Source organism: Caloenas nicobarica, chromosome 1 (genome assembly GCF_036013445.1).
Source record: "Caloenas nicobarica isolate bCalNic1 chromosome 1, bCalNic1.hap1, whole genome shotgun sequence".
NCBI lineage: Eukaryota > Metazoa > Chordata > Aves > Columbiformes > Columbidae > Caloenas > Caloenas nicobarica.
Genome location: NC_088245.1, coordinates 97,254,664 through 97,318,790, shown reverse-complemented (window position 1 = coordinate 97,318,790; position 64,127 = coordinate 97,254,664). Strand labels below are relative to the sequence as shown.

Genomic DNA, 64,127 nt, shown 5'->3' with positions numbered 1-64,127 from the left:
GTCTTCAGCACAGATAAGGGGGATGATTTTACCCCATTTAGGCCTTTTCAATGAACCATAAAGACACCATTTACATATCCGGATGTTCTTCTGCATCTCCTTCGGAGACCAGGGCCATTCAGTACTCGAGAGAGGCAGCCAAGTTCTTCTCCATTGATCTGCGAAGCTGCCTGCCTGTTCGCCATCTAGGTCCTGCCTTTTCTTGGTGATAATTCTGTGCTTTATGTTATTTTATAAAGCAGGAAAAAAATAATACAGGCATAACATGTTCTGCATAGTTTGGTATGGCAGTATTTCCTTTCTAGTTTCCAAGCTTGTTACTGAAAGTACTGGCTGTTTTTAATCTAACATAACATGGGCTTCCTGTGTATTATCTCTCTAACTTAATTTTTGCTCTTCCGTCTCCCATGGCACTTCTAGAGACAAGAGAGGCAGTAAATGCTGGAACGCCACGTTTCAGCCTCAGAATCATTTTTATCTTCTCAGCAGAAGTAGTAAAACAGAAATAGTTGCCTCTATATCTAGCCAGCTTTGGGCTCTCGCATGCTCTTGTCATTTTCAAAGAGTGCTTTGTGATTAAAAATAGCTTGATTAGCTGATAAAATTAAATATGCTTTGCACAGAGAGCACCACCCTCAAACATCCTGGCTGTTAATGAGTGCTCTGCTTTCACATACTGTCACTTACAGACTTCAGCCACAAGGAAGCCTGTAGTTAATGGCAGCTTAAAAAGCTTCAAGAAGCTGACAAACTAGGACAGTATTTTTACTTTTGAAGGTGCTTTGTCATCAGATGTTTCAACATGTGCAATACCACATGTTTCACATGTGAGACCAGTCTTAGTAACTCACATTTCAGAAGGGACATGTTGAGACCAGTGGGATAGAGAAGACGATCCAGGCAAGGCGGCTGATGCAGAGGGGATTTTTTGCAGTGCAGTTTCCCCCAAAGCAGAACAGAGATTGAGGGCCTGCAAAAGGTCAAAAATATCACAGGAGTTTTGAGAGGCTCGGTGGAAATTTAGAGGATGTGAAGAAAGAGGAAAGCCAGACAAAAGGAGAGGAGACTTCTAACCCAGGGGCTGGTGAGCAGCTGGGTGGAAGGGGCTTCAGATGCAAAGCCATGTGCAGAAGGTGGTAATTCACCTCTCTGCACATACCTCTGAGGTCACTCTTCAGGAAACGAGGCAGGAAAACTGGTGCTCACAACTGTCTTGGTCTGTGTACTCCTTCTGCTACTTAAACTGGAACAAGTCCAGACCTCCAAGTTTGCGGGCTGATTTGAGAGAAGGCAGGTGTACAGCTTCTGCCTTTAGTTAATATAATCAAGAAGTAACCACGCAAATCACACCACCCCATGGCTCTCTGCAAAATGGGGGCAGCAGGAAGGGACAAGACCCCCCAGTGCCCTTCCAGACTGAGGGGAGCTGGTGGTTGAGATCGGGAACCACACAGAGTTAGAAGGGAGGAGGCGTGTTCCTCTCTCTAGATTTCTCCAGTTACTCTTAACTGGGAACTGGTAAAGTTGTAAAGGTAAGTGTGGTGCTGCTCTCCGCTGCCCGATGTAAGAGAAGAGCCAGGCACAGAGTGTGCGCTGGCGAGGTGTTCAGATGAAGCCAAATCCAGCACTGCAGCCTGCTTTGGAGCTCAGGGATGCTTGGTAGCGCAGTCCAGCCTCACCTAATGGGTGCCCAGCCAGGGGAGTTCTTCTGCGGCCAAGAGGAGCAGATACATTTCATTTCAGCTTCTGATTTTTAAAGATGAACATATTACTAATACAAATACACTACACTGTAAGTGTCAGAGTCTTAGCCGGCTTCTGCATTTTCCCAAAACGTGACTTTTCCAAGGACATCATATCTGGGTATTGAAATGCCAAAAAAAAAAAAAATTGACAGCAGGGTTTTTTATAAATTAAAACCATGACTCCTTTTGTGTCATCAGCGATCTTGTGATGCTCCCTTTTATGTTTTTGGTGATCTTGTGAGCGCCTCTAACTTCCTCTGAGAAAAGAAGATAATGCCCTCATTGAAGGTGATAGAAAGTGCTACTACGAAATGCAACAAGAAAATGCAGGATGTGGAAAGCAGGGCAAAGCAAGTGTATGAATTCATTCAGGCTCAAAAGGAAGTTCAGAAGGAAAAATCTATTGTTTTCTATAACAGTGGGAATTCAGATAAATCAGTAACAATGAAAGAAGAAAACGTCTATTCTACAATCCAACTCAATGCTAATGTTACTTGAGTATTTCTAAGTTACACCCATGATAACTCTAATCTGGAGGTCTTGAAGCCTTTCCCCCGAGCAGTGTGCTCTGTTCTCCCATTAGCAGTGAGACAGTCACCTCACAACCCAGAAATGGGCTCAGGCTACATGAATAGTCAGCATCTCTGTCAAGCCTCCCACTGCCTGGCAATTTACAGCAGCTGCTGAAGAAAAATTGTTCTGATGGTAGCATGTTCGCGGTCTCACAGCTTCAAATACAAGAAGTGCCTCAACACTAAAATATATAGGAAATGATTATTTGTAATAGCAGAAACCATGAATCTTTTTGTTTTCTCTGGTTGTCACAGACGCACTATTGCTGAATTAGAGATGCTGATTAAGAATAACAGCAAGCTTTTGCAACTCAACAAGTTAAGCCATTGTGTCAGTATAATTAGGGAACTAAATCTTTTACAGTTCAGTCAAGCGAATAAATGAACTAGAAAATTTGAGACCTATTTTTAACCAGGGATTATTTTTTTCCCCCCAAAACCCTCTGACAGCCGTTGTAACAAAATACTTAGAGCTCTCCTGTGCCTTCATAAGGAACACATTCATGCACAGAATATAATTCTTGGACTGAGAATCTATCTGCCTTTTTATTCATTTCAGTCTTATGCACAAATCTCTACTGGCATGTACAAACGCAAATGCCGAGGGCTTAAACACTGCACCTACTTGATAAATTTGTCCCATCACTTTTTCTAAAGATCATTTTGTAAATTCAGAATTTCTGATATAAATGATTTCCAGGAGACATTACTGTGCCTGTAGGGGAGAAAGACAAATGCTAGAATGTACAATTCACTTGAAAATTATTCTTGTATATGCTTGTGCCAGATGATCAACTTTTAAGAGGAAAATTGTAGTGGGCAAAAGGTAGCGATTCTGGGAAACTCCTATGTTCCTGAAACCTCTGGGAACCTGTTTAGCTCCGTGGCTGTCATTACTGCTTATTAATGAGGAAGTCTTCTTTGGGTTTGTTACGCTGTTAATTGGAGTTTCCCAGCTTGAATGGTAGTTAGCAGGCCATAACTTCTTTTTTCCAGCTGTCTAATGAATGCAACAGATTTAAAAACTGGTGTTAATCTCTTGCTTTGGCCCTTCATGACAAGCTTTACAAAACTTGGTCAAAGGGATCACAGCATAACTTTGCAGATGCAACACACCAGTTATTTAGTGACGCATCTGTATTCTTAAAATGCTATGAAGACCATTTTGGTTTGACTGTAACCTTTATCAACAAAGAACTTGCACACTGGCTGACCCCACGTCCTCAGGCTCTGCAGGACAGCCCTGCTTACATTTCCAGTGCTGTTGTTTCATTCCATGGCTCCTAAACAGAGGTCTTTGTGACCACAGGCATGTCCAGCCAAAGCTGAGCCCCACCAAGCTGATCATAAACTGCTAGATGTCAATAGTTTTAAAAGGAGGTCTCATGGTTATGGTTTATAATAAACTTTGACTACATAAAGTTTATTATACTAAAAACTGGAAGCAATAAGCTGTGTTATTTGTCTGTGAGGACAACAGAAGATCTCCTGGTACGACCCGCACATGTCCACAGACTCATGTATGTCTGAGAATCCCTGTAACAAACACAGAAAACTGTACTGATGTGCACATCAGCTGTCACGGGTGTTTTACTCCTCCTCAGTCTATCTAAAGTTTGTGGTTGTCAGATGGAAGAGAGATTTGCTTCTCGAAGCTGCGGAACAAGGACAGGGTACTGCTGTCCTGCGGTCCCAGGACAGATATCTGCTACCTGCATTTCTCAGTGTCAGGACCGAGCTTAGATGGGAGTAAGAAGTAAAGGGTGCATTAAATATCAGCACCCTGGCAGAAAAAAAGGGATTAGGACAAAATGCTTTCACAAACTTTCTGTGAAGGTGGGGGCTATTTAAAATTACTCTGGGCAGTTCTTGGTATGCAAATGTTGTCAGGCTCTTTGCTGCTTTAGCTATACAGACAATTTAATGCAATTTTAGGTTCTATGTAACTGTGAAAATTGTCTCATAAAATTTACTACAGCTTTAGCACAGAAATTATCGGCTCTTCTGCTCTCACAGTAGCTTCACTCTTAGAATACCTGTTAGAAAAATGAAGACAAGACCCGCAAACCCAACTGCTTAAGCAAGTAGGTGAAGAGAAGAAAACCACACAGTAAAAGGTCAGTACAGGATATAGCTGCTGATTTACAAATGAGAGATAACTAATGTTCTAGCTGAACAACAACAAAAAAGTTACACGCAATTGCAGAGCTGCTGTGTAAATTAATTTGAAGCATGCAGCTCAAACAGAAAGTATTTAAATGCAGCCTGAAAGCTTCAAGCTGATCTCAGCACAGTTTCTGCAATGCTCCTCACGTTCTCCTCCCACAAGAAATTCCTGCTCATTCTGCCTATCGCCTTCGGACTGGCTATAGAAATGTTGCGGGAAAACCTGATCTCTGCACCTCCTAGAATTGTCCTATGTCGGGGCAGGGTTTCTGCATCATTTATTAGCTGCCAAACTTGGTTTTATGGAGAAGAGAATGTGGGCTGGTGATAGGACTGAATGGGTCAAATCAGGCTGCTCCAGCTTGGTGGCCATGAAGTTCATCAACACGGATTTGAATTTCCTATGCCTCTGCTCTGCTTACAGGAAACTTTATTGTAGTCTCCTTTATATATATATAATTTTTTTTTTTTTTGTCCTTCCTTCACCGTCTTCATTCCTCTTACCTATGGGCTTTTTTGTTTATCCTCTTGCTGGATGGTTTGGTCATGCAACCTCCAGGGAAGAGCATTGACCCACCTGAGGCTGAAGTGGCTGCCCAGACAGGAGCTACAGAGATCTGTTTGCATGTGTTTAGATACTGGGGTGAAATGGAAGGAAGTCCCTGTTTTACATCTTGTTTTGACAAATTACTATACTTTGTGGTTTTACTGTTTGGGGATCTTTTTTTGTGTTTTCCCGTTCAACTTGCTGTGGGGAAACAGGCCCTGAAAACACTGTACAACTGCTGGTAAATCAGGCAGAAAATTTTATGCATTTTCTAATATTTTAAGTATTTGAAATTGTTGCCACAGCTGCTTCCATCAGAGTTCTCATGAAGGCAAGTTACCTCAAGCAAGGTAACTGATCTGGACATTTCCTGACTGGTGGCCCCAAGCTGGGCTTAAATGGGGTCCTGGGCTGTGGGCAGGGTTGGGGGGCTCGAGGTGTGCTGGGCAGGGGCAGTGATGTCTGTGGGTGCCCTCAGGCGCCTGGCACTTGGTGACTGACAATTTTCTGCACTCATGCCTTCCATTTCTGCCAGGAGTCACTTTGAGGGATGTGCTGGACACCCACCTACATCTGAGCTGACTTGCTGCTGTAAGGACCAGGCTCTCCCACCTGTATTCACTAACAATTGCCAAAAGAATGGAAACGTACTACTGGGTTATTGCCTTGTAAGGCTTAGTACACACCCTCATATCCCCAGAGTAAGCCTAACACAAACATGGCAAGGTGCATCTTCTCTGAGACTCCTTGAGGCACCCACAGCTGTTTTGCAAAGGGAGTGGGATGTCCTCTTAGTAACTGAGAGTGACTCAAGTAACTTCTCCGCCATGAAGACTCATGCCTGCTTCCGAACCAAGCAGAACCAGGTAGATGAACAGCCCCTTTACATTTCATCTGTTTTGGGGCTTTATCGGATTAGTCTTGGTGGAGGGACTTCCAAATGGTTTTTCACCCAAGCTCACAGTCTATGGCGTGACTTAAAGGCATTTCTTATCACCTTGCCTCTTAAGTGATTCAGCTGTAGCAGACTTTCATCTGATGAACACTGAAGACCTCCTTTTAGGGCCTGGTTTGAGTCATCTCCTGAGGGATGCTGCCTGAACACACAGACCAGGCCAGGGGTACGTGGCCCTCTTCCAGCTGTCCTGGGCCCTGGAATCCTGACTTACTGGCAGTCATCAAGGATATCAGTCAGTCCAGCCATGCCCAGTACTTTGGGAAACTCCTTAGTCTCAGTTCCTTCATTCTTGATCCGTTTTGTTTGTTGCTTTTCTTATAAAACTTTATTTTTTTTTCTAATTTACAGCATGAACTCTCTCCACCCAAGAGTACCTTGGGTTTTGATGTACCAAACCTTACAGTACCAACAAAAAGGTTTTGTAGGGAAATCTAAATCACCACTTTTCACAGTAGTTTGGCTCTATTGACTTCCAGGTGTCCAGATGACACCTAAGGATTGCTCAATGCCATCCTTCTACCTCTGGCAAGCCTGACTATTTCTGCAGAGAAATCAGTTTGCTTAAATGTTTTGTCTTGCATCTAAGATGCCCTGTGTCTGTTTACTTGGTTAATTTAGCTTTATCCTGTGGGAGTCCTAAAATAATTGAGTTTCTCTTTAAAGGGCTCCTGTAAAAACAATTGAAGTAATTAAAATTATCTGTGTTTGTGTTAGGGAACTTTTCCTTCCCTTTGTGGCCTAAACAAGAGCTCCATGTGATCTGAGTTCCAGCTTTACACGTTACAGGATGGAGTTTTACTGCCTCAACCATAATTCCTTCAGCTCAATAATGCACTCAAATAGAAAGAGTTTAACGCCTTTTCTGATTTAATTAGCAATGCCTCCAACTGACTCATGATGAAAGTAAAGCTGACGTTGACACCTGTGTGGCTTTGTGGAATGCTGTCTCAATTTCTGCTGCCATTGAATGAGAAGATAGTCAAGAAAATAAAAACCAGTTAGATAGGTTTAATAGATTACAGTGATATGTCTCAAGTTTTCAAATGATGGATGTTTGTCAGCCATCAGTACCCTCATCAGCAAGCAGTAGGCAAGGAGACAGCTTCTCAGCTGAAAAAAATACACTGGTTTCCACTGTAAACCAAAACATCTTACACAGTATTTACAGGAAATTAAAAGTGCGAAAGGATTTTAAAATTCAAAATAGGTTTATCTATCTCAGTTTGGGAAAAACCCAGACCTAATGAAACAGCACATGGCTAATATTTCGATACCAATTAATTTGCCAATCAAACTGGACTGCTGTCTTTCTATTATCATTTTAAGGTGTGTAATTTTGCAGTTCAGGAATGAAAAAGAATTCACTTTCTCAGACTCTCTTTGAATAACATAGATTTAATAACAGATGAAACCAAATTACTTATAACGAAACCAGAAAGGGTATTTCCTGTCTGCACCGTGCAGTTCTCCTGCTTGTATTCACTCTTGTATTAACTCTTCACGTTGTCCCTTTCTGTGTCAGCCTGCACTGGTCCAGAAGGAGCATCCTCGGAAGGTGACTCTTTGGATGCAGCTGCAAGAATCATAAGCTTATCAACATGGAACAGCTACAGCTTTAGTTTGATAGAGTGGTGTACTCATGTTACCTGTGTTACCTATTGACAGAAATGTGATTTATTATGTATTTCTGACATAGAAAACTGTATTTAGAGGTTGAAAAACAATAACATTAAATCAGTAAAAGATGGCACCAAAGCTACAGTACATATTACTAAGTTATAATAAAACCAATTAAAACATAAATGAAATTAAAGTCAGGTCTTGATTTTATATTTTTTTTAATATGCTATGCTCCATAAGTAAATTTAATATCAAAATCACAGTGTTAATACCAAGATTACCTTTCCTTATAGAAGCTTTAAAAAATGACTTTGAGTTTGACCAAGAAGTCTAAATTAGGACTGGAGAGTTTAACTGAATAAATATAAAATGTAGCTGAACAGAAAAGCAGAACTATTTTTTTTTGTATCACAAAGTCAGAACTAGAAACTCAGAGCTCCCTTTACTTTTCATTATGATCACGGGATTATTCCTGTTATTCTCACACTACTGTCACAGAACCTTTATAATACAAACATTAGCGAAATAGCTTCAGTAGGACTCTTAACAACCCTTAATTAAACAAGAGCACATGACAGACTCAAATCTCAAGGCTATTTTAGGTGCATATAATAGTTCAGAGACTCTCTTTATGAAAATAATTCACATCGTGTTAAATCTGGGGAAATTTTTCTCACCTACACTCTCATCTCAGCTTTTTTTCTCCTCCCCCAGCCCTACAGTCTTCAACTGAAAATCACTTCATGTGGCTTGGGACCTCCCTGCAGCCCTGGCTGGAGCGCTGCTGATGTTCTCTGAGCTTCAGCACTATTTGAACATCTGGAGGCCCACACCATTGCCTCTCCAGGCACTCTGGACAAGCTTAGAATGGTTAGCTGGACTAACGCTTGCTGGATATATGCAGAGCGATTGCAGGAGCCCTGCTGATCTGCGTATTCACAGCAAATTTGAGACATCTGAAAGGTGCTGACACTTCGTGGACTTACTGGTAGTCTCTTTGACCATGTCTCTCTGGCTGCCTACGTTGACTGGGCTGTGTATAGATACGTGCCCATCACACGTGGTATGTGCAAAGCTGCTGCTTCCCTGGTCACAACATTGGAAAAAAAAAAAAAAAGAATAGAAAGAGAAAGAACATGGGGATGGATGCCCCTTCAACAAGAATAATAAAAGAAAGAAAATGAAAGGTTGGGGGAAAGCTGGGGGCTTATCTACTCTGTTTCCCCAGCCCTTGGGCCTCTGGAAGGGCAGAGTCTGGCACTGCAGGTGAGGAGCTCGTCAGATAAAATGCCATTTTCATAGAATCATAGAAGGGTTTGGGTCAGAAGTGACCTTTAAAGGTCATCCAGTCCAATGCCCTGCCATGAGCAGGGACATCTTCAACTAGATCAGGTTGCTCAGAGCCCCATCCAGCCTGGCCTGGAACGAAGTGCTGTTTGGTGGCACTGTGCTTCTCCCTGGTTTGACGGGAACTGGAAAGCATCTGGGAGGCTTAGCTGTGGACATTGGGATGTTTTATTTTCTCGTGGTTATCTGTTTTGGAGAGTCTGGAAAGTCAATCTTTGCTCAAATATCCAACATCTCAGACTCTAATTTTTTTTTTTGAATTTTACAGACTCCAATATTTACAGATCAATCAGGTATGAGATGGACACTTGAATTTGAAGTAGGTCACTAAAAATGCAGTTATTTTTAAGCCAGCAACTTAAAAAGTGCTCACTGTTCTCCACCTTACAGACTCTGATTTTCCTGATGTCTTTCTCCAGAAAAATAGTATGACATGTACAAGCAGGTTTTTAAATTCTCAACACAGCCTTATCACAATGAATGGTCTCAAAAACACGTCGCGATTGTTTTAGTAGAAGTCACTACAGAAATTAATGTTAGAAAAAACCCTCTAACACAAGAAAGCCAGCTGATCAAACATCAATTGGAAAAATACGTCTAAGAACTGCTTTTCCTTAGTATTACCTAAAGCCTTGCTCTTGGAACCACAGCAGGTGGGGTAACGTTCCTGTTTAAAACTGGGTCATGCAATACCTGACTCATTTCTGAAGTATGGATAGAGGGAGATTGCATGAAAGCTTACCAAAAGGAAACCATTTGGCATATAATCCTATTCTAAGGCCAGCTTTTCTCCTTTCACACAAGCCTGTGTGAGGCAAGTCTGACCTGGCCATGTAGCTCGAGGGCCCACACAGGGGTTTGAGGGTGTTACGCTGGTCATTTAAAAGAATCACTAAATTAAAATCCTACTGGTCAGTTTGACAAAATCCCCTGTGCCAGCAGCTTTCTGATTCATTCAGGCACTTTAGCAGAAAACATCTGATGGAAGTCACTGGCATAAGTGAGGGTGGGTATCAGAATAGACTGCAGAACATCACCTCGTACAGCAAGGAGGTTTTTTTAATGTTTAGAAATATATGAATATGCCAGTGTGTCTCACTGTTATTCTGGTATGCCCCTATATTTATGTGAGTTGCAGTTATGAAATGCAAATGATGCTACTGATGTTCTGGTTATTTAGGTGCCAAAGACTGAGCAGTGATATTCCAGGCACCTGAACACAGTCTCAATGTGTGCCTGATATTCTTTGTCACCAGTGCTATACACACTGCATGTAATATTGCAGGTATATAATGGCTTCACTGTGCAAAATGCTGAAGACTCTCACCTCTGTTTCTGCTGAAAGTGAAACATGCTCCTGCCACACTGGAAGAATTTGGTTTATGTTCTTTTGGATTGAGCCTTATACCTACTGTAGCTACTTGTATTTTAAGTGTAGTGGTATAGTCCCACAGCTATGCAGCCTTGTCAAAAATAAAAAAAAGAGTCTATCTAAGAAAATAAAGGTTGGGAATGCCAGCTTTGTTTATTAATCGAAGTTCCTGGTAAGGAACATTTAGGATTTAAATGACCTAGTATAAAGTGCTCTTTCAAAGGATAGGTGGCAGCCACACAGCAGAAACTGTGTTGTTACAGATAAGGCATTAGTGTAGGATTCAGGATATCTGGATGCCATCGCTTTTTCTTTTATACTGAACTACTCCATAGCCTGGGACCAGTCATTTCCCATGTCTGAGCCTCTCAGTGTTTGTTTGTCTGTGTCGATCTTCACTGGGAATACAACTGTAATAAATGTAATAAGGACAAATTCTTTGCAAGAATTGAAAACAGCATTATCATTAAAAGGACACAACATAAATATACAGGTCTCAGGATAAATTGGAAATTCAGTGCTCCTCTAGCCACACCATCTGCTGAGGCCTACAGGCAGGGCTTGGCTTCTGTAGTATCTAGAGACAAAACAATTTGCAGCACAGGGGAATAAAAGTATCTCTGCAGCGGACAGATTAAGCTGCTTTTTTTCGCATTCTAATCTGTTAATCATGCGCAGGGCTTAAGTATAGCTCAAGGCAGACCAGACTTTGAATGATTTAATTTTGCACTATTTATTGGACTGGATTTAATTTGAAGATATGCTGTTATCCGCTGCTCAGCAGTTCTTCAAAAAATGAGTGTCCATAATGAAATTTTTGCCATGAATCAGTGATGGTGTGTTTAAAATGGGTCACAGGGCTGGCCTTTCAGTTCATGTGAGGGTCAAATTTAGGGGCACTCCATTTAGAGTACTTACCATCTTTTTGTTTGTTTGTTTTGTTTTGTTTAAAAAAATAAGTGATAGGAGTCAGTAGCTTAGAGCAACTTCAGCCAGCACAGAAAGCAGAGAATAAAAATTAAAAAAGGAAGTCATGTTTGGAGGTGAAGGGATGGAGTGGTGAATCTGAGCTCAGCCAAGGAGATGGAAGCCGGTGGCCCTGCTGGCCCAGAGGAAGAGTCTGCAGCGATTCCTAGGGAGAAGGGGACAGGCCCCAATTTCAGAAGCTAAAAAGTGCCGGGATGCTGAGAATGTGTAAATATGGTCAGGCACCCGTAACTGCTGACAGCATCACAGCACATCCCGGAGGGAGAGATACAACAACCAAACACGGAAATACGCTGTGCGACATGACGGAAAACCAGTAGAATAACAGAGATTATTAAAGTGTGCTGAAAAGAGGATTTTATTAATTGCAAAATTTTTGCTTTTATAGTTTCTGGAAGGCTGTGAGCTCCTCCTGCAAAGCTTTCACCAGCAAACCCTTTCTTGGAATTTTTTTTGGGGGGTGTGTGTGATTTTGGATTCAAGCGCATCAAACACCAGAAGATTCACTGGCCAGGCCTGGAGACACTGTTCTTGGTCAGGGTAGGGTCAGATATTCTGGAGGCGTTTCAGCATATGGGACAATGTATTTTAAAGTGATCAGTGTCTTTGCTGATGCTGTCCACAGGAGTGCACGTTTCTGAGACTTACTCCTGGTTCACACTGGTCATGCTGTGACATCTGCTGCTGTTCCTTAGCTCATCTCACACCTGGGACTTGGAAGTGCTGACCAGCAGCAAAGCCTGTGTGCTCCTTTGGGGCAGTGAGGAAATACTTTTGTGAGGAACTAAGACATTAAACAGGACTAACCTAAAATATTCGAATAAATAAATCTGTTAGATCATCTGCTCCCTTGCCACATAAGTTGGCTTGCTTCATTTAGCACAGTGAAGGACATGGGTACTACCTTCCTTTATTACCTGATTTAAAACTGGATAGCAAGGCAGAGAATCAGGTCACTCATGAACTGAATATATCAGGAAAGCAATAAAGAGGTTGAATTGCCAATGCCAACTTAATGCATTCATCTTTCTCTATCTGTTTCGGAGTAAGACAAGGAGTACTTCCAATAGTCACCAAGAATTTTGACTTTTTGTTTTTCCTCCTCCTTCTCTCCTCAGGTTCCTCTTAGTCATGTTCCTCTCTTGGTTAGCAAAATTTATTCACACAGTAAATGTACATTTTTGGGATACGAATTGGAAAGGAATGCTAACCACCAGAGGGAAAACTGTGTTGTGGAAATGAATGCATTCCTCACACCACAGCCCAGAAAGGGCTATAGCTCTTGAGTATGGTAGATGGGTTTGGAAGGGTGGGAGAATCAGGCAAACAAACTCTTTGTTTGTTGTCACTGTGCTCCTAAATATTTTCCTTGGGTTTATTGATAAAATTCTCAAGGCTGAAAGTGCTGAAAAGAAAAAGGGCATATAAAGCAATATAAACTCTTTCCTCTTCTGAGCAGCTGTTAGTCCAAGACAGGAGTACAGGTACTTGCTTGTACTTAGCAGTGTTTTGGACATACGAGAAAGGTTGCTTCTGATTATCTTTTTATTTAAGTTCATGAAAAGTATAGAGGACATTTTAGGGTTTTTTTTTTTGGGGGGTGGGAATTATGGCCATCATAGGTCAAGGTGCTTCTGGAAGGCCAAGCCAACTGCATTATAGCACAAAACTAAAGAAAACTGAGACGATTAATCCTATGATGATTACAGAGGGCATCACATTCCCTCTGCAATGCAATCAGCCTATGGGCAGTTTGATACTGCATCTGACAGCAGTCACAGAGGAGCTCTTTCTTTTCCTCACACCTCCGTTCTTCTTCACACCCTATCAGCCCACTTCAATCTCTGACTCATAAACAGCTTGGAGATGACTACACTTACTCCTCTGAATTCATCTATTTCCAGGAATTAGTGTCAGAATGAGACTTTCAGACAAATAAGGTGACCTTTTCCAAGTTAGCTCTTTGGCCATCATGGTCTCCTCAGAAACATGCCATTTTGGTTGCAGGCCTCCATCTTTCCCTTTTCCTATGGCAGCTGCAGCCCAAGGCACTTCAAAATGCCTCAGCAGCTCAGACATCAGTCCAACATCTGTTGGTGAGGTCACACAGGGATAAAAAAGCTGATTATTTAGTAACTAGCTACCTCTCATCATGTAAAAGGTTATTTATTCAATTCACAAGGGCCACATCTTCATGTCTGTCTGTTGTTGACAATGACTGATGGCACACAGATCAATATCGTAACAAAACTAGAGTTGTCTGTAATAGCACCAACACTTCAGTAACTTTTCCTTTGCTTTCCTGACAATCTCTTGATGAGCTACTGTATGTACTGTCTTGCCAAAGCTTGCATTTTTTTACTCAGATGAGTAAATGGAGCAACAATATCACTGTCCCCTCATGACCATCCTGTTATTTCAAATGCTGCAAAAGACTGGACTTAGAGCTAGTTTGGGTACATGCCTTGAGGGGCAGCTGCCTTTGGCTGCTCCAATTTTACACGTTGGCACTTTGCCTGGGCTTCACAGAATCACAGGATGGTTGAGGCTGGAAAGGACCTCTGGAGTTCATCTGGTCCAAAGCCTGCTGCTTCTTCTGACTCGATTTTATACATCTATGCTGAAAGCCTTTACAGCTGAGCTCAACACTCTGCCTCCTCATTACAGTCAATGGAGAGAAAGTGGCAAATTCAAGATGCAGATTGTTTAATCTAGTACAAATATCAATCTTCTAATGGGATGAGTCATTCCCAGAAACATCCGTTGCTCTCCACTGACTACAAAGAGAGCCCAATGCCAAAGCAGATGTCTGTACAGGGAATGTTGAATCAGCAGATTTAGCCTACTCTCCCATCTTTGTATTCACATTTTAAAGCCTTCTGACACAGCTCTGTACATTCTTTGTGGTTTTTCTTCTTGCTGCCAAACTTGAAAACTTCACCTATGAGGACTGGGTCAAATCTGCATGGTCTTGGCTGAATTAGTTCACATCTTGTAAGTGTATTGAAATTCCAACTAAGTGAAGGCATACTTTTCATAAGCATCTTCAGATCCAGCGTTTGCTTACTAGGACTCCTTAAAGAAATCAAAAGGGCCTCTGCATATTGGCCATACAGATCAAGCAGGACAAGTACAGTGTACAGTGCAAGAAATCTCTAGGTGGGCAAGGTGGAAATGGAATACTATCACACTTTAGGCATGTCCTTTCCTACTTACCTTCAGTAGCAGGCATACCTTCAGTAATTCACTTGCCTCTTCCAGCTAAGTCACTTTTTTCTGACCGATGGCAGAGGCCAGTGCTTCTTCCTTTTTCGCCACCCTTTAAATAAGGGCGATCTGTTTCTTCTTGTATTTCCTTGAAAGAATTTAATTTGCTAAATACACTGAGTGATATCGCTGTCCCAGACATAGCTTGTGTACTTAACCAAGTAATTGCTTTCTGGCAGCCTTCTCTGAGAATCTTCTCCCTCTTTCCCAAATGTGTTTCTGCATATTTCCTCTGCATGTGAGGAAGTTTCCCGTATTTTTGACTATTAGTATCCCGTTGGGTTGATACCCTTAAGCTAGAAGATTTGAGATCCTCTTCCTGCCCTCAGGCAGGCTCTCTCTGACTCCCACCTACATGGAGAGCAGATGCGATATGAGAGATGGATGTTTCAGCCTGTGCAGCATCGAGCCGGGCTACTGCTGGTCTACTCTGGATATCCACCTTCAGTAAAGCAAACCACTTCTCAGCCTCTCCCTACTTTTTTCTTCCCCTCCTTTCCCCACCACCACCCCCCTCCACTTTGTTTCTGTTATTATAGGATTATTTTCACTGTGCTTTGGACACAAGAATACAATTGGAGCATTTGGTTAAAATCCAAGTTGACCAAGTTGACCTTTATTGTAAGAACTTTTCCAAGTTTCTAGTAACCCAAAAAAAGTTACATCTGCCCTCAGATGTCAGATCATCTTCTTTCTCAGTGTTCAGCCTGCTTATCTTAGTTCCATGATTCTTGGAAGCTGTCTTAATTTTTTATTGTTGTCTGCTCCTTGGTCAGCAATTTCATGGTATTGCTGTCTGATTTTCTTGCTTTTTGTTACAGTTTTTCACTTTACACCTCTTCTCCTATTTTTTTTTAAATTTCTTGTTTTATTTAGCCAGTATTAGGCTGGCTTCTCTCCTAGTTTTACTTGCTTAGAAGGTAACTCTTCCTCTACTTTTACAGCTTCTCCTTCTACTGCTTTCTTCCAGAAGGCAGCAGAACAAACTCTAATTTAAGTGTGTGTGTCTTAATACTATAGGTGCAATTTAGTGGAAGTTTGTCATATCGTTCAGCCCTGAAGTTGGGCCACCTGAGCTATTGCCAGCTCATGCTGAAAGTGTTTTCCAAACCAGGTGACATTTGCCAGATGACCAGAAGAAAAGTAAAACAAATTAAGAAACTAGCAAGTAGATGCAGAAAACAAACACAAAGAAACAGAGCAACACCAAACTTTATTGGCTATCTGTGTTTGTTGTGATTCCCAAAGTCCTCTCTGTTTTGTTCAGGTGGGAGCTGCTGGGACAGGTCTGCAGCTGGGTGGAGCCAGGAGCCGCTTCCCTACACAGGCTGTGTGCCCTGGCACTGTCTCCCCTGCTACAACCTGCTGTTTACAGCAAAGCTCTGCCAAGGAGTTTCTCAGCGTGCTGGCAATTCAGCTGAGTATAAAAACACTTCTGGAGACAGCCTGTATCCCACGGTCATGACACTTTGATTTTAAATAGGGCAGGGTTGTCAGGCATTGGGACAGGCTGCCCGGGAAAGTGGTTGAGTCACCATCCCCGGAGGTGTCTAAAAGACACATAGATGAGGTTCTTAGGGACATGGTTTAGCGCCAGTGTTAACAGCTGGACTCAATAATCTCAAGGGTCTTTTCCAACCAGAATGATTCTATGATTGATTTATGACTCCCCAGTTTGTGAAACATGTCTCAGACAGCATTAGCTTGTGATCTGCCACCCACTTTGGAGAATCCAGGCTGGCCACCTGGCCTGCCCTCCATTAGCATCAACTTATCAATAGACAGTTCACTTACCCAGTTCAAATGCATCCCTTTTGACAAAGAGGTTAACTAAGAACTGAATTTATGAGCATCCAAGCATATAAATTTTCTATACTGCAGGTCTCAACAGCTGCTTATTTTATGACTGCTTCAGTGCTAAGAAGAAATATAGTTTATTACCAGCTTTAGACAGAGTGATTAAGGTAACTTGGGGATTGCCTCAATCATAGCTTCCAGAGTCCCATTTTTGCTGACAGAAAGATGACAAGTTTGAAGAGGCTTGTAAGAATTTGCAGGTGATAAAGTGAGGTGCTTGTCCTTAAAAGGATTAGAGTCTCATCTCAGTGTTGTAAAGCAGAACTAAGTCCAATGAAAATACACAGGTGTTCCAGCCTCAGAAGGGAGTTCATGCATATGTGACGAGGCAGGGCAGGAATGATTTGTCTTCAGACAAGTTAAATACCTGTAGGGCTTGTGGGACCTATAGGAATACCAGTTACTAACGTAAACCTGATCATAAGAATAACCTGCAATATACTCTGGAACCCACAACCCTTCTACAGCTTTTCTGCTGGTCATGGAAGTGAAAAAACAATAATTTAAAAATTGTTAGGATGCATCATGACAAATGATGGCAAAGCCATTAAGCCAAAGCTTAAATCCTTTCCCTGAAATCTTGCAGAGCTGAACTTTTGCTTCCCCAAAGCCCATAACATTCAGAACTTCTCCAGCCACAAGTATACTAAGACTGTATGTGCGCAAGAGAATTTTTGTTATATAAAAATAATTTCTGTCAGGAACTTGCACAAAAAATAGCAGGAAAAAAATAGAGATCAACTTCGACAGAAGCTCATCCACATGCAACTCTCCTTCTCTGATTTCCAGATGGCATCCATATCATCACTTCTTATGAAAGTCATGTTGATGGTGTCCTAAATGTGTCTGTTAATTGCCTTGCTGTACTTGATGCTGATGTGGGCTTGTCCTAGTTAGAATTCTTGATGTTGTAAGAAGATCCTTCTCTGAGGATTTCCTAGGAGCATTTACTTTAGAAGAAGTCAATCTTTTTATTAGTCACCCTAGTGGTTTTCCATGTCCCCTCACCAAAAGGTATGAGATCTGCACTGAAATAATTTATTTCTGGGATGTTCTTAATTTATGAACGTTCTTTGCTGCTTAGACATTCGTTGCTCATTGCCTGTGCAGATAAGCAAAACTACTTTCTTCCTGTTCTTCCTGTAATACTTCTCTTTGCATTCAGGTGTTTTGGAATGCATATAGCAATATACTTTGATTTCTTTAATTGAAGAACAAATTTCTTTTGTACTGAGTAATATTTTTAACATATCAGGGCATTCTGAATCACAGAATCGCAGAATGTTAGGGATTGGAAGGGACCTTGAAAGATCATCTAGTCCAATCCCCCTGCCAGAGCAGGAACACCTAGATGAGGTTACACAGGAAGGTGTCCAGGCGGGTTTTGAATGACTCCAGAGAAGGAGACTCCACAACCCTCCTGGGCAGCCTGTTCCAGGGCTCTGTCACTCTCACTGTGAAGAAGTTTCTTCTCATATTTGAGTGGAATCTCCTGTGTTCCAGTTTGTACCCATTGCCCCTTGTCTTATCATTGGATGTCACCAAGAAGAGCCTGGCTCCATTCTCCTGACACCCTTTACATATTTATAAACATCAGTGAGGTCACCCCTCAGTCTCGTCTTCTCCAAGCTAAAGAGACCCAGCTCCCTCAGCCTTTCCTCATACGGGAGATGCTCCACTCCCTTAATCATCTTTGTGGCTCTGCGCTGGAGTCTCTCCAGCAGTTCCCTGTCCTTCTTGAACTGAGGGGCCCAGAACTGGACACAATATTCCAGATGTGGTCTCACCAGGGCAGAGTAGAGGGGGAGGAGAACCTCTCTTGACCTACTAACCACCCCCCTTCTAATACACCCCAAGATGTCATTGGCCTTCCTGGCCACAAGGGCACAGGGCTGGCTCATGGTCATCCTGCTGTCCACCAGGACCCCCAGGTCCCTTTCCCCTACGCTTCTCTCCAACAGGTCGTTCCCCATCTTATAGTGGAACCTGGGGTTGCTCCTACCCAGATGCAAGACTCTACACTTGCCCTTATTATAATTCATTAAATTTTTCCCTGCCCAACTCTCCAGCCTGTCCAGGTCTCACTGGATGGCAGCACAGCCTTCTGGCGTGTCAGCCACTCCTCCCGGCTTGGTGTCATCAGCAAACTTGCTGACAATACACTCTGTTCCCTTATCCAAGCTGTTGATTAATATATCGAACAGTACTGGTCTCAGTACCGACCCTTAAGGGACTCCACTAGATAAAGGCCTCCAACTAGACTCTGCCCCATTGACCATGACTCTCTGGCTTCTTTCCTTCAGCCAGTTCCCAGTCCACCTCACTACCCGATTGTCCAGACCACACTTCCTCAGTTTAGCTGTGAGGATGCTGTGGGAGACTGTGTCAAATGCTTTACTGAAATCAAGATAGACCACATCCACTGCTTTGTCATTGTCTATCCACCTCATTATGTCCTCATAAAAGGCTATGAGGTTGGTCAAGCACGACTTCCCCTTGGTGAAGCCATGTTGACTGCCCCTAATGACCCTCTTCTCCTTGATATGCCTTGAGATGGCGCCAACAATAAGTTGTTCCATCACCTTCCCAGGGATGGAGGTGAGGCTGACCGGTCTATAGTTGCCCGGGTCCTCCTTCTTGCCCTTTTTGAAGACTGGAGTGACATTTGCTTTCCTCCAGTCCTCAGGCACCTCTCCCGTTTCCCAAGACTTGGCAAAGATGATGGAGAGTGGTCCAGCAATGACTTCAGCCAGCTCCCTCAGCACCCGCGGGTGCATCCCATCTGGACCCATGGATTTATGGATGTCCAGATTGCTTAACTGGTCCCTAAGCCAGTCCTTAACAACTAAGGCAAACTCCTCCATTGCCCTGCCTTCCTCTGGGGCCTCAGGGGTACGGGGCTCCTCAGGACAGCCTCCGGCAGAGTAGACAGAGACAAAGAAGGCATTCAGTAACTCTGCCTTCTCTGTATCTTCTGTCACCAGGGCACCCACCCCATTCATCAGTGGGCCTACATTGCCTCTGGTGTTAGTTTTATCTGCCATGTATTTGAAGAAGCTCTTTCTGTTGTCCTTGACCCCTCTCACAAGGTTTAACTCTAAGGAGGCCTTAACTTTGCTAGTTGCCTCCCTACATCCTCTGACAATAGCCTTAAATTCTTCCCAAGTGGCCAGCCCCTCCTTCCATGATCTCTAAACTCTCCTCTTCCACTTGAGTTTGCCCAGCAGTTCCCTGTTTAACCACGCAGGTCTCCTGGCTCCCTTCCTTGACCTCCTACGTTTTGGGATGCTCTGATCTTGAGCTTGGAAGAAGCAGTCCTTGAATGCTAACCAACTATCTTGGGCCCCTTTACCTTCAAGTACCCTTTCCCATGGGATTCCACCTAGCAATTGTTTGAAAAGGCCAAAGTTGGCCCTGCTGAAGTCCAGGGTTGCAATTCTGCTTGGTATTCTGTTCCTGCCGCTTTCTTAGACAGTTTTACCATATGCTGCTTTTCTTTTTGCTAGAAAATGTAGATGCTTTCTCCTTTCATTGTACCCTTTCCAACTAAAAATATTTTGCGCTTCTAGAACTGTGTTGAATTTTCTTTTCATTGTAAATGCACTGGCTTAAGTTTCCACCCATGAGAGATACTTCTGGGAGTGTATTGTTATTCTGTTCCTATGTGCGTAAATGTTACAACTTGTGTAGTGATGTGGTTGCTTGGTTTTGTCAGTGGCACTGATGTGCAGTCACTTTATCTATAGAGAAAAAAGCATGTGATAACAGCTTTCTACCCTTATACAGAAAAAATACCTTATATCTGGGCTTTCAAGACTGTCTAAATCTTCTCAACTTTAAATGCGGATTTCTCTTGTTTACAAAGGGATCTGGCCGTATAAGCTTTCTTCGTAAAACTCTTTAATCTATGAAATAGTGGAGCATCTAGCTTTCAAAATCCTGTGATCAAGTTTCTTCAGGTATGTACTAGCATGGTAGACAAGGGAGAGCAGTGGATATTGTCTACCTGGACTTCAGTAAGGCTTTGAGACCACCTCCCGTAAGATCCTCATAGAGAAGCTGTTGAAGTATGGGCTGGATGAGCAGATAGTGAGGTAGACTGAAAACTGGCTGAACAGCTGGGCCCAGAGGGTGGTGATCAGCAGCACAAAGTCTAGTTGCTTGGCCAGTAACTAGCGGTATATCCTAGGGGTCAATACTGGGTCCAGTCCTGTTTAACATCTTCATTAATGATCTAGATGATGGGGCACTGCACCTTCAGCAAGTTTGCTGATGACACAAAACTGGGAGGAGTGGCTGATAGACCAGAGGGTTGTGCTGCCATCCAGAAGGACCTCAACCGACTGGAGAAATGGGCGAACATGAACCTCATGAAGTTCAACAAGGAGAAGCGCAAAGTCCTGCATGTGGGAAGCAATAGCTCTGAGCACCAGTACATGCTGGGAGTCACCCAGCTGGAAAGCAGTTTGGAAAGTCCCTGGCGGGTCTTGGTGGACACCAAGCTGAACATGAGCCACCAATGTGCTCTTGCCACAAAGAAGGCAAATGGTATCCTGGGCTGCATTAGGAGTGGTGTTGCCAGCATTTTGAGGGAGGTGATCTTTCCCCTCTACTCAGCACTGGCGAGGCCACACCTGGAGCGCTGGGTCCAGTACTGGGCTCCCTAGTACAAGAGAGACAAGGACATACTGGAGATAGTCCAGCAAAGGGCTGCAAAAATGACTAAGGGAGTGGAGCATCTGTCTGATAAGGTACGGTTGGGAGAGCTGGGACTGTTCAACTCGCAGAAGAGAAGGCTCAGGGGGATCTTATCCATGTGTCTAAGTACGTGAAGGGAGGGTGCAAAGAAGATGGAGCCAAGCTCTTTTCAGCACTGGCACAGGTTGCCCAGAGAAGCTGTGGAGTATCCATCTCGGAGATATACAAAAGCTGTCTGAACACAGTCCTGGGCAACTGTCCCCAGGTGGCCCTGCTTGTGCAGGGAGGTTGGACCAGATGACCTCCAGGTGTACCTTCCAACCTGAGCCATTCTGTGATTTTGTACCCACTGTAACCACTATCCACCACTGGCTGCAGACCTCTTCCTGTCTTCTAGCACTACTCCGTGTTCACTAGGCTTTTTCCATATCACTACAAGTTTTACTTTCACTGCTAGAACCGCAGCACAGCATCCCAGGGCATGCATCACAGTAGAAAATGCTACCAGGCTCTCTTTGACTCGAATGGCCCTCAGAAGTTTCCATGGGATGATGTCTGGAAAACATCTCTTTATACCTCTCCAGAAGAGCCTACATAGTTTTCAGTTTTTTCCAGACATTTTGCTTGGATGAATATGTTACTGTTAATAGCTCGTGGATGTGCAGGTCATCAGCAAATCTGAAATAATCTCAGGTACCATGCTGGAATGAGCAATGCCTTGCCTCTTGGCCTAGAGATGTTTCCCATTCCAAGTTGTGACAATATTAATATTGTTAAGGGTGTTTCTTTTTATTCAGCTGAGAAATGGAATTGCACCAGGGCTCCAGTGGTGGTGGTGGTGGTGTTTGAATCTGATTTCCAAGTGTAGAATGGAAGACACAGTGTAAGGATGACATTCAAAAATACATGAAGTACAAGAAATTAATTTGGGCTTGTCCTCGAGCTGAAAATTCCTAATATAGCAAATGACATAATTGCTATATAATAGACTAAATTGTGGGGAAAAATGTTTATGAGATCACTGGTAATTTGATATTATTACAGGATGGATTAAAACAAGTTGAAAAATATTGAAAGTAACCTTAATCATTCATTTGAGAGTACTGCAAGAAATCTGCAAGTTCGTTTATCTGATATGGAAGCAGAGATTAAGGCAGCCTTCTCGCACAAAACACTGGTAATATTCCTGCCTGAAAGCAAAAAAAAAAAAATGACAGCTGCTCAAAAGTTTCTCAGGAACTACCACAGGCTTTACTAAGAACTGTTTTGATCCGGCTGCATGTGGAAGGATGAGAGATAGTCCAGATGGTGAAAACAGCAGGCAGACCTTGGAGCAGTCTAAACAAACATAGCAGTATGATCCTGAGAAGAGATATTTGTGGGGTGCTGGGTGAGAAGGAGCTTGGTGGTGAAAACTCTTGTCAATTTGATTCTCTGTATGTTCAAGAAAACAGAACTCTGTACATTCTTTTTAGTACAGAGAACTATGCTGTAGATGAGGATCCTTCAGGATTTTTCCTTTTAAAATCAACTAATCTCCACCACATCCCACACTTACATACCACACAAACCTTTTGTGTTAGTGGGGATGAAATTGATGCCTGCATGCAATTTAGTCCCACAACTTGTGCTGGTAGCACATCACCATAGAAAAAGAAGTAGTTGAATTAGATCATGACTGCAGTTTTATAGACAAATTAGTGTTTGCTTTATGCCTTACAATATAGCCGACTTACACATTTTGCTGAGCTTAGCAAATACGTCCCTTTGGAAATGCTAAGCATAAATTATATAAATTATGAAGGTTTTATTAGCCCACTTATCCAGGAGATCTGGAAACTAAGAATCTTCATCCAGCTGATCTACAACTGAGATACCACAAGTGTTTAAATTTTGGGAATGGGGGGGAATGTTTATCCAGCCACTTACATGATTTTCCATAAGAGTTATGGGACTAACTGGAGTTTACCCAGCAGGACCTTGCACGGCATTCCCAAAAAGACACAGTCAAAGAGGAAGGATTTGGGAATGGCTAATAAGGGTTTTTTAGCAGGTCATTCCCAAGTGATAAACTCCAGATAGCACTGTTGCCAAGGAAGACATAATATTTTGATGTTCACCCAACACCTCTAAGCTGAAAGGATTTCCATGGCATAAACCAAGTCTTGCTGCTGAAACACATACAGCCAAGCTGGCCTCAAAAGAGATCAGCTTCATCTGAAGAATGCAATGGCCTTTTGCCAAAACACAGAAGAAAGCCAGGTCCTGAAAGGTCCTGTAGACCTCATCAGTAGTGAAAACTGAATTGAAGAATGTGAGATTAATGATTGAAACCGGTAAAATGTCTGGTAAAAAGAGATCTCTTAATATCCTTAAAATTACTGTTAGTATGTGGCCCAGTCTGAGCGGATTATACATCGGAACAAAAATCACTGTTTTTCACTTCCAGAATTTTTGTGACAGAAATCTGGCAGCGCTGTCTCAGTGCTGTTGGAAGCAGAGCCAGCATTGACTCAGGGAGAACCCCTCAGTGAAAGAGCTACTAGAGTTTATTTCTAGATCAGAAGAAAATAGCAACCACACATTATTGAAAACCTATTAAAAAAAACGGAAAAGGTGAAGGTTCTTGTTATAACTTGCTACAGCATGTGTTCCTTGAGGTCTTTAGGGATGACATCTAGTGCCTACATGGCAATTTTAATGCAAAATAACAGTGATGGTTTGTTTAAAATCTTGGTTATGTTTGGACTGGTTCTGAGTCTAATCAAAATGGTGAATGATTAAGTCAAATTTTGCTGGGTGAATATGCTGTTGGTTCACAGAGCTATACTTACAGATACATAAAATGCCATGAAACTATCCAGGTTGTGCTGCAAAAAGATGTTTCTGGAAAATCTAACAAGTATAGGCAAATGTACGTGCCCTGTTGGCTGGCAAACATGGTCACGACACTAGGATGTAACTGGAAGCTCATTTAAATGGAGAGGGCCAGTGGGCACCAGTAAAAGACAAAAACACTCAATGTTTCAGCTATGACTGAAGAGCTGCTTCACTTTCATAACAGCAGCTGCAAAACACAAAACCTGTAAAAACATGAGAGATCTACTTATAAAGCAGGGAGAGCAACAGCAATAGCAAACCAGCTCAACAGGAAGCAGCAGAAGAAAGAAGATCAAAGCAAGCTTCATGAATGCAAAGCAGGTAAAGATGGTTCTAAACAGTTGACACAAGAGTATGGTCTTTCTCTCTTGTCACTTTCAGCTAAAAAAGACAGGATGGTCACACACAGCTTTTATTGTAACAACAGTTTATTTTCAGGGAGGGCAGTGTTTGACCCACTCATTCACACGGCCAGGCCCAACATTCACACATCATACATACGGGCGCAGTTTTCTGGCCTGAGATATCATTCTCGCTGGCCTGGGCTATTACTCCTTACACTCATAAAAAACTGTCCTGGTTTCTCTTTTAGTGAGTTTCCCTGTCAGCTAAAGCCTTCTAAATAACTGCAGTTTTCCTGAAAGTTAGATACATGTTTTGGTAGACATAGCAATGGAATGCAGGGTCCTTGATAATGATGCATCTCGCGAGATGTGCAAGCAGGAGGTGAACTGAAAATTGACCAACTAAAGTATTCCATCCCATTCACGTGATACTTCATATAAAAGTGGGGGATCAAAAGCATCTCGTCCCTTTTTCTTGTGGCCGACATTGGGAGAGGACCTTGCGAATTGTCCCTGCGAACTGAGGCCTAGTGACAGACTGAGTCCAGCTCCGGTTGGCTGCAGAGTCCAGTCCAGGACTTCGGGTGCCGGCCCTACATCTGCCGGAGCAGCTGCCGGGACTTTCAAGATTGGTTTTGTATATTTTGTATTATTTTCTCTATTTTTATTGGCAGCATTAGTAAAACATTTTTAATTTTTCCAACTCTCTTCTCTCTGTCCTTCTTTCCCTCCCAATCACCTGTCCTTAGTGGGAAGCGGGGAGAGGGAGGGGTGAACAGAGGAGAGGGAAGAGAGAGAGGGTTAACAATACATCTGCCACGGTTTTATTGTCACCCCACAATCAAACCACAACAAAAACATACTTCTGTATAACCTGTCCAAGACCCTTTAGCTGGAACCACACGTCCTGCCGTTCCCACAGTGGTGTGGCTTAAGAGGGCCAGCAATGCACTCTCTGGGGTAAAAGGGCATGGAAACGCAGAAATCCACACGGTGTCCTACTTGAGGCTCAGGAAGGACTCGGAGTCATCTAGCGGCACCCCTAAAGTCATCTGAATGGACAGGTTTTCCTGCCCTTTCCATAGGCTGAGCTTGCAGGCACGTGTGGTGGGCAGCACCGTCAGCTGGCAGTGGTGTGACGGAGGTATCAGCTTCCAGGCAGCTTTCACCAACATCTGGAACCAGCGGGTGGTTTTCTCGATGTCCAAGTATGAGTTGGTGCAAAGGGTGTTGAGGAGGCTGGGGCCTTGACTTTTCAGCTTATCCTCGCTGTGGTGGAGAAAGCACAACATGTCCCCCACCAGCCGCTCCCTCTTGCACATGCACTGGAGCTGCACACGGAGGCAGGAGTCGCTGGTCAGCACGTCCTTCGCGGTGTCCGTCTCCAAGCAGAAGGCATGGCCGGGGGGAGGCTGCAGGGGCACAAGCAGGTGGTAGAGGACATTGTCCTCCCTGGCACTCCACCCTTCGTAGACACAGCCCACCATGATGGCTGGCTGCAGTCGTGGCTTGAAGGTCTTCCCGGAAAGTCGCTGGCAGGTACTAAGAAGCTCCTCTACCAGGTCCTCCACCAGCCTGAACTTGTCAGCCATGTACGGTGCTGGCCACCGGATGTGATCAGCCACACATCCAGCCAGATCCCCAATGCCTCCATAGTCATCATCATTGTCATCTTCTTCTGCCTCTTCATCATCCTCATCTTGACTTCCAGGGCTGCCTTGCTGGCAGCTGCTTTCTGACTTGTGGCTCCTCTTTCTGGTTCTCCAGCAGAGCCACAGGAGCAGGAGCAAGGCTCCTGCCCCAAAAGCAGACACCCAGAAGCACCATTGCTGGGAGGCAACAAGGAGCAGGACTTCCTTGGCCACCCCGTTCTGCTCCAGGGTCTGCACCAAATCTTGTAGCAGCTGAGTCATCTTGCAGCTCAGCTGCCGTACGAGCTGCTGCACGGGCTTGTGCATGTCCCAGTGCAGCTTGTCACTCATCTGTAGAATGTTCTGGACAAAGCCCAGCACAGCCAGGATGAGGAACACGAGAGCCATGGCCTGCAGGACAGGGAAGAGAAGGAGTCTCAGTGGGGCTGAGCAGGAGGGAGCTCGTGGTGGGGGGACCCAACGCGGGAGCCACAGCAACCTGGGGGCAGAAAGGGAGAGGGGACAATGGAGCTGGGATGCACCCATGCCCGCTGTGTCACTGTGCTCAGCCCAAGGTTCTCCACCAAGCAGCTGGACCCTCACTCCAGTCTGAGACCCCCCTCCCCAGGGTTTGGCGTTTCTGTCCCAACCCTTGTTCAGCCCGGCCCCCCATGTGTGCACCCACCACTGGCCCAGGCTATGCTGTAGCCACCCTGCCTCTGGTGCCCCTGGTGACTGCCCTGGCCATTGTGACCCGTCCCCTGTGCTGTCACAGGAGCTCCAGGGGCTGGAGCAAACATTCCCCTGCAGCCCATGGAAAGGACTGTGGTGTGAAGCAGCTATTTACCTGCAGTCCGTTGGAGAGATCGTGGTAGAGCAGCTATTTCCCTATAGCTCATGAAGAGAACCACGGTGGAGCTTGTCCTGGTTTTGTTAAAAACAAGACTAGTTTCTCTTTTAGTGAATTTTCCTTTCAGCTAAGTTATTCTAAGTAACTGCACTTTTCTGAAGTTGGCTACATGTTTTTGCAGACAATAGCAATGGAATGCAAGGTCACTGATAAGAATGCACGTCCTGTGAGAGGGGCGTATTTGCAAGGAGGGGCGAACAGAACAGGTGACTAAAACTGACCACCTAAGTACTCCGTCCCATCCACGTCATAACACCATATAAAAGTGAGAGATCGTGAAGGTCTCGCTCTCTTCAACTATGTCCGGCATCTGAAGAGGACCCTGCCTGTTGTCCCTGCGATCTGAGGCCTGGTTCCAGTGAATCCTGAATCCAGTTCAGGTTTGCTGCGGAGCCCAGCCCAGGACTTCTGGGTGCCTGCCCTGCAGCTGCTGGAGCTGGCTCTGCTGTCGGGCAATGCTGAGCTGTGCCGGGAAATTCAAGATTGGTTTCGTATATTTTGTATTATTTTCTCTATTTTATTAGTAGCATTAGTAAAGCATTTTAAACTTTTTTTTCCAACTTGCAAGTCCCTTTCTCTTTTCCTCCTATTGCCTTTCTTTGGTGGGGAAGGCTGGGGGGACGGAGGTTGACAGAGGGCATCTGCCACGGTTTATAGTTGCCCTGCAATTAAACAGTGACAAGCTAATTTTCTAAACGAAAAAGAATGCCATTTGAAAACAAATTTCAAAATTTTACTTAGAGAACCTTCTAGGGGAAGTTTTATTTTATTTAAAACTAATTGCTTAGCTTGACCTTTATTCACGAAAACATTTATTTCCCCTATTATCTGTCTCTTCATAAAAATTGCCGTATTCTTTATTCTTTTACAAAATGAATATTTCTCTTGCCTGCAAAGATTCCATGACTTATGTCCTAATTCTAGGGTTTGCTTCGGCCAAATTTCTTCGAGGCAAATTTACAGCAGTTTTAATTATCATGAGATTAACTTAAAAATTACTGAGGAAGTATTTCCCCTTCATGTTGCTTTTATATAGCATGTATATAACAAGAATTCCTACTTCTCTCTGATTTTATTATTTTTGTCTAGAGATAGTCAGCAGGATTGTGCAAGAGAGGGCAAAGAGAAAAGCTACCAATTTTTTAATTCTGAAATATTAAATAAAGAGGGTCCCAGGAAAGTATTCCACTACAGGCATCTTTCATTTGCCCAGTGAAACTCTTTCTCAGCACATCACCATAGGTTTCACTGACCTCGGTAATATTATAAGGGTCATATTTTCCCATGGATGGATTGTTCTGAAACAATTTCTCCAGTGTGTTAGGCACACTGGCTGCTCTTTGGCATCAGGCATGCGTATCCTCTTGGCTTATTTCAAATATTTCAAAAACTATAGAGATTTGGAAGTTTAAACTCTGAACTGGAATGGAAAATTTATGGTGAAAGTGAACCAAGCTATTGGGAGTTAAGGGCAATTTTGTTGTTTCTGTCTACCATCTCTAGGCAATGATGAATCATGAAGGCCTCTACCTCTTCAAAGATATCAGAGAGGCCGTGAGAAATAGTGCATATAAAAGAAACCACAGATCAGTAAACAGCAAAAGGACAACATGCTGTCAAATCAAAGTCTCTGACCCCTGATGCTAGTAAAGGAGATCAGGCCTCAAACTGAACTTACATCACTGTGAGGCAAAAAGGCCCCAAGGAGATGACCCCAAAAGGTGATAGACCCCCCACCCTGTCGGGCAGAGGGGGGAGACCTGGGACGGCCCCTGCCCTGTCGCTGTCAGGCAGAGGCAGGGAACCAAAAACATGAGGAGGGTTGGAAGCAAGTTCCAGTTCGGCATCACGGGCAATCCGCCTGCCTGCCTGCTTTGCTTCCCCAGGTGCTCCTCTGTAATAGGTTTGAGGCCCTGGATCTTGAAGGAGAGGTAGGTGAGAATGTGGTGCAAGGCCTGCCTGTGAGGCCACATAAGAAGAGGCAGGTGACTCCACATCTCAAGACTGCCTCTGATAAGAAAGAAAGAAGGGTAATTGTAGTAGGCGATTCCCTTCTGAGACGGACAGAGGGCCCAATATGCAGAGTTGACCCTCATCATAGGGAAGTTTGTAGCCTACCTGGAGCTCGGATCAGGGACATCAACAGGGCGCTCCCCAACCTGGTGCACCCAACGGACTATTACCTGCTGCTGATCTTCCAGACAGATGGTGAGGAAGCTGCATCCCGCAGTCTGAGGGAAATGAAGAAAGATTTCAGGGCCTTGGGATGAATGGTGAAAGAGTCTGGGGCTCAAGTTACCTTCTCTTCCCTCCTTCCATTTTCGGGCAATGATGTGGGGTGGAATAGAAAAATTAAGTCCGTAAATGATTGGCTTCGGGACTGGTGCTACAGGCAGGGCTTTGGGTTCTTTGATAACGGCTGGTTTTATAAGACACCAGTCCGGACAGTGATACGTGGGAAAAGTTTATCCCACAGGGGTAAAAAGATGCTGGGACAGGAATTAGCAGGGCTCATTTGGAGGGCTTTAAACTAGATTTGAAGGGGGATGGGGTTGTAGCTGGGCTTGCACCAGTGGGGCAGCACTCTAGAATTGATGAAGACCGAGAGGCCCCCCATACCCCTAGGGTGAAATCGGTGTACTCGGTTCGCTCCCTGAAGTGCCTGTACACCAATGCGCGCAGCATGGGGAATCAGCAGGAGGAGTTAGAAACCTGCGTTCGGTCAGGAGATTATGATCTGGTGGTGATCACAGAGACATGGTGGGACAGCTCACATGACTGGAATGTGGTCATGGATGGCTATGTCCTTCTCAGGAAAGACAGGCCAGCCAGGCGTGGTGTTGGAGTTGCTCTTTACGTGAGAGAGCAACTACAGTGTATTGAGTACTGTCCAGGCACGGATGAGGAGCGAGTTGAGAGTCTGTGGGTGAGAATTAAGGGGCAGGCTGGCAGGGGTGATACTGTTGTGGGTGTCTATTACAGGCCACCAGATCAGGGTGAGGAAGTTGATGAGGCCTTCTACGGGCAGCTGAGCGTGGCCTCACAGTCACAGGCTCTGGTTGTTGTGGGGGATTTTAACTACTCTGATGGTTGCTGGAAGGACTACTCAGCCGGCCAGCCTCAGTCTAGGAGGTTCCTCCAGTGCATTGATGATAACTTCCTCATGTAAATGGTGGAGGAGCCAAGTAGGAGAGGAGCGCTGCTGGATCTCATCCTCACTAACAAGGAGGGTCTGCTTGAAGCAGTAAAGGTGGAGGGCTGCCTTGGTTGCAGGGACCATGAGACCTCATAGTTTTTTACCTTCCATCTATGCTATTTAATCTGTAGCAAACTATGAAAAGACAACATGTTTCTTGCTTGTTCTTTGTTTTGAAAATAGAGGTACTTTTGAAGTCTCACACTCAGTTGTTCTTGTTTTCACTTTTCTTTATGTGCTGGCTGCATCCCTTAAGGTGTCAAGTAAGCCCAGTATCTGCTTTCTATGTCTCTCTTTATGCATCATGTTATATCTATTTGTGGGTTGTTTTGTTGTTTTATAAAGAAAACTTTGTAAGTCTGTAAGGCTTCAGCAATATGCATACCTGAATATGCATACACTGCTGGCCCACCCTGTCCTCCAAGGTCTGTAAGGAAAAATTCCACAGAGTCAGAATTTTATATAATATTCTGCTTTGTAGTCAAAATAATCCTTTAGGTGCATCAGAACTGTGCAATGATCTTTGCAGAAGCTGATGATAACAGTGCAATTAGAAGACTGGCAATATGCATTCTGTTTCAGCCTGTGACACCCTTCAGTGGACATTTAACTGCACATTAAATCCTGATTTTTAAGCAGGACTTTAATATAACAGCAAATTCCTCAAATTACCCCAACTATTCTACTGTCTTCTTTCCATCAATCAACTTGGTACCCTTACAATTTCTTTATCTGCACTCTTCTATCCTGTTTTTAATTTACGACTACATCAAACCTTTATCGGTCTCACACAAAAGTCTGTTTGATACTCTTAACCAAGGCCCTGAAATGTCTATTTAAACATACATCCAACTAACAGGAAGTGCAAACCATTATAAATTGCAGACTTAATGTCAGTTTCAGCAGTTTTTGAAATCTGTCCTACATTATATTCAGTTGTGAAACTCTACCAAGTTAAGAACTGCGAGTAAGAAGTTATGGTGCACTTAAAAAACTATAGTGTAGTAGAAAGTTATCAGATGACCTCCTTCCTGTTAAGGATAAAGATCAGGTACAATATCTTCCTGTTGCTTTTCAGAGGTATTTTTGTGTAACTTCTGATGTAAATCATGAGCTTATAGCCTCCTCTGGTATTCAGTCACTTGAATTGATTTTTGCATGACCATAAAGGCAGGTCTTACTCTTTACTGATAGCTCAGCATTCACATTAGTCTCATACACCCTAAAGCTAGTGTTAAAAGTATAGCCACAATGTGTTTATAAGTTTTCTGTAACCCACTCCATCCAATTAATTATTTCTCTAGATACGCTGAAAATTAAAAAAAACTTAAAATCTTAACTACTACTTCAAACAAAGTTCAGACTGGTGGAATTTATCCTGTGCTTTGCTGGTAACAGAGGTGACTGATGAAATGATGGGACACCTGACTAGTCTGATGCATGAAGCATGAACCTCACATAGTTGGCTTGTCTAATAGTCCACTGCACCCTGACATGTTCCACCTCATGCATTTGTTCTCCTGCCCTTGAACCCTGCTTGACAAATTGGCCCATCAATTGAGGTTGAGAAGATGGGGAGAGAATGTCTGCTCAGAGAAATTTTTCTACAGGACACAGGGTTCAGCAAAAGACTAGCACTGTAATTCCTACTCCAATGTGTGACTGGACACATGTTTAGATGACATTACAAATATGACCTAATCCTATGGGCAAGGGAGAACTTAAGTGAAATACATCTAGTTCATAGCAGTGTGACCTGGAAGGACAGCTGGGTGGGAAGTGACAATTACAACATAAAGATCAAGGCATATAAACTGTTGAGCTTCCTGACATTAAATCTTATTTTAAAAAATTGTTTAAATCTACTTTTAGAGAGGGCCTTTTTGCTTTCTCCCTGTGCAGCGCTACCTCCCCCAGCTGAAATTAAATACCAAGCCTTGCTACTGTAAATTGGCAAAACGAAAATAGAAATTATGCCTATGATGAGGGAAAGAAAAAAAATTGTGGCGTTAAAGCCTTTTATAACTGAGGCAGCGCAGATGTTATACATTTGTCCCAGCCCGTGTATCCTGTTTTGAAAACCAGCCACAGATTTCTGGTTCAACAGCAACAGAGGGTATACTTTCATTGCCTTGGGACTTTAGGGTATGTGGCTCTTCCCTCAATTCTTGATGCCTCCAAGGGAATGGATCAGTGAATTGACCTGGGTTAAAACTCCTGGCAAAACAGAAACAAGACTATTTTTAACCTGGATCTATTCCCCGACATGGTTCACTGTGTTGCTCCACAAACAGTGCAGCTAAGGGTGTGGTGCGAGGGGAAATGGGCTTGGATGGGGCAGCCGGGAAGCAGGAAACCTTTCAGACAGCGCTGTCATTAAAGCCCGTGTTTCATGGTACTCAGCTTGTCATGAGGCAGCTGTTGAGATCTGGAATCCTTCTTCCTGCAAAAATCTCTTTTTTTTTTTTTTTTCTGATGAGGTGCTGAAATGGTTGGCTGCCACACTCCTCACACTGCAGAGGGCACAGGTGACACACGTATGTTCCCATCAATGCTGCAAAGCCTGGAGCTTCCCCTCTGAAACAGTGATTGAAGTGATAGCACAGGAATGCTTAAATATATAGGACTTAAGTGGTAACCACAGTTACATTGTATAAAGAACACTTGAAGCCTTAATATCTAATAATTTTGTTTAAATGCCATTCACAGTATTCCAACTATTAATTGCTATTGTACATACCATCGCAGTGTCTACTGACTGTGTAGACCTTTCATTAACATTCAGGACAACAAATTATGGCTCAAAATATTATTTGGCTATGTCGACTAAAAAGACTGCTGCTAATCTAAAGTAGGAAACACACACAATGCAGAGGAGATGCAGCAACACCAGTGAAGTTTTACAGACTTTTGCTTTGGATGTTTAGTACGTTACAGCTTTGTAAGAAAGGCCCTGGAGCAGAGCCCCTCTGAGTTGATGATACTCATGCTGAGCACCTGCCCACAAATGCACTGAGCCCATCACTTCCTTGCAGTTGTGCATCTGAACCCTGAGGTAAGATTTAGCCTGCCTGGGTAAAAGCATACTAGTGTTTCTTAATACACTATAAGAACATCAATATTATTTTACTATTCTTAGGATTATGAAATTATACCTACTGCTATATTTGTACACAATTCTTCACATTATGTTCATACATTAAATATATTTTAACTTAAAAAGGACATTTCTGTGGCCTTCTTTCTACCCCTCCTCCTGATTCATTGGCTACTCCTTTTGTTGTTGCCAATATAAATGTTTTAATGGAGAAGAGGAATAAAAAAATTGGCAGGGAGTATACAGTCCAACATTTGTTGATGAGATCAAGCAAGACAAAGGCCAGCAACAAAGGACAGGACAACTGCAGCAAAGTGGGGGCTGTTACAAGAATTGGTCAATAATAACACTTCCCACTGATCTGGCTAGTTTCTTTCGAGAAGGAAGGTCATGGCCAGGCTGTTGTCCTTATAGCCCTATAAAACCATATGGAGGGACAAAAGCATTTTAAGCTGCTCAGCAAATGTTTGACATAGGACTAGGACAAAACTGGTTCCTTACTCCACTCCTGATGTTCACGCTCGTGTCCTCTGTACCAAATATGCACCAATGGCGGTCTATCCAGCTGTGCACATGCAGAGGTTCAGGTAGGGAGGAGGAACCCAGCGGCCTCGGAAGGGCGTGCTGCCAGCCGGGCCTGTTGCTGCAGGCTGGCCTCAGCAAGAGGCTGCGATGGTGTCTCTTAAACAACACGCACTAAAGAAGCACAAGTGAAAGGCTCACAAGGTGGCTGGTGCGGCGTGGAGCGCAGAGCCCTTGGGAAAGCCCGAGTGATGGAGCATCCAACTTTCACCGACTTCAGATCCTCCTCACTCCCAGGAGACATGCTGCATTTGGGTTTGCTGAAATGAGTTCTGCAATGCAGAGCCAGCCCCAGTTCCTCATTTAGATGGCTACTGGTGGCCAATTTCTCACCCACGGTGACCGTGCCTTTATCACAGAATCATAGTGTTGGAAGGGACCTTCAAAGGCCATCTAGTCCAACCCCCTGCAATGAGCAGGGACATCTTCAACTTGATGAGGTTGCTCAGAGCCCCGTCCAGCCTGGCCTGGAATGTCTCCAGGGATGGGGCATCTGCCACCTCTCTGGGCAGCCTGGGCCAGTGTTTCACCACCCTCACTGTAAAACATTTCTTCCTCGTGTCTACCCTGAATCTCCCCTCCTTTAGGTTAAAACCATCACCCCTTGTCTTATCGCCACAGGCGCCGCTAAAAAGTCTGCCCCCCGCTTCTAAAGACAAGTGACATTTCCGTGAAGGGAAGATGCTGCAGAAGGGCACCCGGAGGGCTCAGCAACCCCATGCGACACCGACCCCCGCCCAGCCCCTCAAGCCGGCCAGGCGGCACCAGCAGCGCCCCCGCCCGCTTCCCGCCCCGCGCATGCGCCCTGCCCACCTCCCCCCTCCGAAATCCCCGGCGGCGGGAGGGCGGCTCTCGCGAGAAGTGCTGACCGGCCGGCGCTGTGAGCGGAGGTGTCGCCCCCTCCTTCAGCACCCGCCCCACTCCCCTCCTCCTCCTCCTCCTCCTCCTCTGCCGCCGGGGCCATGGCGGCGCCGCTGGCCTCCCCCGGCCACCGCAGCCGTTTCGAGCAGGAGCAGGACCGGGCCGTCCGCGCGCTGGTGCGCAGCGTGACCGGCCTGCCTGAGGAGGAGCTGGGCGGCGGCCGGTTCCAGACGGCGCTGAATTTCGCCTGGTCCAATTTCAGGTCAGCGCCCGCTCCCCCCCACCCCCTTTTTTTTTTTTTTTTTTTTTTTTTTTTTTTTTTTTAACTCTACGCCCCGGGGAAGAAGCTCCAGCCCCGCGGTGCCCGTCAGCAGCGAGGAGGTGCCGTGTGGCTGCTGGGGTGTGTGGGACGGGGCCGTGTCCTGCCGGACCCGCCGTGCAGGGGGCCTGGGGTAACATCGGGGGCCGTTTGCGAGGCAGAGGGCCAGGGGTTATTAGTCAGTCATCTTTAATTCTCGGTCTTCTAGGGCTTTTCGCCTGACCTGTGGAAAAAAAAAAAAAAAAAAAAAAAAGGTGCTTTTCCGCGCCTTCATTTAGCCGCCCGAAATGTTGTTTGTTGGAGGGAAGTGAAGAAGTAATCCTCACCAAATCAAGATGAAGCTTCTAACCAAGAACGCTGTGCTGCTTTTATGAAAGCTTGTCAATCTGCAGAAGATAATGTGTTCGGTGTTATTTGAGCTTGTCATAAACATGGTCTTTATTAACCTGTAATGCATCTATATCCCTTTAATTCTATTACACTGCCGTCTGAGGGGTCCTTACTGAAGTTTCACATGCTGTATTTTCTGTTATCATAGTTATCATTTCAGTGTCTGCTGCCAATTTTTACATGATCTATTTTAATTTCCCATATTATCACTAACGACTGCCTCTTCAGAGCTTTATGTACTTACTTCATGCAGCAAGTACCTAATCCCTATAAAATCAATACTTCTTATAATTAGTATGCTGTTTAAATCCATTTTTGGGGGACGAGCAATAGCATAATTGCATCAAGTCGGGCTGTGAATCCTAACTACTAATAGGCTCAAATAAAACTGTTTTAATAGCTAAATAGTTGTTGGTCAACAGCAACAGTGAGTCTGATGTTTGGGAGAGCTGGGTATGACCTGCAGCTGGTGTTTTGACAAGTTCTACTCTGCTGAATTTTGAGGAGGCTAGTTGTATTCATTTGGAATGTAGGAATATGGTATTTGTAACTGCTGTCTCCCTGTGTTCTTTATACAAGGTGTTTCAAAAAGATGGACCCAGTTTCAAGGTAATTTCAGTTTGAAATCAGGTCCATCTTTTTGAAACACCCTGTATTTACCAGAAGTATTTTGTGTAATGCCTCACAGGATTGCATTTATTAGTTTCGTAGCTCCATCAAAGCAGGAGTTTGTAGCAGTCATTATTCTGAGTCTGAGGATTGGTAATGGTAGCAGGGTTTCTAGAGCCAGGTAAATGTGCCCTGTCTTCCATCTCCTCTTGTGACAACTGTCCCTCTGTTTCTGTGTGTTCTTTTAGATTTGGGAATTGTGGGGTTGTTGTTTGTCTGTTTGTTTGTTTTTTAAATAGCATGTCAGGAGAACAGAGCGGGTGGTGCAGAGTTGTTGACAAACTGTTTTAACAGGGACAGTTGGGTAAAGGAGGGATTTCGTGTCAGAAATGTCAAAAAAAATGTGTGCACAACAGGAGCCTGAGATGTACTGATATCGTATTTGCAAACCATGAGACCTTATTTTGTAGCAGAAAATCTCTTTAGTTTCAAGTGTGTGGAATTTGTGGTTTGTATTGTTGGATTTGATGATGTTTCTATGCTGTAGTTCTCAGGTTCATCTGTTTCTTTCCATGCAGCACAATAGTCCTCATTTATTCACGATGTTTCCAGCTTGCCTGAAAAAGTCAATGCTTTTTTTTGCATGTGTGTGTCAGAGTTGTTAATTAAAACTTTAAGTAATAGACTAAAGGAATTTCACTAATAACTTCCCATCAACTTAATTTTTCTTTTCAGTGCAGATTCTTTGTTTTTGTTGTCTTTCCAGACTGTTTTTCTAAATCTTCCAGTTCTGGTACTTACCACCGTTTTCCATTTGAACTAATGATTTTCTAAGTAAGCTAAGGTGCTGTAATAAATGAGATAAGCTGTATTTTCTTAACCTAAATGTCAGATACCTAGCTAATATTACATTTTCTCGTGTATTATTCCAAAGCCTTACACACAGCTGAAATCAGACTAATGGTTCTGTGGTTAACAAAGTGATTTTAAAATTTTCTTTAATATGGGCATATCTTTATCTTCCAGTGATGCTTATTAAAAGTCATTGCTACCTGCCTTACAGTTTCATTTTCTAGTTCATTACTTTGATATTGTGGTGATTTTAGATTGTCTTTCCAAATTCAGTCTTTTTAGCTTAAGTCTTGCTCCTGATTCAGATCCAGTACTTTTCCTTTCTGTCTGTGGTCATGAGAGTTTTACCCCCTGCGTTCTATACAGTTGTTGCTGGAAGCTGAGGCAAAACATTGGGTTGACTTTGGGGACCTTCACATAGAGCTCACTGCTGTCACATCCTATTCCCTGTTCATGTTCTAATTTCTTCTGCAAAGTCCATCTTACGTTTCACGAGTTCTTATTTTGTCCCTATACATGCCGCCTTTGGTGGTATATCTTTATTTTGATTAAACTCTTTTCTTTAAGGCACTTTACCATTTATACCAGATCTTCATTTGGGTTTAGAGGCCTCCCCATGTGGGTGTTTGTTGTGCCTGTGCTTGTGTTGCAAATCCCAGATAATTTTTGTACCTTTGACAACACAGTTCTTGATCTCCTTGTTCCGCTTGACTTAACTGATAGCATACTTTATTTACTTAGTTTGCTGATACAGTAGTCATTTTCCATTCAGCTTAAAGTGCTGGTTAAATGTAACCTACGTTCCGTTTTTGCATCTTTAAGGTCAATTGTAGTTAATCCTCCTTGAGCTATGAGACACTGAGATTAAATTTTGATGGGTAATGCTGTTGCTGAATTAAGCATGCATTATTAAACTAATAATGTTGTCCTCGTATATGTAAGTCAGCTTTATTTTCTTCCTTACTTAAGCTTCCTTTTTCAGCATATTCTAACGCAGATTTCTTGCACAGATTTCACCGTTTTCTTGATGTGAACAGTCACAAAGTAGAGAGGACGATAGAAGGGTAAGTTTTGTGCTTATGTATTAATAATGGATTAGTTAACTTTTTTTTTTGGAGTATTTTTGATGCTATTTTTGTTATTAGAATACATGAAAAATTGATAGTTCATTCTGACCTTGGAAAAGCTGCGAGCTGGAAAAGACTAACAGAAAAATTTCTGAACTCGCCACTCCCAAATATTGAAGAAACGAAGGTATGTTGCAATCTCCTTGTTCTTTTTTTGAGCACTCTTGCATTTATACTGATGATGAAGACTTTAATTGGAAAGTTGTGTCAGAAATTTCAGATGACTGAGCAGTGCGGTTTCCAGTTGCTGTTCATGTCGTGGATTTTCAGGGTTGTATTCTTTAGTTTTCCCATTTCTTTTAGGAATGTGTTTATTGTCTTGTCAGAGTTTCAGCATATGCAGTTTCATGGCTTAAAGGACATCTTCTTGTTGCAGCGCAGATGTTTTATGGCCAACATTGTACAAATGTTGTACCTAGAATCTAGATTCCTGTCTGTTCTAAAACAGTGGTGAACTGAGCAGTTCTTACTCTTTGCCCAATTTTTTTACCCTAAGTAATGCATCTTGTTTTGACTTCAGTATTTCCATAGGGAGTCCTCCTGCCCTATAGCTTCCTTATTGAGACTGTGTGTATGTTTCAGCTTTGATACACTTTGTATCAAATCAGTTTAGGATATGGACTGGATGGATATGGCAAAATTTGTCTCAGACACTTTCCAGTGTGGTGCTTTAATAATGAATTTGATCTTTGAAAACTGAAAGTTCCTACTATTGGGAAATTTAAGCTTGTGATTTAAGAGGTGGCACTCCATATAATGATATTCTTTAATAGACCTGTGTTCTGGGTCATAGTCCGATTTTACTTCTCATTGAACTGACCTTTACCTTTCTTTGTACAGTTTTATGTTGCCTCTAATTTGTGGAGAAATCCATGGAACCCTCAATAGGTTACGCAAATCTTCAGTTATACTCTGTAGATTTTTTTAAAAGTACCTTTAGTTGTGCTTGTTTTGTGAGTCGAATAAAATGAAAACCAACCAACCAACAAAAAGCCCTATCAAGTACTTAATATTTGAATGTTACAAGTATCCTAAGATTTGAAAGAGCCCTTTTTTTTTTTTTTTCTTTCCCCCTTTTGAAAATGCAAATAGAGTTTAGCTGGAGGTAGATCATATCTCATACTTGGGAAATTAAACTGCATTTCATTTTTAGCAGTGGCATGTAACTGGGAAGATTGAGTATTTATCAGTTTTATGACTGATAAGTGAAATACCAACTCACATATGTGATTCTGTCAATGACCTACTGGTGTTCTATGGCAAACTCTTGCAGAGTCAGTAATGTTCAGTAGGAACATATTATATTCCATATGTACTAGATGAGTATGATGCTGCTATATCAGAATTTTTATTATTATTTTTGTTATTACAAGTGGATCTCATTCTGAAACAGCTTCATAAGTGTGTGTATTTATGTGTCAAAGTATATAGAATGTAGATAACAGAATCTCCATGTGTCTAGGTATGAAATAGTCTGCTGAAGAACTTTGAAAAGTTAGAATCGGGCCAAAGAAAAATCTTGCTTTAATAAGAAATGGTTGTGCTTTAAGCAAGTATTAGGGAATAGAGCATAACACAAACCTCTGCAGCATACCAATGTTGGCACAGTATTCTAACCTGATTGAAGGCATCTGTTTCACAACTGCTTTAGTGCAATATTTGAGTGAAATGCTTTTTGTCGATTTCAGATGAGGAAAGATAATGATAGTAAAATGTAGTGATTTTAGCAAAGTGTAACTTTGCTAAAGGTAACTTCATTTTAGCCTCTATTTGAAATAATCAACCATACGAATAAGGGAACCTAAGGTTTGGCTTCCTGCAGGCCCTTTACTGGTGTCATTCTGCCTCATCCACATGAATGCAGCTATCTGTTATCCTTTGTCCTCTGGTGACTTCTTATTTCCACAGTACTTCAGGGTTCTTCTTATCTGTTTTCCATATTCTTTGATTTTCAGCTCAGTAAGAGGCAGCTTATGCTGTAGCAACTTTTGAAGTATTTGTGTATTCATTGGCTAATTAGAAGGCAAAAGATAAAGGATAAAATTAAATATCGTGTTGCAGATCTTATTTTTGTAGTTCAGGACTGGAGAATGGGAGCTAATGGGGAACATTCCTGCAGATGATAGGCTGAGTTTGTTCCTAACCAAAATCTCTTAGACCACTTACTGACTTGCTTTTTTTTTTTTTTTGATGTGTTTTAAAGACAGATACACACTATTCCATACTGTCTCTTCTGTTGTGTTTGTCTGATTCTCCATCCAACACCACCTATGTGGAAAAACCAAGAGTCAAAGAAGCGGGTAAGTTTACAAGATGTTTATATTGCTAATGAAAGGTACGATCTGTTAATGCAGTCTGATAAGAAGGACATTTTTCCTCTCCATTTCATTATCTCCTTCAAGGTGCTCTCTTGATTGTCTTTTTATGATTTATACACTTAAAATAGCCTGTGAATCTTTCCTACCCCCATTTATGTTATATGGCCTAGTTAAGTTTTCCAGCCACCAAAGTACCTCGGGAACTCTTTCCTTGTGCCACTATCACTAATGTTCTCCACCTGTTCAGCCGTGCTTACATGCTCAAAGACAGACAAGGGGTTTCTGTCCCCAGTCTCTGTCTTGCACCTCAGTAGGAGATCTATTGAAACAGCTTTGGTGATGTAAATTCCTGTGTTCCCTGTTTAGCTGAGGAAAGGGAGATACCTTTGAAGGTTTCCAGAGGGAGGTCCCAGCTGCCTGCTTTCTAAAGTAGGACTGTTTCACTCCATGCCTAAAAACGAGGCTTGTGCTTAAATTTGAGTGGATACCATCCCCCATTTGTTTACAGTGTTGTATCATAGACTGAAAGAAGAACATTTCAGACTAACCTAAAGAAAATCTTGCATCTTAAGATTCCTTTTTGAATGATCTCTGCACATTCCCTCGGCGGTGTTTTGAATGCACTTTCAGCCCATTCCAGGAATGTGAATATGAAGAGGTTATCTCAAACAACACTAATTACAGTTGAGTAAGCTTCATGTTTAAGATATAATATATTGTGTGATTGTTATTTTTAAAGTATTACACATCACATCATGGATATGTGGTGTCGTTTTCAGAGAGTAAGACAGTTGTTGCTTTATGTTGTTTACAGTCTAGGATCCTTGTGCATATTTAAATTATACATTTAGAATGTTTCCACCAAGCTAAACGGGATTAGTCACACTAAGTGATATGTTGCATACTTGCATGTTTTTCCAGGATTGAAGCGTAGGGTGCTGTACCATAATACAGATAAATGTACTGATAGCACGCTGTGTTGCACATTTTGAGTGTAGAAGCAAAAAAAATTGAGAATTAATAAGTGAGGAGTATACAGGGTTGATAAGTTGCAGTTTACGTGCCGTGCTGTTAAAGGAACAGTGGTGTAACCTTAAGTGGAAAGGAATGCTTTTTGGTTTAGTTTTAGAGTAACTAGGTAATTTTAACTTTGGAAGTGTTTTTAGAGGAAACAAAAGTCAGAGTTATGTGATATTTACTATTTTTATATTTATATTTCTCTTAGAAAATGAAGAAGAATTTGATTGGGGAAAGTATCTGATGGAAGGAGAAGAAATTTATTTTGGCCCAGGCGTAGATACACCAGTAAGTAATTTCTTAAGGTAAACCAAACCAACCAACCAACAACCAAAACAAACCACGCACACAAAAAGCCAAAACAAAACAAACAACCCCCCAAAAAAAACCCAGACTGTATAAGCTGTTTTGAAGTATGTTAGAGAACTGCTTGAGTTGTCCTAGTTTGTATGCTTCGCAAGTTGATTCTCTCAGGATTCCCTAATACGTTGCTTCTTACATAATGCTGTGAAATACAGAAGCAGAGTAACAGTAATACAAATGCTTTTGGTTTACACCATCTTTTGACTTAGTCCTGCAACTAAACTGGCTCCTTTTGCTGACCCCTGCCTGCTCCTAATCAGAACTTTCTGTAGTTCTGTGGTCTTGTCCAGTTATTAATGTCATGTAGAACTGAAACTAGTCTCTGGTAGACAGTTATGTTAGTCTTGGTGTCCTGAATTTACTTTACAGTGGAAGAAAGAAGAGTATAGTTTATGTTTGGCTTGAATAGGAAGGGAATATGGATCTGTCCGCTCTGCTGTACTAAAGTGTACTGGGTTTTGTTGCGCTCAATAGGATTGGTCTGGAGAAAGTGAAGAGGAGGAAGACACTCAGCCTTTGAGCAGGGAGGACTCGGGGATTCAAGTAGACAGGACACCTTTAGAAGACCAAGATCCGAATAAGAAAACAGTGCCTAATGTTTCCTGGAAAGGTTAGAATAAGCTATAATTCTGATACAGTCATACATACTCAAATTTGGAAAGCTAATGCAGCTTTATTATTCTGGAGAGAGGTATTGTGTTTTAGACCTGTAGTTGTAGTTTTAAGGTGCACCTTATTCTTCACTACTGCTTTTATCATTTTTAACAGTAAAGCAGCAGTATGGAGGGTTTGATCTGATTTCTGGTGTTGCTAATGGAGAAGAATTGTGTTTATTTCTGTGGGAGTATACAAGGGACATTCCAGTATAGCAATGAAAACTGATACTGTAAATGTGGCATGTAGTTGTATGGATGTAATGTAATTTTTTATTATTAAGAATCAGAATGCTGAAACAAAATTTGGTGGACAACAGAAACAGTTGACTTAGCTCTGGGTATGAAGTATTTTTGAAAAAAAAATTTAATTAAAACACTAGTGGCTCACCCTTGAATAGATTCAAGGAGTACTAACTATAGCTGTAAATTTTTGCATAGAATATTGTAGGATACAGGATACCTTGTATAAGAAGACTGTGAATAGTCATATGTTGCATAAGCAAGAAGTTATCTAACTGGGACTAGGTAAACTTTTCTTAATAATCACATTTAAGAAAAAACCAAACCAAACCAAAACATTTTTAAGTGATGTACTAAATGCATGGCAAAAAGGAACTTAGTGACAAAGTTGGTGATATTTGTCAGTTTATTTTTTAAGTCAGCTTGGTTTTGTATATACCATTTGAGAGTTGCCTGAGGAAGAACTGGAAACTACACAAATCTCCAGGTTTATTTTTTAAGACTTCTGCAACTTTTAGATGAGGCATCTCTATGTGATGTGCATGATGGTATCATACATGTGAGTACAGTAAAGTGTAAATAGTTGTAAACTGTAACTTTTTTTAAAAGATCTGTGATTCTGCAGCGGCTCAGGTAGGCTTATTAATAACTTTTTCCTGTGTTTTATAAGCATTTCCTGAATAAATAAAAATACCTCACTGACTGTCATGTGTTCTCACAGTGGGTGAACCTGATGCCCGCAGCTGGCTGGAGCAGCATGTCGTTCCTCAGTACTGGACAGGCAGAGCTCCTCGCTTCTCACATAGTTTGCACTTGCATTCCAACCTAGCTGCAGTCTGGTAAGAAAACAATATCATGTAGTCCTTATTGGCATATAATGCTAAATAATGACTTCATTAAACATCTTTACTGTGGAAGCATAAAGACAGTATAGTTACTACTGATTTAGCTAAAAACAGGATTAAAAGGGTACAAATAAGATGACCAAACAAGATGTTTTTTCTGTTAATATATTATTTTCCTTTTATTTAGTTTTTATTACATTTGTCATATCAGAGACTTTTCCTTTTTCAAAGAACCAGATCTTATTGTTGCATTTTGTTTGGCTTGACCCTTATGAAGGTCTCTGAGGGACTAAGATGGGTGGGTTGTAAGTTGGCCTGGAAGTGAAGAATTCCCTGAAGTTTAGCTTTTTGTTTGTTTTTGGTGCCTTCCTTACAAAGTGAGTCTTAAACACAGATTTTGTGTGGGGTGAGAACATAAAGCAGTATATCATCATGATCTGCTGTGGTTTTGGAAAGAAAATGAGAAGGAAGATCAATTAAGAAAAAAAACAAAGCCTGATTCTTCCCTCTGTCCCAATTTCTGATGTGTCAGTACTGCAGTAATACAGATAATTAGATTTATCTTTGGTTTCTTAATTGAATGAATTTTGGTGTCAGTTGGTTATCTAGCCACTTATGAACTAAAATTTACAGTGAAGATTAGGAAGTCAGTAACATCAATAAAGCAATGCTGTTTCTGTTGCAATGTTTTTAGTAGATGTATGTTACAGACATGATATATAACCAGTATTACTTAATTTGGATTTTTCAATTTTGAACATGATTATATGAACTTTGCCACTGATGACATTAATGAGTCAAAATACTACAAATACAAATAATCATTCCATATTTCTCTAAAATACGAAAAAATACTGTGGAAGGTTTACAAAGAATTGTGTAACACAGCATCATAAGAGAAAGTTCTTAGGTGGCTGCAAAGGTTTCCATTTCTTAAGTAAACTTTTGGACTAAAGTGTGAATTTTCTTACATGGGTTAGGGAAATTGGTATTTTACTTTTTACTTTAGTATTTTTAACAGAAAGTAATGATAAATTTTTTGAATGAGAAATAAAAAAAACCCAAGGATCAAGAATTTAAAAAACAAACCAACCAAAACAAAACCCAAACCAAAATGAAGACCCACAAAAATCAAAGCAATGCTGATTCAGTACTTTAGTTATCTACTACTTAATTGCTTGTCTTGCTATATATGACTAGGTGATATTTGAATGCTTTCCATAGTATTTTGCTTAACAATATGAAAACAAACTCTGCTTTCGTTTATATACTTAAAATGCCTCTATGAGCATTGAATCTAATCTGATATAATTAGAACAAAACTGAGCCTTAAGATTATTGCTTCATTCTTACTTTCAGGTGATTCAGCTGTTATTTCAGCCATTAAATTGTTTTCATTTCCTTTTTATAAGGGACCACCACTTGTATACCAGTGATCCTTTATATGTGCCAGAAGAGAGAACACTCGTCACTGAAACTCAGGTTATAAGGGAAACACTTTGGTAAGAACAACACCACGAAGCTTGCATTTTAACTTTTAGCATTTCTCTCAAGGAAACGAGAGATTTATCTTCAAAGTTTTGTCTCAAGAAAGAATTATTACTGAGCTTTTAGCTTGCACCATTGCTGACAGTAAAGATTCTGCTTGTATGTGTTAAGCATTCACATTCATAAAGAAGAAAGTGGCTTGGTAGTTCTTATACGCATTGATTCAAGTCTAACTGTTAAGAGGAATCAACTTGTTCTTATCCTGCCTCTATGGATATTTTTAATAGTGTCCAATTTCCAAAGTAGATTTGAGTCATCCTGTAGCTGGAAATTATCTCAGCTGGAAAGGAACTTTAAGAGATGATTACTTGATGCCAGTGTTTTATTGCTCTTGTTCTAGGAACAACTTAGAGTACCAATAGCATCACAGTTGATCTGTGGTCCCTTTTTATGTGAAGTAAAGAAACTTTTAGGCAAGGGAGAGCTAGTTCTTTTATTAATTATATAATTGTGAGGCCATTAAGGGGGAAAATTACTATTGTTTTTGTTTCTCTTCAAGGCTACTTTCAGGAGTGAAAAAGCTTTTTATATTTCAGCTGAATGATGGAAAAGTGGCGGTGCGGAATGATATCATTGTAACTCATTTAACCCATGTAAGTTGTTTCTGAATCTCAGCTGAATATATCTGTCATTAGGAAGATATAATTTTGGGGAACAGGATATTAGACTGCTTGTGGAAAAATCACATTTCCACAGTTGTGTTTTGACTAAACTAAGAACATCCGATTTAATAAAAATGAATGGGCTATTCCTATATCTGAGAATGTGATGAAGCAGTAGAGATAGCAGAATTTTATTATAATTTAATTGATAGAAATATATTATGATTTAATTTTTAGGCTTTATAAAATAAAAAAAAATTAGATGATTATAAAAAATTTTTTTTTTTTTTTTCTAGAATTGCCTGAGATCTGTATTGGAGCAGATAGCAGCATATGGTCAAGTTGTGTTTAGACTACAGAAGTTTATAGATGAAGTGATGGGACACAGCCCGGAAAGTATAATGCATGGAACAGTTTCCACTCCCAAGAAAACTACTGAAGCCCCTTTTAGAACCTATCAAGCTTTTATGTGGGCCTTGTATAAATATTTCATTAGCTTTAAAGAAGAACTTACTGAAATTGAAAAATGCATAATCAACAAAGGTACAGTGCAAGGGAAATTTTACATGAGGGGGGCACACAAGGAAATTTTTATAAGAGAGAATAATGAAAAACATTATGCAGATACGTTTTGAAACTGTGCAAGATGCCATGCTGCATTTTAAAACCTCATTAATAACATTGACCCAATTTGGTTTTCTGTTGGTTGTTACCTTTATACGTCTTCGTGGTTTTTGTTTTTTCTTTTTTTTTTTCCCCCAGATAAAACAGTCACACTTTCAATAGTAATGGATAAGTTGTCTCCTCGACTGGCACAGCTGAAGGTACTTCACAAAGTTTTCAGCACAGGAGTGGCTGAAGTCCCACCTGACACTAGAAATGTTGTACGAGCATCTCACCTGCTTAATACTCTCTACAAAGCTATTCTTGAATATGACAGTGTTGGAGAAGCATCTGAGCAAACGGTAGGGGAAATTATTCCTTCCTTAATAGAACGACACACTAGAATGTTTAGTAACTTCAATTTCTTTATGGTGATGGAGTACCTTAGCCTACTGAGGATTGAGAATGAATTTGATAGCCATGATGAGTTACTTTTTTCTGACATGAGTTCACTCAGCCTGGACAAAAACAGATTTATGAGGAGGTTGGCAGCAGTGTGGTTTCGGGACTGGGAGGAATCAGAGGCCAGGAGGCTGTTATGGAAGAGGGAGTTTTGGAATAGCTTTTCCTCCTCCTATTTCTACAGCTGCATAATTCAGTTAATGCTGAAGCGTATGGTTTGAAGTTTTTACAGTAACTTGATTACTGAAATATAGTAGATGTCATAATGTCCTTTTGTTTTCCTGTTTTCTACATTATAAAACCACAGAGTGTTTTATGACTATTCCTTACTGTTCAAAAGAATGAAAAAAATGAAAACTGTTGTTTGGGTCTAACTGCGACAACAAAAGTAACACAGGGAAGCATGCACAATGCAAGCTTCTCTTGAAACTACCAAAGCTTTAATTTTTAGATTTACATTTTATCTTTAAAAATCCTTAACAGTAGTTATGTATATCTTATAAACCATAATTGCATAATGGAGAGGTTAGGCTTTGCCATATTGCTTCTAATACTTAGTATAAAAACATTCAGCCACTTTTTCTGCCCCACCCCCTCCCCCTTCCTTAATTCAGGTATCCCTTCTGTTCTCTCTCTGGGTTGAAACTGTGAGACCATACTTACAGACAGTGGATGAGTGGATAGTCCATGGTAATTTGTTTGATCCTGCAAAGGAATTTATCATTCAGAGGTAGGAATGCTAATACTGGACACATATAATGCCATGTAAATATGAATACAAAACCTGCTGTAGAACCTAGAAAGTAAAGGGTGACAATAAAAGTAGGTTTTCTTGTTTGTTATTTTACTTAAGTAGAATTACTTTCTTAGTCATACTTTTATAACTTGTCTCAAACTTCGTCTTAGGGAAATTGCATTAGATATGTAGCCCTACCAGGTATTGTTCTAGAATGGAAATCAATTATTTTATTTTTTCCATCTGTAATAAATAATAAGCAGTCTGGCTCTGAATGTGTTGACTTTTTCAAAAGCAATTAACCATTTTTCAAAACCCAGACATTTGCAAAAATTACAAAATTTACTTTTTAATTCTTCTAGTGATTTATGGTTTTTAGAAATCAAATGCTATTTAGAATTAAAACACTCATTGCTTCTGACTTGTACTACAAGTTAATATGGTGTCTTGAATTACATGCACATATCTTAAACATTATTTGAGTTGTTAATTTCTCTTCTGTTTGTATGCTGCATTTTACTGGTCCCTTTTTGACAGCTTGAAGTGGGAAGTGAATACAGAAACAGAATTTGGGCTCGTAATTGCCCATCCCATTTCCCCTATCTCCAGTCTTAATTGAACCTCTGTCTGTTAAGGCAGATCACGGTGGGTGTGAAGTAAGAGAACAATTCTGGTGCTATTGTAATAAATCCATAGTAGCTGAGATCTTTAACTTCCGTATTATGTCCTACTTGACTTTTCTTTCTATGGCTCTGTAGTTATGTTTTCAGTGCTACCAACAGGGGTGATTTCAACTTCTATTTATATTTGTGCTTCATTTAAATTATCTAATTTAGGTTGTTTTCCATCTGAATTCAAAGAGCAAACTGTGTATCTTGATGTAAACAACACAAAAAAGCAAAGTAAACCAAGAATTGAGTTTCACCTACTCTAGAATTTTTCAGCTGTCCCACTAGTATTTGCTTCATTGTGGGTTTTAAATACATCCGCAAGTTAGTAACTAATCATTTTTTAATTAAGGATGCATGCCACTGTGAATAGTTAACTTCCTGGACAAATTTAATTATAATTACTCAATTTACCTTGTTTTGGGGATTTATTTCATTATACACTTGTCTTATCTCCTGTGAGCTGATTCTTTATCCTGCTAATGCTGTCATCCTTTCTAGACGTGTCCAGATAGCTTGTGGTGTGAATGAGCTTATTTTATATAGTTTTGAAAGTGCTTCTTGACTATTGTAAGAGGAAAAGCATAGAGCAAAGATGATATGCATCTTCTAATAATGAGGTTTCAGCTTTTGAAAAGGGAAATGCTCAACGCCTTTTTATTTCTTTGCAGAAACAAAAACGTTCCAGTTAATCACAGAGATTTTTGGTATGCTACCTACACGTTATATAGTGTGTCAGAGAAGACGGAGAATGAAGAGAAGATGAGTGACAATGCCAGTGCCAGTTCTGGCAGCGATCAGGCCCCTTCCAGCAGGCAACACACCATGGTCTCTTTCCTGAAACCTGTGCTAAAGCAAATCATCATGGCTGGAAAATCCATGCAGCTGTTGAAGAATCTTCAGTGCAAAGACGGCTCTCCGCAGCAGGCCGCATCAAGAGGTGGGATGTCAGTTCGTGGACTGTCGTGCCTTGGGGTATCTAACAGGATGGGTGTATTTTTTTGTCGTCGTGTTGCCGTGGTATTAGAATAATATAATGCTCCGTGTTTAATGTCAGTATTGTGCAGGTCTGATTGAAAACGCTCTTCCAATGCAAACAAGTGACGAGCAAAGTGAATAAAGATTGAGTTCTTCCTTTGCTTTTCATTGCTTTAGATTTTTCTTGACCTTGTTTTCATGTGCTTGCAAAGTATATATTTTTTTTTTTTGTTATGAGGCAAGCAAAAGCAGTTTGTATGTTCTAATAGTAAGGTTGTTCTCTCTTAATAAGTAGTTGTTTTCTGTTAGTAAGGGGTCAAATAATTCTGAAATAGCATCTGGAACTTCTTTAAAAAAAGCTTACTAATAATTAGATAAAAGATATGGATATTTGGATATTTATCTCGAGTGATTGTAAAACAGTACAACAGTGTAACCGATGTTGATATTTTTAAACATTTTTTTGTTTTGCTGTTTCTTGGTGTTTAGAAGTAGAGATAGTTAAATTATTGTGGAGACTCTTCAGGTGTATTTATCCCTTTGGTATGAGAATATTAATATAATCTGTTCCAGTGAATACTGCAGGGTTGTTTTGAGGTGCTAAGAATTAATTGCCTTTGCACCTGAAGGATGAAGTTCTCTCACAGACCCAGAAATATTTCATATTTCAGACACCCATTTAGCAATCTATTTGAATGTATGCCCAACTTCAGGTGTTGGACTAGTCTTACTGTTTTGGCAATACTCAGTTAAATATGGATTTGAATATTTTCCCGAATAGTGGCCTAAATTTAGTATGTTAAAACTTACCAAGTAAATGTTAACTATGGAGGTGCTCTTGTAGTTCAGGTGATGTTTTCTCTTGGAACAAAATCTTAACCATGGAATGTGTTGCCCAATTTAGATGCCGAACGGAAGAGTCTGTATACGCTGTTCCTGGAATCGGTGCAGTCTCGCCTGCGACACGGGGAAGAGTCCATCCCAGATCTGATCACAGAACAGCAGGCCACGAAGCAGAGCCTGATCAAGATGCAGTCTATAGCAGAAAGGCACTTGGAACTGGATGATGTCCATGACCCGCTGCTGGCTATTAATTTTGCCAGGTAAATGAATGATCTTCCTGCTGTGATGTTGAGAGCAATGTTCTGCTTGGTGTCATTTGGCAGGCCAGATTTTTACTGCTGCTGAAAACAGGCAGGCGTGGAATAAAGAGGAGCACCAACAATAAGTGGCAGAACCTAAGAAAACAATACCCTTGTGCTCAGTTAAAGAAAAACAAAATCAGCGATGAATCTGCTACTCACATCTGTTAGCACAGAAAACAGCAATAGTCCTTATCATAACAGGTTTTTTAGCAAATAAGTGTTTTGATAGTGAATGCTGTTGTAAAATCTAAACTTTTTAATGTGTTTGCTTAGAATTTGTGCACGTCTTTGATTTGCACCCAGTACATTTTTTTTGAAGAATGCAGCTTCTGTTGTACTGTGCTTAAATAATTTAACTTTTAAAGTCTTCCAGAATTCAAGTTAATGCATAAAAGTTCTTCTTTCTTCGTAATGAGGGAAGTCATGTAGGTATTATAAATGTCTTGGTAATTAGAAGGAAAGACAAACTTTGAAAATCTTACTTATTTTGTGATTACAAATAAGACAATAGCTATTTATGTTTTTCCTCAGTACTAGTTGGTGATCTGCATGTTTTTATGTCAGTCCTAGGAGGAGGTTTTTTTTAAAGAAATGATAATGAATAGCAGATAAGACTCTTACTTCCTTTGTTTGTTGGGACTATTCTATTTGTCAAAATGGATAGATTAATTCAATGTCTGACTCATGCAGTCTATCAAGGCGATAGCTGCTATGAGCTGGGCTTCCTCTTACAATGGCTTCAGCTAGTGAGCAGCTTTTTACAAAATATTGTAATAATTTGATCCTTTCTGTGACAAAATAATTAAGCTTACCAAGTGTAGACTGCAGATACTCTCTTCCCATTATATAATATTAAAGATAATATATGGGGACCCCATATTTAAGGTGCCTCAAACCAATTCTCCATGTGTCTGGTGGAGGGTTTTTTGTTTGTGTTTTTGGTTTTGGATTTGTTTTGTTATTGTTGGGGTTTGCTTTTTTTGCTGTTCTTCAACTTTTTACTTTGTTTCTTTAATTTTATTTTTCTTTCCCAGGAAGTTCATCTGACTGCTGTATATGCACACAATAGTTTTAGAAGTTCCTATGGTGATGGATTTGTTTATTAAGCCGTATAGTGTATGAACTTGATGTTGTTTTTTCAGGATTATTCCTTGAGCAATTATGCAATTACAGTATGCCATCCTTTTTGATATTCTTACTCCTGGTCGTACAAAACCAGTACAATATATGTACTATAGTTATGTGAGACAGCTTGTATTACTTCTGCACCATATATTTTAGAGCAGATAGATCCAATTTTGATTAAAATTTTTGAATGTATGACGTTTTTGTTTTATATATAAACATATTATATGAATTATGAATCTTCTTCCCTAAGTAGTTTGTTTTATTTTGGAGGTTATATTTGGAACAGAGTGACTTTCATGAGAAGTTTACTGGTGGGGATGTTTGTGTGGATAGATCATCAGAATCAGTGACCTGCCAGACTTTTGAACTGACACTGAGGTCCTGCCTTTATCCTCACATAGACAAACACTACTTGGAATGCTGTGGTAATCTAATGCAAACTTTAAAAAAGGATTATAGGTAAGAAAGTAGTTTTGTTTTTCCTTAACTTTTTTTTTAATTACCAGTGGTATGCCATTCACTAAAAGCAGGAATTTTATGTTGTGTTTCTTCTCCAAGTTGATAATAACAATAAAATCATTAAGGAGGAAAGGGGGATCTACCGTGATAGAATCCTGGGTGAAAACTTGGTCTGGCTTAAATCTACAGCAAAGCTCAGTTCAAGAAGGACAGGGAACTGCAGGAGAGAGTCCAGCGCAGAGCCATGAAGGTGATTAAGGGAGTGGAGCATCTCCCTTATGAGGAAAGGCTGAGGGAGCTGGGTCTCTTTAGCTTGGAGAAGAGGAGACTGAGGGGTGACCTCAGTAATGTTTATAAATATATAAAGGGTGAGTGTCAGGAGGATGGAGCCAGGCTCTTCTCGGTGACAACCAATGATAGGACAAGGGGTAAAGCGTACAAACTGGAACACAGGAGATTCCACTCAAATATGAGCAGAAACTTCTTCTCAGTGAGGGTGCCAGAACACTGGAACAGGCTGCCCAGGGAGGCTGTGGAGTCTCCTTCTCTGGAGACATTCAAAACCCGCCTGGACACCTTCCTGTGTAACCTCATCTAGGTGTTCCTGCTCTGGCAGGGGGTTTGGACTAGATGATCTTTCGAGGTCCCTTCCAATCCCTAACATTCTGTGATTTGTCTTCAGTGGATATTCAGCAGGGAAATTGTTTCAAACATTACTTTTAGTAGTGTTGTCATTTGAAACTGGAAGACAAATTTTAGGAAGCCAGAATATATTGGTTTAATATGAGATTGAGTTATGATACCATAAAATGAATAGTAGGCAAAAGAGTATTATGTGATTTTTTTTTTTTTTTTTTATTACTTAAAGTAAAATGGCCTATTTCCTTTAACTTTCAGGTAGTCATAAGTCATGCTGCTTTTAATCTGTCTGAAATACTTAATGTATTTATAGTCATGATTCTTGTGAGAGTTGTAACGGTACTATTCTTCCTACTTTCTCAGAAAACGAAAATCCATATAATAATTTTCTGGGCCTCCACATTAAAGTCTCAGACATAACTCTCTCTGAAATTTTGTCTACTTCCCTAAGTTCTGTTTAGAGGGAGGGACGGGATTTCCAAACTCTGAGCTATTTCTGAGAATTGCCCAGCCCGTAAGACTGCTGAATACCATGAGCACTTCTGTTGAAGTCACTGGGGTTGTTCAAGCTCTCAGGAAGAAATGGCTTAGTATTTTGTTCAATTTGAGTGTATGTGAAGGCTGCCTGAGAATGGAGCAAAGGATTTCCTGTGGACTTCATGAAGTTTGTCTTCAATAGAGTTCTTGTAGTGAGGAGTTTTTCAGATTTTTGTTTCTCTAACAGTTGTGTTTGATTTCACTTTTATGGTTAAGACTAAAGAATCGTTACATGTTTCTTCCCTGTTTAGGCTTGTAGAATATTTGCAGGCAATGAGAAACTTTTTCTTACTTGAAGCTGGAGATACCATGTATGACTTCTATACGTCTATTTTTGACAAAATTAGAGAAAAGGAAACTTGGCAGAATGTTGCTTTCTTAAATGTTCAACTTCAAGAAGCAGTTGGGCAGCGCTACCCAGAGGACAGTTCAAGGTAAAATGCAAAATCCTGCAAAATATAGTTTCTTTTACACTTACCTATAGTAATGTACTTAACTTGCGTAGCACAATACTAATTATTGCGTACTCATTACAATAATCTGGTTTAATGAAGTTTTAAGCTGTTGTCATCTCCTCTACCCAAGCTTACCAGATTAAATCAGATAGTTGGTATTTAGCAAGAAGACATAAAAAAAAAAACCCAAAACCAAAACCAAAACAAAACCCAAAACAAAACAACCCAACAAAAACAAAAAAACACACAAACAAACAAACAAAACCCCAACAAACCAACCTAACCACTAATTTAAAACAGTATGTTACCAATTAAATCGCTTGTTTCCTTGCACAGGTTGTCTATATCATTTGAAAATGTTGATACAGCAAAGAAGAAACTTCCTGTCCACACCTTAGACGGTTTGACGTTGAGTTACAAGGTAGTGAGTTAATATTGCTATAGTTCTTATACTAGAACAGATTCAAAATGTTGTATTAAAGTGACTTACATTTTCTGTCTTGATTATCCTCTCTTTTTCTTAGGTTCCTTGGCCTGTGGATATAGTTATAAGCTTAGAGTGCCAAAAAATTTACAATCAAGTTTTTCTGCTCTTACTACAAATAAAGTGGGCCAAGTACAGTCTAGATGTTTTGCGATTTGATGGTAAGAAACTTCTTCAATGAAACATACTGTAAACACTTGGGCTATTATCTAAAGATCACAGAATCACAGAATGTTAGGGGTTGGAAGGGACCTCAAAAGGTCATCTAGTCCAATCCCCCCGCCAGAGCAGGAACACCTAGATGAGGTTACACAGGAAGGTGTCCAGGCGGGTTTTGAATGTCTCCAGAGAAGGAGACTCCACAACCCTCCTGGGCAGCCTGTTCCAGTATTCTGTTACTCTTACTGTGAAGACGTTTCTTCTCAAATTTAAGTGGAACCTCTTGTGTTCCAGCTTGAACCCATTGCCCCTTCTCCTATCATTGGTTGTCACCAAGAAGAGCCTGGCTCCATCCTCCTGACACTCACCCTTTATATATTTATAAACATTGCTGAGGTCAGCCCTCAGTCTCCTCCAAGCTAAAGAGACCCAGCTCCCTCAGCCTTTCCTCATAAGGGAGATGCTCCACTCCCTTCATCATCTTTGTGGCCCTGCGCTGGAGTCTCTCCAGCAGTTCCCTGTCCTTCTTGAACTGAGGCGCCCAGAACTGGACACAATATTCCAGATGAGGTCTCACCGGTGCAGAGTAGAGGGGAAGCAGAACCTGTCTCGAACTTACTAACCACCCCCCTTCTAATACACCCCAGGATGCCATTGGCCTTCCTGGCCACAAGGGCACACGGCTGGCTCATGGTCATCCTGCTGTCCACCAGGACCCCCAGGTCCCTTTCCCCTACACTGCTCTCTAATAGGTCATTCCCCAACCTGTACTGGAACCTGGGGTTGTTCCTGCCCAGATGCAAGACTCTGCACTTCCCCTTGTTATATTTCATTAAATTTTTCCCTGCCCAACTCTCCAGCCTGCCCAGGTCCCGCTGGATGGCAGCACAGCCTTCTAGCATGTCAGCAACTCCTCCCAGTTTGGTGTCATCAGCAAACTTGCTGACATTGCACTCAATTCCCTCATCCAAGTCGTTGATGAATATATTGGATAGTACTGATCCCAGTAGTGACCCTTGAGGGACTCCACTAGATACAGGCCTCCAACCAGACTCCGCCCCGTTGACCACAACTCTCTGGCTTCTCTCCTTCAGCCAGTTCCCAGTCCACCTCACTACCCGATCGTCCAGTCCACACTTCCTCAGTTTAGCTGTGAGGATGCTGTGGGAGACGGTGTCAAATGCTTTACTGAAGTCAAGATAGACCACATCCACTGCTTTGCCATCATCTATCCACCTCGTTATGTCCTCATAAAAGGCTATGAGGTTGGTCAAGCATGACTTCCCCGTGGTGAAGCCATGTTGACTGCCCCTAATGACCCTCTTATCCTTGATATGCCTTAAGATGGCACCAAGGATAAGTTGTTCCATCACCTTCCCAGGGATGGAGGTGAGGCTGACTGGTCTATAGTTGCCTGGGTCCTCCTCCTTGCCCTTTTTGAAGACTGGAGTGACATTTGCTTTCCTCCAGTCCTCAGGCACCTCTCCCGTTTCCCAAGACTTGGCAAAGATGATGGAGAGTGGTCCAGCAATGACCTCAGCCAGCTCCCTCAGCACCCGCGGGTGCATCCCATCTGCACCCATGGATTTATGGATGTCCAGATTGCTTAACTGGTCCCTAAGCCAGTCCTTAACAATTAAGGCAAACTCCTCCCTTGTCCTGCCTTCCTCTGGGGCCTCAGGGGTACGGGGTTCCTCAGGACAGCCTCCGGCAGAGTAGACAGAGACAAAGAAGGCATTCAGTAACTGTGCCTTCTCTGTATCTTCTGTCACCAGGGCACCCGCTCCATTCATCAGTGGGCCTACATTGCCTCTGGTGTTAGTTTTATCTGCCATGTATTTGAAGAAGCTCTTTCTGTTGTCCTTGACCCCTCTTGCCAGGTTTAATTCTAAGGAGGCCTTAACTTTGCTAGTTGCCTCCCTACATCCTTTGACAACAAATAAATAGTCTGCTGCTTTCTGCAGTAAGTAGTAAAAACCAGTCAGAATTTTGATTCATTCTATAAAATATTAATCTCTATTAGCTTTGAAAATGAGATGTATTAGGCTGAGCATGGTTTTAACTTCTTTTTAGCCTCAAGGACACTAGTTATTCATGCATTCCCTTTGTCTCTTTGATTCAGGTCTGGTTAGTTATACTGGAAACTTGTTACTTCAGTCTTCAGACCTTGCTGTTGAAAGGTCTGTCTACCACACTCTAATGTTTTGCTTTATGTGTAGTCCAAGTTTTTATGAGTAATAGCTTGCAAACAAGTTAAGAAAACAGGATAAAAAATACTCTAATTGAGATTGAAACAATAAACTAGATAGTTTGGAATGCATACTTTAAGCTATAATTTAAATATTTGGAGATTGTAGAAACAGATTGCTTAGTGTCTCCTTCACCAGGTTAATTTTGATATTCTTCATGTCCCATATAAACTGGATACACACATCATATCCTAGAAAAATAAATTAGAAAGTTGATAGGTTCATCTCTATTCTGTACACCAATTAAGTATTTCTCTTCATAAAAGTATGTGGGTTTCTGTTGTTTAAACTTTATGGATATAGCCTTGTGCTTTGTGGAGAGAATATACACTTTTTATTTTAATGTAGATTTTTTTCTATCCTTTTAGCTTTCACATAGTCTTTAGCTCTTAAATAGCATTTCCTATTCTAGTATTTATCAAATTGCATTGTACACGTACTGTCAAACTTCAGTATGTTGTCGCTATATTTTAATAGCACATCTGCACTGCAAGAAAAATCTTACATTAGTATTGTGTGCAGAATAATAAGAAATAACAAATTTCAGTTTTAATTAACATTGTAGATACAGTTTGTCTTCATACACACTGCAATATAATATTCTCGCCTTTTCTTTGTAGAACTAGTCTGTGCTGCAGAAAACCCACAGGATAAGGAAGGAACTTTATCAGAGCAAGGAACACTTCCTCTATTTGGACTGCAAACAGAAAGTATAAAGCAACAAATACATCGCATGTTCCTCTTAAGAGTGAAACTTATGCATTTTGTTAACAGCCTGCACAACTACATCATGACTAGGGTTTGTGTAATATCACACTTTCGCTTATATCAACTTCTAACTGGAAATGCAGTAATAATTTTCATTGAAAAAAATTTTTAAAAAGCAAAGTCATAGTCTACTGTCCTTTCTACAAAATTATTTTGACCTAAACATGTTTCAGTTTTAATTCGTCAGCTATAAATCAATAATTCTAAGAATTCTTTAGAAGTTCTACATGCATATGATTTATATTTGGGTATTATTAGTTCTTTTTGACTGTTTCTCCCAGTGTCAGATGACTGAAGCACAGTCCTGTAAAAATCAGTTTCTGTAAGCTGTTACTCTCTTAAGAGCTATTTTGCTTATTGAAGTGTTACTACAGACATGATAGTTAAATGGATCCTTTTCAAAAATCTCTAGGATACAGATCCAGAAGTGTATACGTGACTTCTCAAATATAGAGGCAATGCCTGTAGATTCATATCTTCTCTACTATTGCCTTTTTTTGCTTTTAATAAAAATACTCCAAATTGGCTCCTCTGGGGATAGTCTGTCTGCCTGAGTGCAATGGCAATATTCTTATTTGTATGAGAAATGTCATTGTGCAATTATGAGAAGAACTTGAATTTTTTGCTATATTCATGGTAATTTGGAAGGTAAACCTAAAATTTGGGAGGGACAAGTAAGTGAATCAGGTAATTTTAGGCTCTTAAAAATATCGGAAGATAGTCATAAGCAATTGTGTACAACGTGGATTTTAATAACTATGGTCTTCTCTTTAAGATACTTCATAGTACAGGCTTGGAGTTTCAGCATCAGGTAGAAGAAGCCAAAGATTTAGATCAATTGATAAAGATTCATTACAGATATCTGTCTACAATCCATGATCGCTGCCTACTGAGAGAGAAGGTGGGTAAAAGAATTGGCATATTTGATATATTGAGTTTAGTAGGACAAGAACATAGTTTAGTACTCATTATGCTGTCTTTTCAGTAGAAACATACTAAGGAATATATAGGTACTCTTGAGGAAACAGTAGCTTTTACAGATTTAGCACTGAAATCCAGTTTCTCTTGCAAGTCTCGGCTCAATTCTGTCAAGAGAGAAGATCAAATTATATTCTTTATATGGGATTTTACGTGACTCATTTGTATCTAAGAGGTGGGTGGATTTAAGCTGAGGCTTGGTGATGTAATAAGGATTATACATACTGTTATGACAGGAAAAGAAGGTACAGGGGTAGCATTGTAGCCTTTTATCCCACATACTGTCTGTGCTTAGTCCTCGTCAAAATAGTAAGCTGTGAAATGAATTAGAGAACAAATACAAAACACAAATTTGGAAGAATCACATTGTACTTGGGAGATCGTTTTTACACATCAGATTAAATGGCATGGGATACCTTTGCATTGCAGCTTCATAATTAAATTGATCATGCTTAACAAGAATTTCTGACTGTTATTCCTTTTGTTTTAATGGTTATTTTAGGTGAGCTTTGTGAAAGAAGCTATAATGAAAGTGTTAAATTTAGTACTGATGTTTGCAGACCGTTGGCAGGCTGGTCTGGGGGCTTGGAAGTAAGTACAGCTACCTAAAATTCTACATGGTCACAATTTCACAGCTCAGAATACGATTTTGAGATTTTTTTTTTTGCTCAGTATTTAGCAGCAGATACCAGAGGCTAATTGCTATTTCTTAGCAGAAGTGAAATTTGTTTTACTCAGAGCTTAATGCGTTTCATGCACTGGAGTCAGTGTATGTTCAGTGCCATTCACTTTGGAGTCAAGATTTTCATGCAGAATGCTTGATTCCATTAGTTCAAATTCTCAAATTCTGAAGTTGTTTTTGGTCTACCCTTTCCTATAGTACCTTTTCTGTGGAAACAACCTGAGATTTTTGTCATAGTTGGGATTTTTAGAAAAGATGTGTGCTTCCTTATGTGCAATGATTGAAGTTAGAAATCCACCTGTAATTTCCAAGATAAGATTGTGTTGGTCTGTGAATCAGTTGTCCCTTAGACAAGATTAAAAATAAGATCTGGGGTTTTTTTTTGGAATAGAATAGACTATTTTAGTTGGAAGAGACATACATGGATCACTTAGTCCCTCAGGGCTGACTAAAAGTTACAGTGTGGTGTTAAGGGCATTGTCCAAATGCCTCTTAAACACTGACAGGCTTGGGGCATCAACCACGTCTCTAGGAAGCCTGTTCCAGTGTTTGACCACCCTTTTGGTAAAGAAATGCTTCCTCATGCCCAGTCTCAACCTCCCCTGATGCAGCTTTGAGCCATTCCCACGTGTCCCATCACTGGATCCCAGGGAGCAGAGCTCAGCACCTCCCTCTCCCCTTCCCCTCCTCAGAAGCTGCAGAGACATGAGGTTGCCCCTCAGCCTCCTGCTCTCCAAACTAGACAAGCCCAGAGTCCTCAGCTGCTCCTTCCAGGACTTGCCTTCCAGCCCTGTCACCAGCTTTGTTGCCTCCTCTGGAGGCATTCGAGGACCTTCACACCCTTCTTATTAATAAATCGCGGGGCCCAGAACTGCACGTGGTACTCAAAGTGCAGCCACACCAATGCTGAATACAGCAGGACAATCACCTCTTGACCAACTGGTTATGCTGTGTTTGTACCCCAGGAGGCAGTTTGCCCTCTCAGCTTTTAGGGCACTCTGCTGACTCTCATGGAGCTGCTGTTGACCAGCACACCCAGATCCCTTTCTGCAGGGCTGCTCTCCAGCCACTTCTCTCCCAGTTTATACTTTTGCTTGTGTAACCTGCTGCTTGAAGGACGAATGATAGAGGGCAAGTCTCCAAGACTATGTCTGACACTCAAGGCGTGATCCGTGACCTAGAGGCCAGCTGGTGTGGACTGGCTCTCATCCATATTTTTCAGAACTAATACTCTTTGGCACAGATTCTACCTAGAACTCAGATCCTGCTCTCTTTGGCATTCGGAAGTTGCTATTTTGGGGTTTTGAAGTGTCAGAAATAATTTGTCAAGGCTGTTGATAAAGACTGAAACTCAGGGCGTGTGGTTGCCTGCTCTTGGATGTGGCAGGAAAAAGTCATAGCTGATGTGCTGTCATCTGCGTCCTCTTGGGAGAGGGGGAAAAGCAAAGGAGTGACTATTGTGAACTACGTCTTCTCCCTCCTCTGAGCACCAGCTGGCGCTGTCCAGAGTGGAATTCAAGAGCTGGCTGACAGTAAAGCACTGTGGGTGTCCCTGTTTTATTTGGCAGAATAGGTTTACCCCAAGGAGCTCTGAAGCAATAGGAACCAGGAATGGCTGTCTTGATATACAAAGCTATGTAGGAATAATAGTTGTCAGTTGGAACCACACAGTTCTTCCTGGTTACTGCAGAAATTTCCAAGATGATAAGGAAATCATTAGTGCCGTTGTGATAGCGCTCAGATGCTCCTGTCAGAATCGCCTTTGTTTTCTAGAAGCGGTATACACAGGGATAACTGAATACTGTAAGTTGAAGCCACAATGCTATGCAAAGAGTACTTTTCTCATTTACTGTGAAGTTTTATCATATTTTGGTGATAACATAGTGGCTAGTCTGTTAAGCGTTCCTCTGTTAAACTGTTTTGTAGGATGGAATCCATAGAGAAGATGGAATCTGATTTTAAAAACTGTCACATGTTTCTTGTAACTGTTCTCAACAAAGCTGTCTGTCGGGGCTCTTTTCCTCACTGTAAGTACACAAGGGTTTTCACATACCTGCATTTACTGGGACACAAGCGTTACAAGGAATGTATTTACATTTTAATCTGTTTCAGTGTTTGTCAATACATCTTAAATAATCTCATTTTGTGAGGTATTCACAGAGGGATGTGAAGCCTTACTTCTTAATAAGTTAACTTCATTATTTTTTTAAAGTGTTCATGCCATGGTTTTTAATGGCAGCTGTCTTCAGCGTACCTATTTTCTAGATGAGGGGATGTTGATGTAGCTAAGCAAATGACAAGCAGTTTTCTAAACAAATTAATTAAACAAAGTTTTAGAGAGCATAGAAAAGCATTCTTTTTGTTGTTGTTGCATGAGACCTGTGATATATGTTGAACAGATAAAATTTTTGTATTATGGTGCTTCAGCTGCAACTGCACCGAGCTCTTGGCTCTGCCTGTCTGTTGGAAGTTTCTTCCTCAGTAGCAGAAACACCAGAAGATGACATGTCTGTGCTTCTACTTGCAGCCTGATATTGGCTTAAATTGCTAATCAGTGCCAGTTTGAGTTGGGGGGCACCTGCTGAATGGAGTTAGCTGGGGTGTAGAGTCGTGTTTGAATGGGTTTCCAAAAGAGGTTATATCTGACATCACTGCTACTCAGTCTACAAGAGCTTGTCTGCAAGAGCCATCTGTGAGAATGGCTTACTGCATATAACCTCCCACAACATTTTTTTTGTGTACAGCAGTAGTATTTCAAACAAATGAACTATTTTCTTATCAGTTCTTACCACCTGAAGTAACGAATAGATAACTGATGGTGAAGGTGGTAAAATATTGTCTAAACTGTCAGAAATTCATAAAATGTCTTACCATCTTAAATCCTGAGTGTTACAATTTAAAAAAAAAAAAGCTAGTGTCTTTCTTTTAAACTACAGAATTGGATATTGCAGTAAATACTCGCAGACTGCTGCAAATGCAAATATTAACTACTTTTTTATGGTTTGGTTTGCAGTGGAATCTTTAGCTTTGTCACTGATGGCTGGCATGGAACAAAGTTAACACCTGAGTCCATTGAATTGCTAAAGAACTGAAAGCAGCATTTATGTTGAAATTCCCTTGTTAAAAAACTGTAAGCATTTTACACTCCAGTTTGAGAAATGTATATAGCTAAAAGAGTCTGCTGGTTTGGAGCTGTGTAAAATATTTTAAAATGTAAATAATGTATAGGTGTTTAAGTGTATTGGTTGTGGCAGTATTTTTCTCTGTATGTATATGCTTCAACATCAAAAAACATGTACAGTGTAAAAGTCATCCCGTGTAAACAACTTTATGTAAAAATACATAAAATGTACTTCATGGTGTAAAAAGGATTATTATTTTTCTTTTTTAAGAAACGTTGCTGATGTACTTTTTCCATTGACTTTGCAGCTGTGACTAGGTTACAGGGCAGTGTGGAGTGGTGTGACTCAATATTATTCCAAAAGTTGATTGTGTTCATTTCTGGCCTTTTTTTCCTTTGAAAAAAGGCTAAGAGGCATTAATCTTATTCGCTTAATGGCTCTTAAGAACATTTTGGGAACAGTTATGACTGTTACGATAAACCGACGTAAAAAATACAAGGTTAATTTATCAAAATGAATTATTGCAGACCATAAAATACCTGTATTTTTTATGTTAAATGATTAAACGCTTAATAATTTTAGTGTTAAGTCTTGTCTGTTTAAGTAGGATCAAGATTGCAGTGGGTAATATATTACTTTTAACTGTTGGATTGTTGGGATGTTTCAGAGGTGGTCAGATACGACTTGATCGTCCTCCTACTTCAAAGCCTTTTGCAAACAAACCTTACATGTAATAGCTGATTTCTTGTAAAGCGGTAGATTGTAATACAGAAGGGTACGTTTCTAGAGAAGTAAATGTGGAACGTGTTCCGCACAAGGTGACTTGCCCTGTCTCTTCCCCATGGAATTTCCTCTGTAATCCTGGCATCAGTACACCCCCATTTAAATGAGAAAATCAATCATAGCCATTTACCTCTTTATTTATTTGAATAAATAAAATATCTAATAATTGGAATGTCACTATTGTGTACATTCTGTTGAAATCCAGTTGATAACTGAAAGTTTGAGGACTGTTTCTGCAAGAGAAATGAAGTATATTACTACCAACTGTGCGACTCCGTGGCTTACATCATAAAACTTATTTTTTAGCTGTGAACTAATAATTACCTTATATGAAAATGAATATTGGAGTTCTTATTTGAACAGGACTTCTCAAAAGGTTCTTCCAAGTTACAGCCATAAAATCTTTTAAGGTAAAAGAATTTCTTTTTTTGCTTTTTGAAAGTATAACACTGGGAAACTTTGTGCTGCCCTGTAGCATATTCTTGTTTGACTGAGTGGAGGTTTTTCTTTAGAGAACAAGATATTTGTATTATCCTCTGCTCCCACATGACACACTTTGCCAAGTGAATGTTTTTTGTGGTAGGTGGACACCTATTAACAAAAGTAATTTGTACTTCTGCTTTACCATGACTGGTTCTCATTTGAGATTGCATATTATTTATTGCATGCAGAGACAGCATATGGTCTTTATTAGATGTTTCTTGCTCACTCAGAGTAAAACTGAATAGCATACTAATAGTTTTTAAAGGCATACTTGTACTAGGAAGTTCAGCGCTTGTGTGTACTGCTTCATTACTTTTTCAGTATATGTATTCTTCTACTCCGTTCTTTTAAAAATCTATCAAGTGGTTGCTTTATTTCTCCTTTCTATACGGTGGTTACCTTCAGTGAAATTACTGCTTTTCGTAGACTTACCTTGGATAATATTAGCTAGATAAGGGAAAAAAAATCCTTCAATCCTTCATGTTGTTGAAACAATAATTCCTAGTAAATCTCTTTGGAGATTTTACTTATTTTATTTGGAAGACTCTGTGCAAGTGAAAGAATTTCCTGCTTAGGAATTAGCTTTGCCTTCTGCAGAGAGACTTCTGTGCACTTTGGAGGTGGGTGATGCCTGCACGCCATTTTCCAGCCAGATTCCAATATTTGTTTGCTCTTCCGTCATCAGAAAAGCACAGAGGAAAATCTAGCTTTGGCAATGTTAGCTGATTCTAGTCACGGACATCCCCTGTGTTTAGCTTTTTGTGTGTCAGTAATACTCAGCAGAGAAATTCCCTTGGATGAGTTGATCTTGTGGCACCCCTTTTTCTTTAGAACCACAGAAAAATAAGTCCTTTCTTTCAGTGTGCATACCCTGTGATGCCACTGGGACCTTTTCATCAGTCCCCTGGAGCAGATTAAATGTCTATTTACCTGTTTGGAGGAAAGAAGACTTTTAGTGAGGTTTGAGATATTTTAGCTTTCTATTTGCTCAAATTTCCTTGTAACGTTTTCTGATTTCTTTACAGAGCAGTGTTGTTACTTGGATTCTGTCCTGGCTCCATTCCTTCTGGACATTTTTTGACCCTG

At 41.1% G+C, this 64,127-nt stretch overlaps 2 protein-coding genes across 5 annotated transcripts; one reads left to right on the top strand and one right to left on the bottom strand.

Moving 5' to 3' along the window:
- Window positions 1-25,358: 25,358 nt before the first annotated feature.
- LOC135991135 (inositol 1,4,5-trisphosphate receptor-interacting protein-like 1) lies at window positions 25,359-26,399 on the bottom strand. The gene has a single exon (XM_065639462.1). The coding sequence runs from the start codon at window positions 26,397-26,399 to the stop codon at window positions 25,359-25,361; it is 1,041 nt and encodes a 346-aa protein (XP_065495534.1).
- Window positions 26,400-34,737: 8,338 nt separating this feature from the next.
- Window positions 34,738-62,674, top strand: TUBGCP5 (tubulin gamma complex component 5). 4 transcript variants are annotated; one of them, XM_065629576.1, is made up of 24 exons: window positions 34,738-34,899; window positions 37,818-37,871; window positions 37,953-38,061; window positions 40,138-40,234; window positions 40,825-40,935; window positions 41,478-41,557; window positions 42,107-42,242; window positions 43,250-43,367; window positions 44,786-44,875; window positions 45,421-45,514; window positions 45,820-46,066; window positions 46,286-46,488; window positions 47,203-47,318; window positions 48,664-48,932; window positions 49,875-50,073; window positions 51,514-51,702; window positions 53,130-53,312; window positions 53,670-53,754; window positions 53,858-53,978; window positions 56,846-57,024; window positions 57,769-57,894; window positions 58,474-58,562; window positions 60,580-60,680; window positions 61,667-62,674. In XM_065629576.1, exons 1-24 carry the CDS (start codon window positions 34,739-34,741, stop codon window positions 61,711-61,713), a joined length of 3,204 nt encoding a protein of 1,067 aa, XP_065485648.1. In that variant the 5' UTR covers window position 34,738; the 3' UTR covers window positions 61,714-62,674. The 4 variants fall into 4 exon arrangements, with proteins under 4 accessions (XP_065485648.1, XP_065485657.1, XP_065485664.1 ...); XM_065629585.1 differs by lacking the exon at window positions 40,825-40,935; XM_065629592.1 differs by lacking the exons at window positions 58,474-58,562; window positions 60,580-60,680; window positions 61,667-62,674 and having other exon boundaries at window positions 56,846-56,935; window positions 57,769-57,861.
- The last annotated feature ends 1,453 nt before the right edge of the window (window positions 62,675-64,127 follow it).

Bases quoted from the DNA above. Each gene is read 5' to 3' on its own strand.
- LOC135991135 (XM_065639462.1), bottom strand. From the start codon at position 26,399: ATGGCTCTCGTGTTCCTCATCCTGGCTGTGCTGGGCTTTGTCCAGAAC.
- TUBGCP5 (XM_065629576.1), top strand. From the start codon at position 34,739: ATGGCGGCGCCGCTGGCCTCCCCCGGCCACCGCAGCCGTTTCGAGCAG. The intron at 41,558-42,106 runs GTAAGTAATTTC...TGCGCTCAATAG, and splicing joins GCCCAGGCGTAGATACACCA to GATTGGTCTGGAGAAAGTGA. The intron at 58,563-60,579 runs GTAAGTACAGCT...ACTGTTTTGTAG, and splicing joins GCTGGTCTGGGGGCTTGGAA to GATGGAATCCATAGAGAAGA.